The 72089-nt window shown below is 41.4% G+C and overlaps 4 protein-coding genes across 4 annotated transcripts in view; 1 reads left to right on the top strand and 3 right to left on the bottom strand.

Moving 5' to 3' along the window:
• Positions 1 to 16330: 16330 nt before the first annotated feature.
• On the bottom strand, positions 16331 to 49393 carry LOC111593059. The gene is given in 5 exon segments (XM_030223456.1): positions 16331 to 17295; positions 17342 to 17533; positions 32050 to 32250; positions 48711 to 48927; positions 48995 to 49393. Coding segments are annotated over 5 exon segments (1971 nt in total). The 5' UTR covers positions 49391 to 49393.
• A 14469-nt stretch (positions 49394 to 63862) lies between these two features.
• On the bottom strand, positions 63863 to 65102 carry LOC111593020. Its single transcript, XM_030223448.1, has 3 exons — positions 64813 to 65102; positions 64575 to 64745; positions 63863 to 64513 (listed from the first exon to the last, which is right to left on the bottom strand). Exons 1-3 carry the CDS (start codon positions 64814 to 64816, stop codon positions 64044 to 64046), a joined length of 645 nt encoding a protein of 214 aa, XP_030079308.1. The 5' UTR covers positions 64817 to 65102; the 3' UTR covers positions 63863 to 64043.
• A 2812-nt stretch (positions 65103 to 67914) lies between these two features.
• LOC111593078 (kelch-like protein 22) lies at positions 67915 to 71116 on the top strand. Its single transcript, XM_023305665.2, has 5 exons — positions 67915 to 68344; positions 68413 to 68861; positions 68918 to 69743; positions 69808 to 70173; positions 70248 to 71116. Exons 2-5 carry the CDS (start codon positions 68748 to 68750, stop codon positions 70706 to 70708), a joined length of 1767 nt encoding a protein of 588 aa, XP_023161433.1. The 5' UTR covers positions 67915 to 68344; positions 68413 to 68747; the 3' UTR covers positions 70709 to 71116.
• A 580-nt stretch (positions 71117 to 71696) lies between these two features.
• Positions 71697 to 72089, bottom strand: part of LOC111593077 (mitogen-activated protein kinase kinase kinase 7) — a 6541-nt gene continuing 6148 nt past the window's right edge. The window contains exons 8-9 of the mRNA XM_023305664.2: positions 72079 to 72089; positions 71697 to 72010 (exon numbers count right to left, since the gene is read on the bottom strand). The exon at positions 72079 to 72089 is cut by the window's right edge and continues 477 nt beyond it. Coding sequence (XP_023161432.1) covers positions 71816 to 72010; positions 72079 to 72089 — 206 coding nt within the window. The 3' untranslated portion in view covers positions 71697 to 71815. The remainder of the gene's footprint in view (positions 72011 to 72078) is intronic.

The raw sequence follows: 72089 nt of genomic DNA, 5'->3' as shown, positions 1-72089 counted from the left end.
ACATACTCTTTGTGCGCTGTCTTTGCACTTTTCCCAGTTTTGCCACTTTTTCGCTTTTCCACTTTTCCACTTTACCTTTTGGCTTAAGTGCGACGATGCCATTTTTCAGCGAGCCGCAGAGAGACGCGAGCTGGGGCAGGAGCTGCCACGGGCAGGCCAAGTGGTTGCCACACTAATGAAACTACGAGATTGAGGGACGAGCATAAAGCCCAAGCAGCTTCAATGTGCTGCTGCCAAAAATTTGGCATTCTCATCAAGCAGCCCCCAGCCCAACCGCCCTCAACAGACGCAGCATGTTATAGCCGCCGCTTTTTATTGATTTCATAAAATTTTTATTAATAAACATTCGTGAAATATCCTGGCTTCAGAAAATTGAAACACTGCGGAATTTTTTAATGGAAGCAAACAGCTAGCCAAACACAAAATAATAATAAAAAAAAATAGAAGCAAACAAAAAATAATAATAAAAAGACGAAAACGAAATTCAAACCAGCAGCAACAACAATTGAGCGCAAATCAGCGTAATAAAATGTGCCAAGAAGAAGCAGCTGAAGAAGATGAAGTTGCTGCTGCTGCTGCTGCTGCTGCTGCCGGGTCTGTGGAAGCGGGAAGCGGAAGCGCCAGCAATTAAAATGGCGCTTGGCCCCGTCGGCCAAAAAGACTTCAAAAAATGCCAAAAAGTTCAAATACTAATGAATTATCCTTTATTAGGATAATGTATGATGTGGTTCTCTGAAGAGTTTGCCTCTTCACGCAGCAGCAGCAACAACAACAGCAAAGCAAACCACGTCGACAAGTCGAAAATGTTTCGCTTGCTTTTACACATACTTACAGCAGCAAGGCTCCATCAGCTGCCACAAGCCGCTTGGCCAGTGATACAAGTTACAAAAAACTCTCCCAGTTGAAGGCCAAATCAGGCCAGGAGTTAACCTGACAGTGTGTTGGCAGTTCGTTGTGTGTGGCAATGCTGATTTGTTCTTCAGTTGCTTTGCAATGTTGGTGGCGCTGCGAACTTATCTCCGCCTAGGGTTGCAGCCAGTTGCTGGCGCTGGTGGCAGGTGGCAGGAGGGCTGGATTTTGGGGCAACTGCGGCTAGGATACTGTTGGCAATTTATGAAAAGAGCCAAATTAATCAGACTAATAACGAAAACACGCCGACGAAAAGGCGGCTGGGCAAAAAAGAAATGGCTTGCAAAAGGCGAAGGCGAATGCGGAGGCGAGGGCGGTGGCGGATGCGGGCTGGGACAGGCTGGTGGGAGTGGGAGTGCGGCTGGAGAGCACTGATGAAGGCAACAACAAGCAGCAAAAACTTATGCAAAGTTTTCTTAATGAAAAGATTTACGATGGCAATACTCAAAATTAGCAAAAACTGAGGTTGTGGTAAACAATAAGCGCTGGGACGAGCTGACAGCGAGCGTGAGGGCGGAGTGGGCGTGGCCTGCTGGACTACAGTGGCTGTTGCCTGGCTGGATACTTATAAAGTTTTTACTGCCAGAGCAGACTCCACCGCCAGTGGTTGAAATAACAAACTTTATGAGAAATTTGTGGACCTTCTTGTAGTCTTTTTCTCTTATTTTTTTGTACCACTTTGTTGCTGCAAGTGCCCTGGGCAACTGGCCAGGGCTGCACTCATTTCTGTGGTCAACTGTGGGCAGTCGATGGAGCTTACTAGCCTAGCCTAGCCTAGCCAGCCCAATTAGCATTCATATTTGAACAACATTTTGTTGACCCACACCGACCGACACACACAGAAATTAGAGAGAGAGAGTGAGAGAGAAAAAAACAATCGAAAACTGAACTAAATATGAAATTAATAAACTGCATTGCTGCTATGACAATATGCAACCAGATTTTGAGGCTTAGAATTTAGCAAGCCACCGGACGCCATTGTGCACAGTCGTCGGAGCAGAGTTTATTAAAATAATTCGCATGACATCAAATCACATGACAATAAATACTGATCGGACTGGCAGTGCTCGACTAGCAGATGCCCGACACCTGCTGGCTAGCAAGGGATATTGTATAAGTCGGTATGCAGTGATATATCTTGGGGCTATGCTCAACTATATTGCTATATAATGGAGCTCTAACATTAAGGACTTCAAATATGATAAATACACTAACTATTGTCTTCGTGGATTTCAGCTGAGTGGAGCAAGCTCACATGATAGCAGGGTATTCAGATTCCATTAAATATGTTTCGATATGAAATTTGATAGATTGTAAAAGAAATGTTTAAAGTTGCATAGAGATCGATTCACAATTTCTTAACTGCTACAAATTGAATTGAATTTCTTAAAATTTTTTTGTTTGAAATCGATTCCATGGAATGCCACAAATGCCACTTCCTTTAGCCCGAAGCCAAAAACCCTTACACACGAGCCGCAGCAGCAGCAGCATAAATATATACATATATAGAGCAAAAAGAAGGGTTAAAACAATAGAAAATGTTGCCAGCGACAATGTGAACCAGAATAACGACGAGTGGTTGGGTGTTTCGAGTTGTTGGAGTTGAAGCTGAAGTCGCAGTCGGAGTCGGAGTTGGAGTTGGAGTTGGAGCACTGAAGCTTCGTAAAACAATTCTTTATGTGTATTACGCTGGGAACGTTTTTAACGGCCCGTTCAGCTGTTGTGCTATATAGTATGCTACGTTTGCTCCTGCCCCCGTCTGGCGGCTGCCCAGCCGAGCCAAATCATTATTACAACAACAATGAACTCTAAGCGCTATTGCTACACTGCTGCTGCTGCTGCTGTTTCGACTTCTGCATCTGTTTTCAGCGCCGTAAGCCGTGCGCCCCATTTGCTTGGCATTTTTCAACTGCTGCAGTCGTGCCCCAACGCCCGCCCGCCCCTTGGCTCGACGCGCCGACGAACCCAGTGCGGACATCGAATCCTTTCGTTCATAAATCAAGTCTTTGGTTTAATTAAATCTTGTGTTGGCGGTAAAAACGCTGAAAGAAAAACGAAAACGAAGAAAACAAAACAAAAATGAGTGTACTATAGCGCGGCACGACTAGCAGATACCCTTCACTGTTGCCTAGACCCAAACACATTCTCAAGAATTAAATTAACATTTGAACAAGCGAGGCTTAAAAATTAATACAATATTATTTCTTTCTATTACCCTAATCGACGGGGTATTACGCAGTCGAGCTCACGGCGGCTGCTTCCGGCCATAATGTGAGCCGAATAAGTAGAGGAAATGTGAGCCAAATATTGTACATAGCTGCAGGCGCTCATAGTCGGGCCTGAGTAAAGCAGTAACGAGAGACTGCTTGGAGAGACTGTTGGTGGAGACTGCTAGGAGAGACTGTTCGCCGTGGACGCCCTTCTTATATTTTTTTTCCAGCTCATTTCCGTTTTCTGGCTTGCCTTCTGGATCTTTAGGCTCTGCAATTGAGCGAACTTACGAACGTTAAGCAAAGACTATAGAAACTCATTGAACTGTGGCAACGGACTGTAGCTAAAAATTTGCTATATCATATACAAAAATAATTTTAAAAATTCTTAAAACAAAACTTTCAGCTGCGAGCCACAATTTTTGACACATGTTCATGTTTCACAGAAACTAAAAATCGATATTTATCAGTTTATTCATGCATCACGTAGCAGACTAACTAACTATATTTAGATGTCTTACATCTTCTACTAATAATTATATGGATTACAAAGACTTCTAAGATTTAAACTGGGCCAAATGGCTTATCTATAAATCTTTCAATATAAATTAAAATCGATATTTATCGCGCTATATAAATATGTGAAAAAGGCTAAAACTTTTGTTCTTAGCACTTTTTTTCATTATATCAATTTTCGACTATAGATTTATAATTGTACAAAAGATTCTAGACAATTGGGGATACATGAAAACATATTTGTAATCGATTAATAAAATATATACAAGAAACATTGTAATCTGACTTGATGTGATCTGGTGATATCTTGTTATGAATGGAGCTGTTGGCTAAGGAGCTAATGAATCTATTAACTTAAACTGTCCAGCTTTGAGTTATGTCTAAAGTTCGTATAGAATTTCGCTGCCCATTAAAGGCGCACGAAAGAAAATTACTATGAAATTGAATATTGTGCAGAGGCGCTAAGTGCAGGGAACGGGTTCTGCCTTTGTTGCAGAGGCAAAGTGTGAAGTAAGACGGGAAAAGGCGAGCATTTAAAGTCACGGAAATGAATGTGAGAAACCGAGCAGCGACAGCAAGTGATGAAATATAGTAAAAACCGAAAGGGAAACGTAAAATTGAATGCAGGACACGTTGCAGGATTTATGGCCAAAGAAGCAGCCGCCAAACCCAGACTAATAAACACTGAGAGCGAGAAATTAACACCAGAGAGAGAGAGTGCGAGAGAGTGCGGGAGAGTGGGAGGACAAGATACGAAACAGCAAAGTGGCTGTGCGAATTATAGGCAAATGCCAGCGTCATTTTGGCCAAATTTTACGTGATGCAATGTGCTGACGGGTTGCCAATGGGAGTTGGAGCTGGAGCTGAAGCTGAAGCTGAATTCGGATCTAGATTTGGATCTGGATTTGAACCTGGTGGTTGACTTGGCGATTCGGCCGTGCGGCAAAGGGCAAATGAAACGAAACGAAACGAAACGAAATGTAATGAAATCCTTTACCGTAAGAATTTCATGGACGTCAACACGTGCTCGCTGCTAGCCGGAGCCGTTGACAGCGCACGCCCACAGCCCGCATCGGTGGCCGCAGTCACAGCCGAATCCCCTTTTTGGCAACTTGTAACAATTTCTAATTCATATGTTGCCAAGGCAGCGCCAGGCTCGACCCGGACTCGATGATTTATGGTGGACGCACGCGAATACGAAATGAAAGGCAATGCCATGCCACGTCCTTGGACTTAGACTGCGACGGCTACAGACAGCCTCAGCTTCAGCTTCAGCTTCAGCTTCAGCTTCAGCTTCAGCTTCAGCTTCGGCTTCACTCTGTTTAATCATTCAATAGGCAATTTGTTTGACTCGCTTGCTGAACACATCGAAATGAAATGAAATGTTTTACACATTAGACGCAGGAGGCACAACTACTTGCAGTTGGGCTGGGACTGAAGCTCGACGCTGGTCATGCATCTTCAGCAACCATATTTAATATCATTTGTCTTGCCTACGGGCTCCAGTGTGCGGTTTGAACGCCCTGCCCAACACCACCAGACACCACCACCAGCCCAGCCCAGCCCAGTCCACTGTCTCATGTGTGGGGCCGAGGTCGGGTCGGGTCGTGTTGTGATTTATGATTATCAAAGTATTTGTTACCTTTATGTCCAAGTTATTTGCTCGCACATAAATCATTTCACTGACCCAACTTTGGCGCTTTGATTAATTTCTTCAATTGCTGTCGCGATTGGCGCCTGGGCAAACGTCACGCCCCCCCCGCTCAATGGCAGCCGAGCGCCTTCTGCCATGCCAAAGTGTTAACGGCGAACATAACTCACAAGCGGTCAACAGGCCACGCACAAATCAGCGAAGCAAACGCAATTGAATTTATTTTTATTATTATTATTATTTTATTATTTAGCCAATCTATTTAGGCGATATGCAAGGCAAATATATATTTATCTAAAATTTTTTTTATTATAATTTCAACACAATATAATATTGCTTATGCTGTAAAAATAATATTTAATATTTAATATCAATCAATATTATCTGTGTTTTATTTACAGTCTCAGAGCTTTGCATTAGCAGCTGTGCTTGACTTGATGGCCTATTAACTCGCTGATAGCCGGTTTTAATTAAATTTGGCTTGACCTTTTGGTTACGATTAGACTTATAACTGAACAACCTTTGTAAGCTGTTGATATTTGTATCAAAATGTTGATTTTGTTCGTTAAACTAATCAAATTACTGCTTGATGTGTTCTATAGGCTGGCAAAGTCATTGGTCCAAATGCCAAAGAATAATAATCATAAGAGAACGAATAACCAAATTCATTCTTAAACATTAATGTCATAAAATGATTCATACAACAAAGGTCATTTTATCGATATTAAAATTATATTTATTTATTTTATTATAATTTAAAATGTTGTAACTTAATAAAAAACATGTCATATATTTTAATTTTTTTTTAGCTTTATATATTTAGTCATATACTATCTATAAGATATTCTATTGAATAGCGATAAGTATTCCCACCAGTTCTTCAAAGTCATGGGGTCTGGCAGAACTCTCAATATTTGGCTAATGTGAAATTTTAAGGCCTCTATTGAGCCTAACCAAAACCTTTATAGACACATTCATTCTCGATTGGATAGTCGATATATATATTTATCACATTAGTACATTTAACGGTATACATAAAGCTTACTCGCTCAAATGGTCAATCGGCCCGTTTCGGGGCTAGGGCTGTGGCTCCGCAAGCAAAGCCTAAAAGTAAACTCAGCGCCATGAATTATATATTTGGATTTATTTGAGGCCAAGTAAAACAAATGACCCAACAATCGTCGCCGCCTTCGGAAAACGCACATTAAAAAAAGGTCGGAACAAAAAGCAAACAGAACACAATCAAGATGAGGGAATGGGAAATGAAGTGAAGAAGATGAAGAAGATGAAGAAGGCGAAGGCGAAACAGCGCAAATAAATAAACGACAAAACACAAAGCATATTAGGCTAAGCTACTTGCGATTTCCGTTACATGCCCGCCGGCCAGGGCAGCTCGCTATAAAAATCCGGAAGCTGATTAGCCTTCCGCCATTCCTTTGGCTCCCCCAAACAAACAGCAAAAAAAATGCCAGGCGAGGGGCTGAGAGCCACCCGGGCCGGGTGGTTGAGTTTTATGAGGTACAAAAATTAACAACGCCTTTGGGGTTGTCTTGAGGCGGCCAACGACGACAAAAAAGTTGCCAAGTCTCATAATCGAAATTGGTCACAGGTGGCCCCCAGCAGTTGACCCATACCATGCCCCGTCACCGCCCCGCCCTGCCCAGATCCCAGCTCCAGCTCCAGATCCGACCCCACTGTCCGACTTGACTTATTGAAATTAAATGTGCTGGCCAGCAGATAATACCCATTTAAGGCGTGTTTAGTTAAGTTGAGTTTGATTTGGGTGCTTCGAGCTGCGTCCCTCCCTTGCCATTAGTTGGCATTTACTTGAGTCCCAGTTCTGGCAGGAGCAGCCCCAGGCGGCTGATTATATGTGTCGTTTTCATTGAGCATGCCTAATATAAGCCGCGTACGCGGTAGACGGAAAAACCATGCTGCAGCGAGTTGAACGGGTCTAATCAGAAGTGCTCGACTTGGAGGTTTGAGGCATTGTTGCTTATAGGTAGCTATACATAGCATCAGAATAGTGAATCCACTTTGGCTTATGTGTCTCAAGCTTCATAAGCCTAAAAAGAAAGCCAAGCTTAAGTTGTTTTTGATACTTAAGAAGTCAACCAAAACGATCTATACTGAATACCCATTGTTGCGCTAGCTAGACTTTTCGAGTAGTCAATTCTAGGCTATTCAAGAAAATATGTTTTCTCTTTATTGTTCGTATTAAGAGCGAGCGGAATGAATGAGCGCAATCTCTTAACAAATTGAAATCTGTCTTTAGATTTGATTGCTGGTTGCAGTCTAAGTTTTATAGACATTTTTTTTATAATTAAATTAAATTATAATTAAAATATAAATCAAACTTAAATGTCATCCATAATAAACAAACTTAAGTTTTTATATATTATATTTATGTGTAGAATAAATTTATATTTCAAACAGCAACTGATCGATATTGCTTGACTTCAATTTGTCCTTGTCAGAACTTTGTGTTAAATAAATGTAAATTTAAGATACTACATTTGCTGCAACTTATTCAACTACAACTTAATTTATATATATTATTATTATATTTTGTATATTATATTATTGTTATATATTATTAAAGCAGAATGGTTACTGCAATCATATATAATAATTTGTATAAATTATAACAGCTGCTTATGTTTGCTCTTTGACAGCGCATTACCTAAGAAACTGCTAAAGCAAATCGTATACTCTATCTGAGCTACGTCTACTGCAGTGGAACTACTCTGCCTTGCCAATGGCTAGAAGAGACTAACGCAACCAAGTTCCAGTATAGACTATTTACAATTTAATAAAATATATTTCCAGACTTCAGACAATCGCTCGAAAGTGTTTTCGATAGGAACTGGAGACAGGCAAAATGGAAAATGTAGAAAAAATGTAGCTCAATAGAGCAGGAGAACTTTGGAAAATGACAGTCCAGTTTGAGAGATAGATGGACAATATACTCTGGAAGCTCGCCAGCAGACACTTTGTCCACTAAACCGGAGTGAGCCCCAGACGACAAGCTGACACCGAATGTGTCAGGGCCAGCTGAAGACGGCCTGACATGCTGGGCGCTCGACTCGACTTGACTTGACTTGACTCGCCTCGCCTGGCCTCTGTTGTAAATTTTTAATCAAATCTGTGAAGCGACAGCAGTCATTAATTTTCCATCCGTGTCCAAGATTGTGGCCATTTTTCTTTTGGGCTTTGTCACGCCCGCTTCGACTACCTTTGTCACATTTGCATGTTGGGCCAAAAGCGAAGACATGAATGACCACAAGCTTTTCAAGGCGAGCAGACACAATCCGATTTCTTATCTGCCAAAATGGACCCGAAGCTTATGGTTAAACTTTAAGTTCAAGCTGCCTTAAGGAAATTAAACTTTTTCCTGATTATTATTTACGTAATTAAGACGAAGCTAATATTAGTCGGGCTCAAATTTGATGATTTATATCAATATGAATTTGAATGGCAGCTAGCAGTTCAGGCCTAAGAGCTGCCCTCGTGGCAAGCCCTAGAGAAAAGTCATCTTAGATTGTCTTTCTAGTATCGTTAAATTAAATCTGCTTTTTAGTCTTTACTTGCTGATAGATATATCTATCTGTATGCTATCATATCTGTTTTGATTTGGATATTGAACTACTATTTTTATGAACAGCCTGACAGCAGAATCTCAGCACCGTTTAAGTGATTTTGTATATGTTTCGCGCTAATTCAGATGAAGCCCTTCTGGCCGCAACAACATTACTTAATATGGCCAAATAGTTTTGAGCCGAAGAGTGAAACATATGCCGCTGACACATGGCAGTAGTAAAGGCAATATATGAGCCAAGTAGACGTTGGGCGGCAGGCGTTAGGCGGCTGGCTGAGGCCGGCTGCTAGCCTGGATAGATGGATGATGGCATTTCGGACATTGATAAATCACATATGTGTACTTTTCTATAGAAAGCGTGGTGCTGCGCCACATGCCGCCTATCGCGGGCTATTTGAAAACGCGACGTTGCAAACAAACCAGTGTACCTCAACTAAACCTCCCGCCCGCCCACACGCTCCCTTCGGGCAACAACATTTTGCACTGCTGTCATGTGATGTGTGCTCTCGCGCGCGCACACACACACACACACACACAGCCAAATTCAACAATTTTCTGCAGCGACATCAAATTACGAACTCATTATTGTTAGCGACGACAATGGGCCTTGGCCATGGACACAGGCAGCGTCCAGGGTGCGCGGGTCCATCGTCCATTCCGGGTTCGTTGGTGCTGTTGGTGTTTGCATTGGCGCGAATTTTGCCAAAAATTCGTTAGAGTCGCGTAGCGGGGAGCGGGCGTGGGCGTGGGGTGCAGCATGTGCTATGTGTTTTGGGATATTTGTTGACGTTGATAGCGAGCTTTTGGGCGGACCAACTCGTTGCGTTTCGCTTCTTTTTTTTCCTTTTTCTATTCTGGCTTCATCTCTATTTTTATTTTTATTTTTTGCTGTTGCTGCTGCTGCTGCTGCTGCTGCTGCTGCTCTATTCTTGTTTTGTTTCGGAGCTGGGCGTGTAAAACGCATGTTGAAAACGTAACGACACCCAAAACGTACCCACATCAAACTGACCAAAATGCATGGAATGCCTATGAAAATTGTAAAGCCGTGTTCAGCCATAGCCTAGCCCCAGCCCCAGCCCAGGTCCAGCAGCTACAGCGCTGCGCTCATTAAATGACACTCACAGCAAGCGAGCCAAAAATTGCACGCTATAATGCACACGACGCGCGCGAGCTGCTCTGCGTTTCTCTGTGTGTGTGTGTGTGTGCGGGTGGGTGGCTGTTTGGTGTGGCGCTCATAAGGGGCGTGGCGTTGCATAATTTTAGTTGCGCCATCGTAGGCGCCTAGAAGCCATGCCATGGCACCCATACGACCACCAATCCCTTGCCCCCGCCCCGCTCTCGTTTCCCATAAACCTACAATTTCTATTGCTTGTCACACGCAGAACGCAGAGGGTGCTTTTGTTTTACGCAAAAGCCCCCTCGCCCCCCTCCAACACGCCCTCTTACACGCACATACCTTCTCTATTACGACTGGCTCCATGTCGTTCTGGCTGGCTGTGTGCGATCCCAAAACGAATTGATTTCAACTGAAGCAAAGTCGATTCAAAATATTTCCAATATGTTTATAAATAAACTGAATCGAGAACTTGATAAGGTTCTTACCCTATGTATGATATAATAGAGGAAACTCGAAGGGAATTGCTTAAAAAACTGCCTAAAATTTGTGCTGCATAAATACTTTTGCCTGCAGAATTTATATTTTTGTATATAAACTAAACTAATTTTAATAGTTTACCAAATGAACTTATATAAACAGCAGAATATTCTATCAGCTTTATAAAAGAAGCCTAAGCCAAAAGTAGCCATAGGAGCAGCTCTCATGCAGGTTTTAGAACTGGAATCTTGTGACTTATAGAGAAGCTTTATTCCAACTAGATATAAAACCTTAGCAGAGTAACTTCTCAATGAGTCTTAGAAAACTAGCCACAATTATCCAGCTCAAGTCTTACAACTGCAATCTTTCAATCATATATAACCTTAATTCCCACTGGACAGAGTAACTTGTTAGCATGTTAATAATCAATGAGTTTCAAGTAGCCAAAGAAACTGCTCTCATACAAGTCTGAAATCGTTTGCCTTATATAGAAGCTTCAGTAACTTGTCAATGAGTCTTAGAAGACAAGCCTTAGTTTCAGGTAGCCATAGGAACAGTTCTCATATATGTCATAGAACTGGAATCTGCTGACTTCATTCTTCATTCCAACTAGATATATAACATCTAGAGAGCGCCGCATCGCAGAGTATTTGCTGTGCGAGCTGCTGGTAGCTTGGATTTCTTCTAGTTTAGTTTTTGGCATCGAGTTTTCGTTTACGTATTTTCTCGTTTTTCGTATTTGCGAAAAACCGTGAAAATTACATGCCGCTGACGCAGCGGCGCCGTCACTCATGATGAGGCTGCTCGGTTTTTGGGTACGGCCAACCAGGCAGCCATCCGCCCACGTTCTCGGCTAGGACTCGCTGCTGCTGCTGCTGCTGCTGCACTTTTATTTTCGGTCATTTTATTCGCGACGCGCTGATACGGCACGAAGTTGTCCCTGACCGCAACATCGCATGTTGTAGGTGCGCCAATGACGCTGATTTTGTTCCTGCGCACGGGCGACACATTATTAACAGTTCCTGTGACAAAGCGCGGGCCCCAACTGCTGCTGAGAAGTGTGGGCACTGTGTGTGTGTGTGTGTGTGTGTGTGTTCGGCATGGATAACTCTTGGTATGGCCAGGCAGCTGCCCGTAACGGGAATGGCACAGCACAGCCACCTGTCATATTACGGACATCGGGTAACGGGGCACCCAGGCGACGTTGTCGTCGTCGTTGTTGTTGTTGCTGTTGCTGTTGCTGCTGTCCTTTGCCGGCTGTTTGCTGTCCAACAAAATGTTTTGTGGTTCCCATTGCCCGTTGCAAAGTTTGTGCCTCCGGCTGGTTGTTTATTTTAGATACGCAGCAACATCTCTGGGACTCATTGCCAAAATGAGTCTTTAATAGTGGAGCGCCATAGTGTAAGTGGCTCGTTGACCATATAGAAGCATCAATATCGCTAACTATCTGCAACTCAATAGCAACTAAGCTTTAAGCTGCATCATCGAATCCCATCTTAGGCATAAAGAGCTGATCTCAAATCTATCCTTTGGCATATGGAATTAATATGTCTATATATATGTTACAGTGCCACGCCCACTTTGGGTTCTGCTTCTTTATTTCTAATATGTCTGCGAGCAAGTCCCATAGGTAATCAGTGCCGGCAGAGTCTAACTATTATCATAATATTGGAATAGTTGCATGCCGCTCGAAGCGTGCCCACATATGGCCATCCGCAACGGGGCACAGGACAAGGCACGTTTCCCTGAGCATTTAATGTATCGTGTGGAAGTGATTAACAAATGGCATAGAATTAAGCTTGGCTTATGAGTTGGAACTGACAAATCGCCAGCAAAAGGTATGGCAGTGTCTGGCGATAAAATACGAAATTAACATGCTAAAGTAAATGAGGCAACAATCCCCTGTCCCACACGACATTTGGGACAAAAAGTGTAAAAACGTAAAAGGCAGAAATTAAAAATGAATAACATAAAATAAGACAGACTTGGGTAGAAAGAAAATGGAATTCTGAGTGGGAGCGGGAGTGGGAGTTGGAAGTGGAAGTGGAATTAGAATTGGAATTGGAATTGGGTTCAATGGGGTTTGAGCGACAACCGGTTGGACCCAAACATGAGCAGGGCTGTCGGAAGCAAATCAACACGTCTGGTTGGGCCACTGACTGTGTGTGTGTGTGTGTGTGTACCTGTGTGTGCGTGTGCTTCTTGGGGTTGTTTCATTTTAAATTGGTCGTCGTCGCCGTCGTCGTCTTTATGTCACCTTTGACACCGTCTGGTCATTGGCATGACGAGGCAACCAAGGCTGTCGAGCAGCTTCTTGTTGGAATTGGTTTGCTTACTATAACGCTGGCTGCTCTATGAGGTTGGGACAATGACGTCGTCCTGGCGACCATTCAGCTCCAGCGCAAGCTCACAATAATGACGGGAAGTTGGCTGGCTGAATGGCTGGCTGACTGGCAAGACCATCTTAAGAAACGATAATGACAACCTAATAAACTGTTGCCCACGACAACGGGGCACAACAGCCGGAGCTACTGGCGCTGCTTGTTACCTACAAAGCCAACTTCGTATCAGTTTGAGGTTTCAACAGCTTCCAGATGCTAGGCAAGACACACACACACACACACACACCACACACTGCTCGTACAGAGCTGAGCGAGTGTCGCTCAAGCGTTAAATAGAAAACTTTATGTCTGCTCCGTTACCTGGCAACACTTCCCTTAGCCCTGGCGACATCAATTGAAGCACCTTTTCGCCACATGCACGCCTCACACCTACACACACACGCACACCCATCGGCTGCTCATTGCAATAAGTGGGCTTTCAATTAACATAGTACCTCGTCCCTAAGCAGCCTCCCCTCGCCTTCCGCCTCCGGAAACATTCCTCAATGACACTCCACGCGTAAGCAATTTGACTTCAGGTCATTATTAACGCCTTCAGTTGGCGCCTGCCGATGCATTTGGCCACCAGCAGCAGCAGCTTCAGCTCGCACACACATCCGGCTGCCTTTGGCGCCTGCTAATTATGCCATCATTAGAGAAACACACTCAGAGACACACGCACACACGCACACACGTGCAATAAATTGAAATGTCATTGTCTCCGTTATGCGACAATTTGCGGATAGATTGCGGAGTGTGAGGCCAATGCCTCCTGCTGTTCAGTGGCCTCCCTCGCTCACACATTGTTTGCTGTTTATTATGATTCGGCTGTCAAGCTGTCTGCCTGCCTGTCTATCTGCCTGTCCGCCTGTCTGCCTGTCTGCCTGTCTGAGCAAGTGTGCATATCTTTAATTGTCAAATTTTCGCACACCAATTAAATGATTTTCCGATGTTAATTTCTGCAATTTATTGTAATTGTTTGCAATTGAAACTGCTGCTGCCCCAGCCTTAAATCGATTATACGCAAATTATGCTGATTATATGTTAAATACGTTAAATAACCTCAATTTTCGGTTCATATTTCGTGCATATTCTTATTGGCAGCGCAACGCGATGATCAGCTTTAGCCAACTCAGCAACTCAAACGCATTGAAGCCGCAAGCAACACACTGCAAATTGGCTTCTAATGCGGCTTCATAATCTTACTCAATTATGCTCCTACTTATTAGAGTTCATTATTCATGAGTATATTGGCAATATATATATTAGGAATCATTAGTAAAGATATAGCTGAATAGGTTCTACTTTTTTCAAAAGTTTGAAAATTGCAATGAAAAATCCGATTTGAATGAAATAAAATTTTGTTTAATAAAAAAAACTAATCAATTTTGATAGGAAACAGTTTCTGATCTGCAAATTTTAATTATGTTTGATTTTTATTAATTTTTTTCAGGAACATATCATCGGAATAGGACAACTATTTCAAATAATTGTCTAACTTCAGCAGCTAAGGACACGATTTTTTATGAGCAGCATTCAGCTTCGATGGGATAAACGCCAGCAAGTATGTGGCCGCCGCAACCATGACGCCATCTGCATAGAAGAAGTGACAGCAACTCCAAAAGTATTTCTCGCTTTGCATGCCATGGATATATAAGTTGTAGTCATGCAGCCTATCAAGATTACATTGGAAGGCCTGCAGCGCCTCACTCCCATCGAATATATACATCGCTGCAAATCGCAATCATATATATGACTTATGGCTTACCCAAGCCTTTTTCTAGTCTCGTCCTGTAGCAAATCTTTCTAGGTCCATCTTAAATAATTCTAACTGAGCTCACGTAATATAAAACTATTAAATCAATTCGAAAATGATCGAACCTGTGAACCAGCTTTCCAAGCGAAGTAAAGTTGTTATTCATTTATATTAAAAGTGAAAGTTCTATAAATGAATATAATAAATATTTTGCCTGCAATATATCAAAGTGAAAGAGCATTTCCCAGAGCTCAGTTGCATTAGCTGCTTTGTCATGATTATTAGACTTGGGGTTTTTTTTTTTTGGTCTCCTTGGCTAATTATGTTATTTATTTAAATCTGTCAGCGTAATTTAATATGCGCTTAGCGCTCATTTATTATGCGCCAACTTGAACAGAACCGAATGGACCAAAGTGCATGCAAATGGCCAAAGTCCTAGATCCAGCACAGAGTCCAGAGAGAGAGAGAGAGAGGTAACCATATCCGAAATACGTACGTATGTAGTCGATGCCCTTTACCGGTTGGTTAGTCTCACTGTCTTTCAGTAGCTTCGGTTGGCGTTTTTCGCTTTCAAGTTTTCCCATTAATTTGAACTTTTTATTTGCCAGCTTTCTATCTACGCCAACTGGCAAGACCCGGCTATAAATTCGAGCGGCCGGTTTAACCCCTTAATTTAGGGTTGGCTGGAGGTGGCGGGCGCAGCGCAAAAGAAATGTGAATTAATTTTCTTAAAAGCTTTTCTTGGCGGCGCTGATTATCTGACCAGCTCTGCCCCGCCTTCCTCTCTCACTTACTCACGCTTCTGTGTTTATTTTCTGTCTGATTTTCTGGGCATTTGCCAGCTACTCAAAGCCTCTGATTATTGCCCTAAGTTAATTTATATATTTCGAATTTCTTTTGCATTTTAATTGAAGTTTTATTAACGAAACTTGATACGCTACTTAAGAAACTATATACAATTTGGTTGTTTGCATTGTGCTTAAAATTTATATTTCATAAATTTTCAAATATTCTGTGATTCGTATATATTTAATTAATTTTAATAATATTTTTGGTTTTGTTTGTTTTTTTTTCTTTTGCGCAAAAAAAATTGTATTTCCTTATCGACTTAACGCATATTTGCAATATTTATGGAGCATAATACATATGTTCAATTTCTCAATTTACACAGATTGGTAACTCTCTATATATATATATATATATATATATATATGTGTGTGTGTGTATTATAATAATTACCCAAAACCTCGTTCATACGCCCAGTCCCCAGCCGCACCTAAGTACAGTATTTGCGTTTAGTTCGGGCAATGCTAATTAGTTTAAATTCGATATGTGATCCGGCTTAATCTAGAGTTCTAAAAAAAAAATAATAACTACAATAAATTATACACACTGTGCGAGGATCGATCAAAGAGTTGTGAAGAGCAAAAGAAAAACACTTGAAACATCGGCTTTGGGCAAGAGCTTCTACTCTAATAAAGACTCTTGTTCAAATCGAAATGAAATTTGGTTGATAAAATTTCGACGTGCAAAGAAAACTCTCTGATATGAAATGCTCGTTTGCTCGTTGCGCTAATGCTGATTGAGTAACCCTCGCACGCTGCACGCGATATGACCTAAATTCACAATGCTCATGCCATGCCAGCCTACGGCTGCGCCCGCTGCCTCTGTCCTTGTCCCGCCAGGCAAGTGCCCAGCAAGGCGGCCGCCAGTCGCTAGTACGGACGCCAGACGTCCGTTGTCGGCTTGGGAGTGCGCGTGCGTATTGGTCCGCCCGCGCCGCTGGAGCCGCTGGCCGATCGCGATGTGGTGCTGACATCGTCCAGATCGATTGTCTCCACGGGCGAGGGCGAACGGCGCGACGAGCTAACTGGCGGCGAGGCATTCGGATTGGCATTCTCCGCATCCGGCGGATTGTGCGTGATCAGTGTGACGCAGCGCTTGATGAGATTGACGCCGTCGGCATCAGCACCAGCCGCTGGTAATACTGATGGCTCATGTTGCTGCTGCTGCTGCTGCTGCGGCTGCTGTTGCTGCTGTGGAGCGGAACTAGCAGCTGCAGCGGCCGCTGCGCTACGTAGCCAAGGCAGTTCGCTATAGCTGCCATAGAGCTGGGTGTAGAGCCACTGGCTCGACTGCGGCAGCAGCGGGCTCTGCAGGAAGAGCTGCGCCGCCAGCGCCGGATTGAAGCTGTGCGCCGTTGGCGCAAAGTGACCCGCACCCGCTGCAGCAAAGCCGCCAAAGAGTTCGCTTGGATTCTTGCTGCGCTGGATGAGAGCAGTGAAGGCGCCACCGCCGCCACCACCAGGTGCTGGCTCCACAAGCGTAGCCACGCTGCTGGCATCGGCGCTGAGCAGCGTTGGACTGCGACTTCGTCCCGCCTCCGGATCCGGTTCCTCCTCATCGTGCGTCAGCGAGCTGATGCTCTTGCGCGGCGATCCCGTCACCGAGATGCTGTCGCTCTCGAAGCCTGCATCGATGTTGCTGCTGCTGTTGTTGTTGTTATTGTCGTGATGCTGCATGCTGCTGAGCATGAGCGGCGGCGAGCTGCCCGCACTAGCATTGCAAGCCGGCGGCTGCACGAAGGCGCTCAGCGTGGCACTCGTCGTGGTCGTCGGCGAACCCTCCGGGCTGGTGGTGCTATGCGCCGCGCCCACTGTCGCCAACTGCTGCTGATTGTCTACCGAGCCGAGGCGGAGAAACAACAGTTATTAAAATGCACAAGCTGATGGAAATAATTGACTAATTACCGCTCAGACCACGCAGACCGCTAGTCGCAGTGCCCGGGAACGTGGCTCCATGGTGGTGCGCGAAGAAGGGGCCAGCAGGAAAGCCCGGACGTGCGCCCAGCGCCATATGAGCTCGCCAATCGGGCGCATGCAAATGACTGTGCATCCCAACCAAATGGTGTGCGAATCCTGTAAAGAAGATGAAGTCGAAATCAATTAAATGAGACGAAGATTTTCGCCCAGTTGCTGCTAGGCTTAGCCTGTGTGTAGTCAAGCTTGGCTCATCGAAAACTATTTGTCTTCAAATGAAACTATAGAAACTACTATCATGTGAGGCAAAGATATATTTTATACTGTTTCGTCTAATTTGATGCTACTTAATTAATTAATTTAATTAATTTTTCATAAATATTTTGGGAAATGTTTTATAAGCTGAAATATTAATGTCTTTCAATTTTTTGTCTAATAAAACTTATTTTGATGATATTAAAAATATATTGCCCTACTTTATGAGCATTTCAACTTATGTAACTTAAAAAAAAAAGCCTTTACTTCACACCATTCGAATGGTGAACAGAAAACTATAAGAAATTCTATATGAAAGTAATTGTAAGAAATTATATATATTATAATTAGATAATATATTTAGTAATATATACATAATATCAAGAAGAAGATCGAAGCATGACACTCATAGGCAAAGTCGAGCTCGATTCAAACTCTTAGTGACTTGCTCGCTTATAGCCCACTGCATAAAGTCTATTAGCCAATTTGAACTCATTAACTGGCAATGAGAAGTTGTAAGAAAATTAATTTTGCTTTATATTTAATTAATAGTTATAATAATTATTTATACACACATCAAAGTCTAAGAAGCACAGACTGAAAGTTTTTGTCTGTAAGTTCTCTTATATCCAACGCAGACTAATACTGAAAATTTCAAACTCTCATATGTTGCCTCTCCATGCAATTCTCATATGTGTAAGTAAGGTTAAGATTGATTTCTATGCCTAAAGAAGGTTTATGAGAAAATACTTGAAAGTTGCTGAGCACTAGAGTTCCTGGCTTTATGACTTGTGTATGCCAAGTCACTGTCGCTTTTAATGCAAAGCAAACTTGAAATCACAATAAACTTGGACAATATGAAATTAGTAGAAATACTATTTAATGTTTGTAGCAATAAAATTGCAAAAGTTCAAGACTTGACCAAAATATGAGTTCACGTTCAAGTCGAAGCGCAAGAGCGCTGGCAAGTCCAATGCCAAGCACAAAACCGAAGCCCGTCCGACCACATATAGCCCACTGTGCAAGACCAAAAACGTTGCCGCACATTTTGGTCGCTGCAAAACAACATTGGGCAAGATTACCGCCCACCAGCAGCAACGTCCCCCACACTGTCCCTGGGCCGTACATGTGATCAACAAGCCGCCATATTGCTGCTTATGTAAATGCATCTCGACCAGCAGACTGTGCTGAATGTGCACGCCCAATGAGAGTTGCACGGCGAGGCAGGACATGCGGACAGACTGAGGCAGCGCTGGATGCTACCTGGGCGAATCTGGCATGCCAGAAGGAGAGCCCAGAGCCAGAGCCAGAGCCAGAGCCAGAGCCAAAGCCAGTTAAAGCCAGCCAAAGCAACGAAGCGAGCTGAAGGTAAACTCCTAAATAAATTCATTAAAATTATCCCAGTCGACAATGTCGTTGCACCGTCTGGACGGCCTCTCTACCGAGCGACGCGTCGTCTCGACCCTTATGGTCCAACTCCTACGGCGTTGTCGCTATCAAGTGGCAGCCCACATTTGCGGGCTAGTGAAGGAAGCTGCTCTGGCTGCAAGCCATTGGGTCTACTGTTGATTGGAGTAAGAGTCGGCAGAGAGGTAAGGAGTGGGTGGCAGAGAGGCGAGGGGCATGTTGCTGCTGCCAAACAGGCTCAAATACCAGGCCGCAGTCGCACATAGTACGCGGTCGACGGCGACGCTGACTGAAGATGCTGCTCTAAGCAAAGCACAGTTGACTCATTGTCATCTGTGTGTGTGTATGTATATATATGTATATATATATATATATATATATATATATATGTGTGTGTGTGCGTGTGTGTGTGTGAGTAAGTCGCACTTAAGAAAACGCCAAGGCAACAAACATTGAGAAAATCTCGTCTTGCTAAGCTCCTCTCGCTTCTGCTCGCATAGTCGAAGACGAAGACCACAACACACACACGCATATACACACACACAGACACACATACGCCGCCCACATGCGCGCTCTCAATTGCAATCGCTTTGGCTCTCTCCGTCTCTTTCTGCCACTGCCAGCAGGAGTGCCTGTCGTAGTCTGGTTTGGCTGTCTTTGTCCCGCTCTGTCGCACTTGAGGCCAAATACTTGGCCAAGTTTTGCCAAAGTTTGCAACCAAAATTTCACCGAAAATGTGACACCAACAACCCACCAACGAACCAACCAGACCAACCAGTCAGACAGGGACAGGACCGAGCACAGGAATGAGAATGGGCGCACAGAGTCGGAGACGGAGACTGAGACTGGGCTTGAGACTGGGACTGAGACTGAGACCAGCAACCATCCAAGACGCGGCACATTCATAGACACAACACGACTAGCGCTATATTTGCTCTGGCGCATTACTTGATTGGCATGCTGCGTTATCCTTATCTTCTGGCATACTTTCAGCTACAACTACTTCATGAACTACACAACAAGTTGAAGTTGATTCAAAATCACATATGACACTTGATACCGCTCCTAAGTACAAGTGCTTCTAAGTAGGTCAAACAACTGTGATGCTGCAGCGTCTGTCTGAGATCTTGAAAACTTGATTTGTTTTTTTTTCTCGTTTTTTTTTACAGCCGACAACGCAGCTCACAATAGTTGAAGTTCTTGTTCAGTCGACGAAACGATTTTTGATTAATTCATTTCGTAATTGTATCGCTTTGTGAATGAGCTTAGGAATTTCAAATTACTTTGAAATTACTAATTTGATTATTATAAATTTTATTTGAAGGAAATACTAACTAAATCGCTTTGTTTCTAGATGATTGGAAATGATTAAATTAAAAAAAATTTAATCTAATTTATTTTAATTTTATTCTATTTGTTATATTATTGTTTTATAAAATTTATTTTTTATATATGAAAAATATATATATTTAAATCTTATATATTATTTTAGGAATAAACTCAAAAATAAAATCAAATAAAAATTTGTTTTTAAGATATTTAGGAATTTTACTATTTTTTTAGTAAAAAGTTAGAACTTTTCAAAAGTGTTATACAAGCTAGAAATTAAATTAAGTTGGGATCTTATATATATATATATATATATATATCCAAAGATCCCAACTTAATTTAATTTCTAGCTTATATAACACTTTTGAAAAGTTCTAACTTTTTACTAAAAAAATATATAATAATTATAAACTTTAGTTATATTAATGAAAAATGTATATATATATATATATAGGTAGATATATATCTATATATGTCTATATCCACCATCATTACATTTTTCATTAATATAACTTAAGTTTATAAATATATAGATATATTTCTATATGCAGTTTCAACAATTTGATCATATATACATTCGCCTAATCCATTCCTCATCAAAAAATTTTAATTTTTCATTTTTAATTTAAACTCTGAATAAATATAATATTTAAGCTACTTGTATATTGAAAGCTTTCAGCATGTGGCATAAATGTTCGCTAGCTTCTTCTTCTTTCTGTTCATCTTTCATAGCCGCACATGCATTAGCACTCATTATAGTATTTATTTTAGTTTTATATCATTAGAAAGTTGTGAATGTGTCCATGCCATTAGCAAGCTCTGTGCACCAACTGGTCCTTTTTATGTTAATATATACATATACATACATATATATATATATATATATGTATGTGTATAGTGAGATAAAACTATTTAGGTATATGGCGCCAGCTATGTACATCGCCAGTTGGGGTATATGGTGGGGGCCATATTTGTTGGATTTTAGTTGTGTCACACAAAATGGCAGCAGTAACAGCCCACAAAACTGCGACGATCACAAGCACTCGAACACACACACACACAGACACGCCCACGCTCTCGAGAATTATTTGAAGCTGGCAGCGGCACCCGACGGTAAAGCAGCGACGGCGACGACGACGGCGACAGCGACGGCGACGGCGACGGCAACGACGATGGCGACGACGACGACGATGAAGACTTCGATGCGGCGGATGCGGCGGCAGACATTGAGCAAATTGTGTTTCCATATAATATAACATCACGTCGATTTTGGTAACCCAGACTATATGAATGTGTGTCAATGTGTGTGTGTGGGTATGTGTGTATGTGTTTGCGGGCAGTGGCCAAGCCCCCACACACAGACACACACACACAGACACACACACACATATGTGCAAAGAGAGAGAGACCGCATGAAGGCATACCAAGGATGGCGACAGTGAAACCCCATAACAAAAACCTAAATATGCGGTCCTGTAAGGAAACCCTATGTGCGATAAAGGGTTAGCCGCGCTTGGTGTCAGTTTGGGGTCGGGCTTTCTTCGGCACGCCACGTAACGGTATTCGTCGGAGTCGGGCGTTCTCGTCTGGGCCGGTGGGCTAGGTGGGCGCCCAGCCTGTTGACGTTTGCTGGGTTCTGGTGCGATGGCATCCATAGCCCAGCCCCCATACATGAGTGAGCGTGTTCTCTATATGTATGTTTTCGTATGTCTGTGTCTGTGTAGCGGGGCATAACGCGGTGCTATTGGTGCGCCACAAAAAGCTTTCATGCGTCCAACTTCCCACGCTTTTTTTGTTTTTGTTTTCGTTTTCGTTTTTGTTTTGTTTTTTTTTTTTTATTTGTTTTTTGTATCTCTGGGCACCACATTGCGGCCTGAGTCGGCAGATGGGGCATGGAGAAATGCGTCTGAAATTTCATTGCAGCTTATGTGTGAACGAGTGCGAGTGCGAGTGCGGGGATTAAGGTCGCAAATCTATTTTACATAAAAGTGGCAGAGGTCGAGCAATCTAATGCTGTAATCTGTAAAAGGCATATATGGATCTATTGGCATTCCAACGGTTGCTAAATCATTTTCCATTGCCTGGAATCGAAAGGCTTTGCCGTGAAACGCACTTGCCGTCGGCCAATACAGCGCTTCTGTTTTTCCGACGGCATTTCCACTCGACGCAAGCGTTTGCCGCATGAAGCGCAACGCCCCCAACCCCCACCCAATCAACGAGCCCACAACGAAAACGAAAGGCGCTCGAGTAAAGCAGCAAAAAAAAAATAGAGAGAGAGAGCAGAAAAAAGAAAAAGGGAAAAGGGAAAAGAAATAAGCTCAACAGCGCGCAACAATTTCTCACCACAAGACAGCGACTTGGAAAAAACGCGTAGAAGTCGTCGTAGCCTAAGCAAGTTGCCTTCTAACTCACCACAACGTGTGGTGGGTGGCTGCCCGGTGGCGTGGTAAGCAACAACCCCACACTCACACACACACACACACACTCAGAGGCGTTTTGAGCAAACCAACGAATCAGGGGAAATCGCTAAAGTACATGGCTCGCCAAATCACTCGACTCAATTTCACCAGTCGCTGGAATTGCACTCAGAGAGAGAAGGCGACTGCGAAAGCGAGAGCGAGCGTTGAGCGTTGAGCGCTGAGCGCTGAGTCGTTGAGCGCTGAGTCGTTGAGTCGCTCACAGTTGACGCCTGCGCCAACAGTTGTTGCTGTTGACGTCGGCGACAGCGACAGCGGCAGCAGCGGCCGCCGCAGCAGCAGCAGCGCCAACATTGAGCAACGAGCAACGAGCACTTCTGTTGCCTACTTTTCAGCGTGGACGCCGCTCCAAATGCTCCAAATGCTGGTTACTTTGGTGCGCACTTTGCGGTAAATGTCCTTTTTTTAAATTCGCATTTTCCCTTTGTTGTTGTTGTCTTCTTTGCTTTTTTTAATATTATTGGGCAATCAGCAAAAGTGGCTGCAGTCAGAGGCAGAGCGAATTAAAAACAAAACCCAAAGCGAGCTTAAACTACATCTTTAAGTTCACAATAGTAATAATGATGATGATAAAGCTCTGACGAGTGTGTGTGTGTGTGTGTGTGTGTGTGTGGCAACAGCTGTAGCTGTAGTTGTCTAGCTTCTAGCGTATAAACTCAGCTCTCACAGAATTTTCAAGCGCCTGACTTAAGCCTGAGTAGCTTAGCTTAGTCTTAAGACCTTAGTTTACAATAAATATCAGCTATAAGTAATTGCCACAGCATTTGTTAAGCTGCTTCTAACATTTTACTAAACTGATGTGCTGTAAATCGTAATGCTTATGCATTTAACTTTGATAATATTTAAAACTTTAAATTTTGTTATTCAAATAAGTTGATGCGTCTGGATATTCCAAGTCTGTCTTTCAAATTAAGTATATTTTAAAATTTTTAAATTTAGATTCAGTTTCAAAAACAAATTTTCACAGATTTTATTCAAAGCTCAACACTAATCAGTGGCAAATCTTTTTAAATATAACAATTATTTTTAATATAATTTAATTTAATCAGTCGCAAATCTTTTTAAATCTTTAAATAATTTTTAATTTAAATATTTATTATATATTTTTTATTATATATCATTATTATCATTATATTACCATTGTATTTAATTAATTTAATTATATTAAAAATGTCAATTAATATGTTTTATATATATTTATATATAATATAAAATATTTTATTTCAAGTTGCAAATTATTTAGCTGCTTTTAGCAGACGTTAAAAAAAAGGTTTGCTAAAATTTTAATAAATAATAATATTTTTTAAAATATGTATAAAAAACTTGAGTGCAATCGAGAGGCATTAATCGATAGACGTGCATATCGTTATCATACAATCAAATCTCTGATTAGCACTCAGAAAGGTAATTTCTCATTTTGAAATATTCAAAGAGTTAATTCAGAATAAAAATTACGCTTAAAATGCTTATCTATTTGCCTTTTTCTGTCGCTAGTTATTGATATTGTAGCTCCCACTCTCTTGGCACCCATAGCTGATGCTGGCAATTTGTAAAATCGTTTCACTTAATAAAGACATTGAACCAGCTGTGCCTGCCAAGCAGAAGGCAGATGGCAGAACGAGTCCAATTCTATTTAAGCACCGCCACAGGTGAGCTCAGCTCGCCTGCCGCTGCCTTTCTCGGCTGGGTCTTGATCAATTTCTCAGGCAGTTGTTGTTGTCAAGTGCCTGTCATATCAGTATTTACACGAACGACTTTGCCGTTGCCTTGCAAATTGTTTTGGCAAATTTGCTGATATTTCGTAAGGCATGACAAAGAGCTTAAAAAGACCCCAATTTCAATTGGCAAACCCAAAGCCGAAGCATTTTGCCACCCCAGTCCAGGCCCCCGACTCTGTCGCTGACTCCTCCGCACGCACAATACGCACAAATTTACCGTTACACAAGTGTTGTCAACACATGCGAGTGGTGCTGGTGGTTGGGGAATTGGCGGGGTTGGCGTAACACACATTCCAGTCTGCCCACCCACACCCACGCACACACATCGGCCATGTGCGTAACAGGCCGCAAGTTATTACCAAAAAAAAAAGGAACCAAGGAATGAAAAAACGTAGCATACTTTTTGGGGCGCGGCAAAAAGAAATTGCAAAGCGGCGGCAACTTCGGAGTTGTTGGCATTTGGCAAACATATTTTCGCAAATGTTATAAATAATTTTAAATGCACACCTTGGCCCCTGCCGCCCGACCGACTGTGTCGAGTGTCGAGTGTCGAGTCGAGCCGTGCCACATGTCAAGCAGCGGGGTCACGATACAGGGGTCAGGGCATCAGCAGCTTTCCGCAATAGCCACGACCCTTGGCGTATTAGTGTCGCATTGACACGTAAATTGACATGAAATTGAATCAATGCTGTAATATGTCCTTGGGGGGCAACGACACGCACACACTCGCACACACACGTACACCACGACAGCCCACAGCCCTCACAGTCAGGGCCACGGACAAGCAAGGACGATGACTTTAAAATTTCCTTTTTGCCAGCCAAATTGAGCTGTAGGCCTTCCCCACGGACTTCCCAGCCTCACAGTGACTGTGCAAATTTGTCTGTCTGTCTGCATGTTTGATTATTTGTACTAAATCATTTCATTTTTGCACAGCAAGAGCTGGGCGCTGAGTCTATCAAGTTGTTTAAAGATATAATGCTTAACCCTTTTCGGAACATCTACATACAATTATATATTACTTCAAGCATCCAAAAGGGAAACGAACGGAAAAAAGAGAAAGCAGCGAATGCAAATCGTCGATATATGTTAGGGAAAATATTGAATACCCTTGCAGGCATTTGCATATATAAACAAGTAAGAAAGCTCTAGTCGGGGTGCCCGACTAGGAGATACCCTGATCCCAGTCCTTTGAGTTTTGTAATATTTTCCGTAGTTTGTATCGAGTATTAAAAAAAAAAAAGAAAACAAAAATCGACATTGCGAGACCAGGTTTCGAACCCGGATTATTTGTGCAACGTGCACAAACTCTACCAACACCGCCACTTCATAACTAAAAAAAAAAATAAAACAATAAAAAACGTTTCATCTCCACTGGTCTCGAACCCGGACCAAGCTGCATACAAGCGGCGCCTCTACCAACGCATCCACTTCCCTCTTTGCGTGAGCTGTTGCAAATTTGAACATAAGTAGCAGCTAATAATTCAGCACAATTCAATCGCAATTGCAATTCTTGGAATAGAAAAGAATAGGAAAAATGCGTGCGCGTGGCGCTGCTGACATGTGCTTTTGCAAATTGGCCAAACGTTTTGTTTAATAACTTCTGTTTTACTTAATGGATTTTAATGAAATTTTCAGCATTTGATCTACATATCCTATTGGCTTGGTTGAGATGCAAACGCCTTGACATAATGGCCCTAGTTCCAACTAAACTTAAATTCTAAGAATTTGGGGGAATTTGGAGCCGGTATCCAAAATCCAACAAAAATCAAAATTGCATAAAATATGCATTAGACTAAATTCAAAATTTGGAGGCTCTAGCTCTTAAGACGTTCGAGATATAATTTATTTACTGCATTTCAATAATGTTTTTATTCGATAACAATTAAATGCGAATAGTTATCGAATATTTGAAACAAACTTGACCTGCGCGTGCTATACACGGACCTACAAAAAAATTTCAAGTCTCTAGCTCTTATAGATGCTGAGATCCACGCGTTCACACATACGGACAGACGGACAGACGGACAGACGGACAGACAGACAGACGGACAGGGCTCAATCGACTCGGCTTGTCGTCCTGATCAAGAATATATATACTTTATGGGGTCTGCCACGCCTCCTTCTGCCTGTTACATACATTTGCACAAAACCATTATACCCTGATTTCCCATTTTTAATGGGATCAGGGTATAAAAATATATACATCTATATACATGTATTATATATATGCAATATAGTTATACGATGCTGCTCAGCTTTGTCAAACTTTATTGGAATTTTTAGATATTTTTAATATTTTATAGTTGAGCTCAACTGATGAAAGATTAGCCAAGCTGTGAAAGTTATATAAATCTACGAAATTCGTGCTGTCTATAGATGCCTTGATCAAGGTTTCTTTGACGAAGCAGAGCAAGAATATATATATATATATATATATATATATATATATCTAGTGAGATATTCGATATTTGAATTCAATTTGAAATACACAAAAATTTTTATTAATATAGAATATTTTTTATACTGCAATCTAGCCAGTAATATTGGTAGAAAAAGTAAACAATTTCAATGAAAAACTTTTTTGATTTGTTAGTTGCTCAAAATTTCTAATCAACGAATCTCATTTCTTACATTCAATTTTAAACTGTTATTTAAGAAGCTTGCAGCTTTAAGTTGGCACAGTTTTTTTTCTGACAACCCATTTAATTTTTAATTTAATTTGATTTGACATTTCATTATGGATAGATTTCCATCAGAGCAATGCTTGCAATTTGCTGAAATTGTTTGTCATAATAATAATGGTTTTGTTCATCAATTTTATGGCGTAAACAATGATGAAGCTCTTTTTGGTTAAATGGGTGAAAATATGTAAAATACAAGAAATAACAAAATTATATTTATACATTAATGTCATACAATTTTTTCAATAAATTCGAACTCATTGATATTACAAATATTTTTAATTAGTTTACTCTAATTTGAATTTCTCTAACTCTAATAGTATATAATTTTAAGCACGTCAAGATGTTATCAAAAATGTAAATACGAAAAGCAGATGAGGCGCATAGATAAAAGATTTAGACGCTTAGCTTTAAGCATCAGCTGCTCTAGTAGAGTGCGCTAATACAGGCTCATAGGCCTAATGCCCCAAGTGACTATATAAACAAGCAAAAAAAAGGAACTCCTATGTGTGTGTGTGTGTGTGTAATGATGTGCGTGGTGCGCACTTTGATCTTTGCCTTTGCCTTTTGCATTGCCTTTGACGTGCTGCCTCGCACAAGGTCCTGCCAGGCAAACAACACAAAACGGCTGACGGCAAAAGGGTTTTAAATAAATACGCTTGCCCAAAATTTTAAATATATATAAATATATATATATGTCCTGTAAATATATATATATTTATATATATATATATATATGTATATGTACATTCACACACATATATGTGAGCTACTTGTTAGTGCGGGCCTCAAGACAATGAGCTGAAAAATGATTTCAAGTTGAAAATTAATTTAAAACATTAGCACCCGCACACACATACACATATACACATGCAGAGTCTGTGTGTAATTATGCACACATGTGTCTACTTTCAGATGGGTTTTATGACATAAATTACATCAAGCACAAAATTTTAATATAATTTTCACTAAAAACGCGAACGCGAAACTTTTTTAGTTGCTTCTGCTGCTGTAGCTGCTGAAGGCAACTTCAAAAGGCTTGCCAGCGCGTGCACACACACACACACGCACACACATGCACACACACATAAGCGCGCGCGGCGTAGAGGGCGCGCGTGTATGAAACAGGATATCCGTTGCGGAAGTTACAAATTTTCCACTTTCCACACACTCGTGACGTGGCCCCCGGGCACCTTGCACTCTGGCAACGAGCGAGCTGGGTTGGCGAGGCGGGTTGGGGCTGGGCTAGAGGCGTGGCACTAATGTGCCCTGCTTACGACGCCATTTAATATTTATTCCGTTCCATCAAGAAAAGCACTTGGCTTCGCTTTTTCCCAGCCAGCTCAACTATTTTGCTGGCAGCAGGCACCAGCGTCGAGTCCTTTTAATCATTTGGCAAACTTTCTGTGACACGCAGCACTCCAGTGTCAACTACATTTTGTGTATGCCAAAACTACACACACACGCACGCACACACACATGGCTAGTGCCTTTTAGTTTTTAATGTAATTTTGAGACACTTTTTTGCTGCTGTGTCACTTTGCAGTTTCGGTTCGCAAGTGCAAAAAACTTTTGGGGCGTCAAAGTTTTCCAAAAAAAAAACCAAATAAATAAGAACAAAAAAAAAATCATCTGCTCCAGCTTGTATCGAAACATTCTTCAACAAAACTAAACTCATTTCGAAACTAACATAAAACAGTAAGAAAATCAACAACAAAAACATTTATAATATGTTGCTGATGTTCAATTGTTGACATTTTAGTTATAACAAAAGAAATCAAAAAGGTAAATAATATTAATATGAGAATTTATGGGCAAAATAATTAAGCTTGGGTCTTATTTTCTATACTCAAAAATAAATTAAATAAATGTAATACCTTAATGTAAATAAGTTTTTAAAAATGTGAAAGCTTTATTTTCAGAATTTATTGTAAAAAAATTTATAAAGGTGCAAAAAATTTTATTAGAACAATTTATATATTAAAATGTTTATTGATATGTTATATGTTATTTATATGTTAAAATGTTTATTATTGCAGTTTATTGATTAAGTTTTTAATTTATAAAAATAGTTTTTAAAATAATAATAAGTTAAAAAAATTATTGAAATTATTGATATTTTTTATGATTGACTTAAATAATTATTCAATTTATATATATTTTTTTTAGAAGTTCAAGTTTATTAGTTGTTAGTTTTTATTTGAATACTGCAGCTCGACAGCTCTCATAGCTTATAGATTGCCTATACTGTGTGTATATAGTAGAGAATATAGATAGAGTCGCGCTTAGAGCAAATTGTGTAAACTCAATGCAAACAAAAAAGTGGAAAAGATTTTCTTAAATTTCTTAAACTGCCTTAAAGCTACTCGAAAAGTCTTGGTTGCTCAACAGCTGTTGAATTGTATAATTAAATACTTCAATTATGTTTGGAATGTAAGCTAAAAGTCGAAAGTCGCAGAAGTTTTGTTTCATAACGAATCAAGCTGCAGCTGCAGCTACAGCCAACTACTCTCTGACCACTCTAAATGCCAAAGACAATTATTAAATGCATCAACAAAAAATATTTAAATATTTAAAAAATGCGTTTGGCAAAGCAAATATAAATTTTAGTTTCTGCCCTTTGAAAACTTTGCTGAAAACTTAATATTGCAAGTGCTGAAAGCCAAGATTCCAATTGGCTTAGTTAATAAGAAGCTGAGACAAAAGAGAAAGTGATAGAAGCAGCGGCAACAGGCAACCGACAGCAGACAGCAGACAACAGCCAAGAGACAAATGAACGATGATAGCGACGGCTGTGGCGGTGGTGGTTGCACCACCTAGCGAGGCATTCACCCACTTGTCGCCTCATAAATTTCATAGCGAAATTGTTAAATTTTAATAAAATCAAAGCGTATCAAACGGGATTTGTTTACCAGGCGACGATTTCGATGTCGCTGTCGATGCCGACGGCGACAGCAGCGACTTTTCGCAGTCTTCGGCATTGTCCTTGCCGACGTTATCCTTGTTCGCAGTCTGGTTATATCGCGTGTTTATTGTTGCAACAGTCGCGACGAGCGCTTTAAAATAATTTAAGTCTACGCCTGCTGCTGCCGCTCCGAGGGCGACTACTATTGTTAAGGGTTGGCTGAGGGGAGGTGGCGCGTGCTGATGGCTCGGGGGTTGCTGCTCAAAGCTGCTCATCTTCGAATTGTGCGAGTCGAAGTTGGCGCCGCTGCCGTTTTGTGACTCGTTAAAGGATTAAAATCATTTTAATGGATTTTTCAAGCTGTTGTTTTGTTATATAATTGTCGCCTCTATTCTCTGCCTAGGTCTGCCTGTGTGTGCGCATTATGGGCGCATAAATAGGGCAAACAGATGCATTGGGGTTTAACAAAAGGGCAACGCGAATCTGTTTGCACGCCTGTCGCAAGGCCCCGGCGCCTGACTGAACACGCATTTGTCATCGTCCGTATGCTAATGTCCTTCGACTGTTAATGATAGCTGGCATCCCGCTCTGAGCTACAAATGTAACGCGCAGGCACAGCATCAAACACTGACGAGCGCCGTTTCCACTGGAGAAAACTGGTTATGAAAAAAAAACTTTTAACCTCAAAAGGACACAGTCTTTGTTGGCAGTTGTCACAGTTAATAATATTGTTACCACTCTATAGTTTTTATAGGCATAATTGATTAAGTGGATAGTCTTAAAGTTAGTTTAATTAAATTAATTAAAGTCAAGTAAATAGTAACGCCTATAGGTGTGGTCTTTTTAGAGTTGTACAAGTTGAAGTCAACATAAAGTAATGAAATTTATTTTTAATATTTATGATATGGTATTTAGTATATATTAAGTCTTATGACATTAATGTTTCAATATGATTTTGAATTAATTTGAAACATTTATTTGTACAATCACTAAAATCATGAACATTATCAGTTTTGAAAACAATGACTCCCCCAGCCCACACTAATTTTCTGTGGATGTAATGTCGTTTCGACATAAGCTTGAGAGGTGAACTCACTTTAAATGAGACAGTTCTGCTTATTTCCGTACCCATTCAACCAGAGTGAGCTTCGACATTATAATCGCCATAAAATGGACGAAGTGCACAATAAGTTTGCCAACATTTTGAAGCAACTGGCAACTGGCAACAGTTTGCAATCGTTGATCTGTTACAAGTTAATTCATAATAAAATGACAAACTAAACTCAACAAAATGTAACTGAAATCTTTTAAGCGAGCTATCAATTTAAGCTGTGCCGCTAACTTAAAGCTGTAGTACTTAAAAAAAAATACTTTATTATAAAGTTAAAAAACTAGGAATATAATATTCGAGTGCGACTTGAAGTCTTAAGGCGTCAAGTTTTCTTTCATTTTTTCAGCAAAGCTTAGTCTGATAAAATCTTTATAAATTTATTAAGTTCTCAAGTCCCCAATGAGTTTTAGTCCATGCCTATACCTTGAGCTCTTAATTTCCTTCCATTCAAATACATAGAAATCTAGTTGCCCTTCATAAAGTGGATCTCGGCGAGTTAACTACAAGCCGCTTGAGCCATTTATTGGCATATGACTTGGGTAACTCAGGTATACCTAATTGCCCGTCATCAGTTAAATTTCGAGATAAGGTAATTTAAGCCTCTTTCAGTGAAAAATTGCCGTAGCCCCGGGCAGCTCGCTGCCTGTTTAACCCTTATAATAGACATGATTATAAACAAATGATTAGAGCTCATCGTGTCTATCCACTGCGTAACGACATCAATACCTGGCCTAACGAGCAGCGCGGCGCTTGGGGCAATGGGATTTTCGAGGGAAGCGGCTTACATACCTGGCAACTTAAAGGGTAATCCAGCCATAAGTGGATCCGGGCCAAAACGCTGTGGTCCAAATGCGAACGGATGAAAGCCCTGATGACGCACCTTGGAGCGTGGCTCACGTGGCCCATCCACAGTTACCTTGATGGCCTTCGTATAGGTGGCGATCTGTATGGGATTCGTTGAGATGACAATTGTCAGCGTAAAGCTCTTGCCTTAAAAAGACCAACAAAGAGAGGGAGAAAGAGAGATTAAGTAAGTGATTTGGGTATAAGGTAAGATTTAAGGCTAATATAAATATGCAGACTTGTCTACCTATGGCACAGACTGTGGCTAGCAATGCAACCAAAGGCTAGCAAGTCATTAACAAAACAAAGCAGCCACGCAGACATGACATGATTGAATGATTGAACTGTCTGATGAACCAGGCAACGTTCAGAGCCTAACTAACTGCGTGTGTGCGTCCGTTTGTTGCCCAATGCATCGGTCAAACAGTGAACTGCAATTATAAGTAACTTTGGCATGGCAACCCTATAGTGGTTGCGCAGAGTTGCCATAACAGCGGGACGGCTGCCGCCATCTCGCCCAAACCGAAAGCTTGAAATATTTGAAATATTCATAAGGCGGCATGAACTTTCGAAATGTGAGCAAGAATGGAAATGCCATTTCCATTGGGCTGACATCAGCTCGAGTTGGTTCACTCACCCACTCAGACAGACTTCCAAAAGGGGCGCGAACACAAAATTCGTGGCGCAAACACTTCGAATGCCAAACGCATGAGTTAATCAGCAAATATGAATGTTTGGTAAAGCTGCAGAGTTTATTGTTGCCAACCATTCAATTTCATAATATGCACAAAGTTAATTGAGTCATATTTCAAAAGATTATTCAAAAAATAAATAAAATATAAAATATTTAAAAAAACCAAAAATACTCGAATTATTATTATTATTTTTTTGGCTTGAAAACTACTTAAATCGATTTGGCCTAAAGAGCTAAATAAAAAATAAAATAATTTTAATAGCAGTTCAAAAATGGGAAGCTATTGAATTCCATTAGACTTCACTGATAACCCGAAAAATCCATTTTGAATTTATCTTTTGAAATTGCCCAAAAACCTTTACTTGATATTTCACTATAACCAAAAGTCAAATATTCTACGTTTAAACGTTTTTATAAATTGCTGAAATCTTTAATTAAGAATTCTTTACAACATGTGCAGGTCAACCCAAAAATTTTTAATTTTAATATAGAAAATTTAAGATTTGGGCAGCTAATACTAAGAAGTATTTTTAGCATGTAATATAAGCTAAAACTAAACTTTTTTCAAAACTTATAAAGTTAACATATCTTAATGAATCTCTAATCTACATTATAAATGGGAATTTTTATAAAGGCACACAGCTTTGAGTTGACTACACTGCTTGACTTGTTAAGTTATTTGACAAATGATATTTGTTGCTTATTGATTTTAGATTGACATTTATTTCTAATGAACTTATACTACAATAACATTTGCAAATTATAGCCATTTGTGTCAAAATGTTGGTTCTGTTCGTCAAACTTCGTGAAATTATTGTTTATATTGATGAAGCTCATTTTTGATTTAAATGTTATGTAAATAAGCAGCATTATCGCATTTGAAGTAAAGATTATCACAAGCATTTATCGAAATAACATCCACAGAAAATTGCGCTTTGGTATGCTATATGAACAGACAGAGTCAGTGGTGAAAATTGCAAATAGCCGTAGAAAATAGCCGTAGCGGCCACATGACAGAAAACATATTGAAACAATAATGCCATATAATTTTGTATACAAAAAGACCTTTTAATTATTATTAAAAATATATTTAATTGTTTTATTACGATACCAACTTGTGTAGCTCTCACAGAAACACCCAATACATTTACTCTTTAAAGCGCTTGCAAAGCAACTTATGATCAATAAATGACACACACACTCTGGGCCATGGCAATTGGCCAAGACTGTTGTTAACCACATGGAAGAGAGTGGCTCATCTGAACTGTTTTCTTTACATATTAACAACATGGCTAAGCCGAAACTCATTTGCAAGTTTTTGCAGCAAGTCGACGGCGAAGAAGGACAAGAATAACACGCGAAAAGCAAACAAAGTTCTTAGATTAATATTAAATTAAACGAAGCATGCAAAAAATGCTAGAAGGCGGCAATCATTAGGACAAGGGCGGCAACAACAAGCCGGTCGAACCACCCAACCCGGCCAGCCTACAAATATATTGCCAGCTTGTGGCAGGCGGCGGGCAACGGGCGGCAAACGGTGTGAGGCATGCGGCAGTCAAGAAGAAAACCCAAGAAACCTACACAAGAAAACAAATGAACATAAACAGACGAAACGAACCAAGAAAACCAACAAAATGAAATGAAACTTTTTTAATTATGCGCCGCACAGCCGACCCCACACCGAGGCGAGCAACAAGCGGGCACCGGCCATGGGTAGTTGGTTTTAAGGGCGTGGCAACAGCTATACGCTCCTCTAGTAAGCGTCAACAAACTAACGAAGTGGTAAGCACGAGGAGGCCAACAGACGTCGGCGAGTGGGGCAGTGGGTAGAGCCCAAAGTGGCTAAGACAAAAGACTCGAATGTTGCGTCGACGGCGTTTTGCCAAATGAGCAAATATTGCAAATAAATCTGTTGCTGTTAGCCATTTTGTGCAGTGTCGACCGTAAAGGCGCGGGCATGGGCGTGGCAACAAAGGCAACGGCGGCAAAGAACTTTGCTGCTAATAAGATGAAAACCATTAAAAGTCGACACAAGTCGCGTCCGTTGCAAACCAAAGGAGAGCACTGCAAGAAACTGCGATGAGGCGGGCGAGAGGAGGGGCGTAACAGGATGCTGACTGCTGGCTGCTGGCTGCCGGGGCTGACAAGCAGCCAGAAGCCGGGTTAAAATGCTGTAATTTTCGCAACAAAGCAAAAATTATCACCACTTTGCAAAAGGCGACAGCGACGAGAAAAGCTCTGCACCCTTTTCAGCTATGCATGTGTGTGCGTGTGAGTGTGCGAGTGTGTGTGTGTGAAGCAGACGCTAAGTGATTTTAAAACAAAGTTTTTCAAACGTTTAACGTTACAATTTTGCCAAGTGTAATAGAAAATGTAACGTTTGCCGCTGGCTCGTCTGCATTTTAACCTTCGATGCTGATAATGAAGCAAGAAACAAAACCCAGAGCCAGAGCCAGAGCCTGAGCCAGTGGCAACTTGAGCAAGCGGAGGGTTCGCACACTGCGCATAGGCAATTTAATGACACTGTCGTCACAACCCCCATTGGCCCCAAACCCGAAACGACAGTAGCTGTAGCTGCCTCTGTGTTAATGTCGTTAGTAGCATGGCGCCATAATTATAATTTGACATAAGACAAGAAGTCTGAGGTTGACAACAAAATGACATTTTAAATACACACTCCAAAGGCGACATTCAATGAATGAATGGACAGACAACCCTCCTGCGTTGGCACAATCAGCCAACCAGCCAACCACCCAACCGCCCAACCACCCGCCCACACAGCGACCATCAACATCATCTATTAAGCAGTCGCTCATCTTGCCTCACTGTGCGTATTTAGACACTTAACAGATCATAATTTTAACACTTTGCCTAATGCCCATGGAACGTTTAATGGAACTTCCAGAGAGAGGTGAAGAGGGGGAGAGCGCGAGCTACGCTTTGAGGGAATCTCCCTAGATTAACAAAGATTTAATTTGACTTGTGCATTAAATCGCCTCTTAGGCAAGCAATTTATATATGTCAAGCTACACTTTGGCCTGCATTTGCTTCCATTTTCGACGAACACAGTTGCCTGGAAGTGCTTTATCGTCCGCAATACTTCGATTACTCTGATGAAATGCGATAGACAGACTTGACCCCAAGCAATTCGAGTTTACCTGCAACTTCAGACAGCCTTTAAATTTTATTTTATTTCATGCAATTTCTTTGATTTTTTTCAATTAAAAATCAATTTATAACTGAAACTTGAACTTTGACTTTCTTGCCAGTTAAACTTGGGAGAAACTTGCCCCTTGGCTAAGTGTAATTCGATTACATAAACATATTTTCACTATAACAATACGTTTTACTGCCTCCCTTAGTCTCTCTCTATCTCTGACTGTAACACCATCTCTCTCTTACTCTCTCTTTCACACAGTATAATTATTTAACCCACTCTATCTTTGCCTCTCACTATCTCACAGCCTATTTCTATCTATATAACTCTATCTTACTCTTGCTATATCTCCCTCTGCCTCTCCCTCTCTCTTTATATATATATAACTATCTTTCACTCTGGCGCTGCCTCTCTTCTCTGCTTCTCTATATACATCGCTCTATCTATCTCTCTCTCTCTTTCTATATACTTAAATATATCTCATCTCTCTTTCTCTAACGCCTCTCGCTTTCTCTCTATCAAACACTCTCTAGTTTGCTGCCAACTCTCTAGCTCTCTAGGTCTATTGCACTTTCTTTATTTAGCTCTCCTTTCTCTAGCTCTCTCTCCCTCTCTCTCTCTCACTCTCTCTACATCTTTTTCTTCCATCTCTCTCCCTCTCTTTCTCTTTCTTTAGCGCGCCCTCTTTCTCTACCTTTACCTCTCACTCTCTCCCTCTTTGCTTCCGTCCTTCACAGCTCCGCCTTTCCTGTCTCCCTCTCTCTCTCTCTCTCTCTCTCTCTCTCTCTTTTTCTCTCTTAGCGCAGGACTTTGACAGTAATTCCTTTACAAACTGCACTTGAAGTAGCCTTAAAGCAAAACGCTTGTAACAAAATTCGAGATTTTCCACTGTTTCTTACGCTTGTCGCTCTCTCTCCAGCCAGCTCCAGCCGCGCTCCATGCCCCGCCCACGCTGCGTCGCTGTCTGGCATAAATATTCATATGTTTATTTTATACGTTTTGCCAGCGAAAATGCTGCACTTTCTTTCTGCCTGCCCTTCCCCGTGCTACACGCTTTCTAACTGCCAGCTTAGAGTTTTTCGATTTCCACTAGCCGTTTGCCCTCTTCGGGTAACTGTCCAAGAGGGCATATGCATTTCGAGCTTTTCAAGCTTCATAAGTTGAGAGTCACTGAGGCAGCTTATCGAACTACAGACTAAGACTTAGACTAGAAAATTGTTGTTAATACTTTTTTACTCAAGTGAACGCATTGATAGCTAATGGTCGAGAGATATTTGAAATAGCTTCAGGTTTCTTTTCATATAGGCCTCAATTCTGATTCAATATATTCTATAAGATATTGAATAATGTATTAATAAAAAATTCGATTTATATCAAAGGCGATATTTTAACACTTTGCTTGCCTCTTGTAGTTCGTTTCCTTGAGATCTTTAATCTATATACTTAAGCACTTCTTTCTTTTTTCTTTACTAAATGTGATATAGCAGCTCCTTTTGAAGTCGAAGCAGTTCACATTCAAAAGACAAATAAAATCTATGACATGATTAGAGTTTTGGGCATAAAAAGGTAATACATACAAAGTGCTCATCAAATATTTGGATTGACTTTTACGTAGAGAGAGCAGAAGATTCCAATATTAAAATATTGACTACAATTGGAATCCCTTTTCGCTGTACAGTCTTCACTGTAAATGTTAATCAACAGCAAACTATTTATCTTTTAAGTCTTATGAACTCTGAACTGAACTGAACTCTGAACATGATTTCTCTGTCCTTCTTAAATCAATCAACGTGAACGAAATCAATTAGAATTTCTTTTCGCTATGCAGCCGACACTTCAGTTATCAGTTCTCAGTTAACATTAAGCTGAGCAGCTTTTGATCGACGACAGATACCCCTCATCTATCAAGCAAAGGGTATTGCGCGTTCGGCAAAAGGGTAGCCAAGGGTTTGTTAGCTCGTGATACATTTGTTGTTTTTTAGCTTTTGGCATTTGTCGCCGCTTTGCCGTTGCCTTTCACTAATGCGAAGGCGGAGGCGGGCGCGGAGTTGGGGGTGGCGACTGGAGGCTGGTTGGGGTTCAGGGCATGGTTTAATAATCATAAATTTTAACCCTTTTTAGCGCGACACTTGCCGTTTTTTTGGCCCTTATTGTTGTTGCTGCTGTTGTTGCTGTTATTGTTGTTGTTATTGTTGTTGTTGTTTCTGTTATGTTGACATCCGTTTTGTTCTTTGGCAGCCGTTTAACCCGATTTGTAATACATGGCCCAAGGGCAGTGTCAGCGACGTTGACTTTTGCTGTTGCTGTTGTTGTCGGCAGGCGCTGCCGCTGCCGCTGCCGCCGCTGCTGCTTCTACGTTGCTGCCAATGATGTGAACGCGAAAATTGCCCAAATGCCACCACAGACTGCAGCAGCAGCGGCAGCCAAAAAGGAAATTAAATTTCCAGCAAAGTCAAATATTATATTGGCAATAAATGAAGACGCAGCAGACGCGACACGATGCTACCAGCAATTACTTTGGCCAGAATCAGTCTGGTGGTGCTGATGGTGCTGATGGTGCTGGTGGTGGTGGGTTTTCTTGCTAAATATACGCGTTTATATGGCGAGCATGCGATGCCAACAAACAGGAAGCCGGAATCGACGTTTATTAAAACGGAAACTCGAGACATTTGTGCGGCGGCACAAGAAAGCAGAAATGCGACTTTGACGATAAAGGCAAAGACGCTGGCCATGGCCATGGCAATGGCAATGGCAATGGCAATGCCAAAAAGTAACGAAGCAGACGCTGCCAAGGACATAATTCCGTCTTAGCTGTGCCATTGGCAAACAATGTCCTTGGCCGCCGGCAGCACTGGCCCGATGCTGGCTGACTGATAAGCAATCGGGCATCAACCCCAACTCCAGCTCCAATGCCACGCTCAGCCCTGCCCAAAATGTAGATTCACACAGCTTGAAAATGACCAACGGGGCGCAGCCAAAGGCCGCTAAATTGCAATTTTCAAGATTTAAGCGTGAACAATAAATGTCACATAATCTGTAAGTAGCTAAATAAAAGCGCCCGCAGCCAAGTGACTCCAAAACAGGACCTGGCAGCCCGGCCTGCTATTTAATTTAATTTATCGCATTTTAAACAGACGACAAACAATAAAATGAAGCGACAGCTTCAACAAAATAATACAACAAATTTATTTGCTGTTTGTTTCCTTTTGGCCAGACGCATTGATTGCGGCTTTGTCTTTTATGTTGCCCCACCCGAGGGCCGCCATATGGCCAGGGCCTACAGCGCAATTTGTTAGCGCTTCACACGATAAGCGAAACAATTAGGAACGTAGCGAAAGTATCGAGACAACAGCATTAGATTATATAATATATTCAAAGTAGATAATGATAATAATAATATGAGACGAAACTGGGCTAAAGTCAAGATAGAGCAGCCTAAGGACTGCCGCCTCAACCAACTAAGAATCTTATAGACTGCATAAAACTCATTCACGGTCTCAGCACTGCCAGCTCTTAACGCCCTCAGTGGGCGTGGATATATCAATTATGGCCAAGCCTTAGATGCAGTCTTAAATAATATAACTTTAAGGTGTATTCTGGTCGTCAATCTTCATCGAAGATTTTGTAGTTGCTTAAGAGGTGCCTCTCCAGCTCTCTCGAATGACTTGAACTGCATCATTGGCAACTTGTGAGCAATCACAACAGCCAGAAGAATGTCAAGAGCAGCTGTGCTCAGCTGCTTGTCAGCTCTGTCTCTGGCTCTCGCCACCTGTGACCCGATGCGGGCGAGCAAAGCCTATGACACATTTCATTATACAAATATCAATTAAGCCCATTGCAAACACTAATTGTGAGTGTAGGCGAAGGACATTTGCTGCCACCACCGACAGCAGCAGAAGCAGCAGCAGCACCACCACCACCACCATTACCAAAAATAGCAACAAGACGTGGCACAACAAACGCCAGGCGCCCGCCCCCAGACCTACATGGCTTGGCATGGCATAAGGGCTGACTCAAGGCTGCAAATGTTAATGAAAATTAAAAATTCAACATCAAACTGAGCGACTAAGGACGAAGGACGAAGGACAAAGGACGCAGGACGACACAGGATTCGTCAACATCAAACGCAGCCGAAGAACCCAAATATATGCTGCGAGGCGGGGGCACAGCTCCAGAAAGAAGTGTTAATGTGTTATCTGATTTATTTATGTTAAGCTCATGTGTGTGTCAGCGTCTATGTGTGTGTGTGTGCGCGTGTGTGTGTGTAAATTGCTTAAATTTGTGGAAATCGTGACTTCAATTAAATTCCATTCGATACTCAAGGAATTTTCAACTGATGATGCGCAAGTAATTTCGGAAATTGGATACTGTATGCCAACTGCAAACATGCAAACAAACAAACAAACAAACAAACATGTGTGTGTATTGCTGTGTGTGTGCGCGCGTGTGTGTGTATGTACTTTTGTATTAAATCAAATTTTAATTGCGCATACTTGTCCCTCAACAAATATTTGCAGCGAGCTCGCCGCCTTTGACTCGCCTGCCTCTGCTAGCCAAAATGCTAAAGCGACAAGGAATGTAAGGCAACAACCAGTCAGCCAGCCAACCGACCAAACAGGCCCACACACACACACACACACACACACACACACACATACACAGTCGCTCTCAGTCACCAAAGCTCCGCAAACAAACATTATGAGCAAACAAACAAGCTGAACTGAATTTTAATAAACCACACAATGACGCTTAAATACCCTGACCAACAGGTATTTTAATTAAAGGTCAAAGCACATCAAAATGCAGCTCAGCCTGATCCAAAACTACGTAGTAAAGCCACAAAAAAATGTAGCTACAAACAGAAACGAAGGACATCAAAACTCTTAAGCCTTTTCACACTTATTTGCTATCGATCAATTGAACTAAGCGCGCGCTATCGCCCAGCATCGATAAGTATCGATATGCTTAGCATATCAACAATTTTGCCATTGCTACAACAACAAGAAAGGGGAATTTAGAGGAAAAGAACTTCTCACAGCTCGACGAATTCTTGGAAACTTGGAAAAACTTTTTTGTATTGGCAGATGGAAATCGGAAGTTATTCAATAATGAGTTTTGCATAGCAACGATCTGAGAGAAGTAGACTAACTCAATGGCTTTATATATTATATTCTATCTTTTCACTAGTTCAAGCAGTTAGCAAAGTTAGTTATAAAAGAAAGAAAGAAAGAATATTACTATAGATTTATCTTTATAATATATTTGTCATGTTATATAAATATAAAAATATAAAACTTTCTGAATTTCAAAATTTAATAAATCGATTTTGCCAGCCTCAACAAATGCAGCTAAGCTGACTTGGCCTATGCCAGCATTAGTCATAAATGCAACTTTAAAAAAATTTGCTCGAGTTTATTAAGGCGCTTTATGGCACGGCTTTATGTGTATATCTGTATCTGTATATGTATATGCCTGAAGAAAACTGTTTTGGCATAATGTAAGCTAAGCGGCTGCGTTGCAAATCTGTCAAATGTCAGCGCCAGCAGCGACGCGACGTCGACGTTGGCTCATTAGAGAAACAAAAAACAGCAGCAACAACAACAACAACTGAAGGAAGAAGAAGAAGCTGAAGAACAAAAATAAAGTGTGCCCCAGTTGACGGGTCGATGCCAGCTTTCAGCTCTCACTGTAGCTGACACCTGGCAAAACTTTGCCAGTCGCCGGGCGAACAAAATGGCGACGTCGGCCTCATTGCAACCATTTTGGCCGGGTGTTTATCACATTGCTGCTATTAATTAAGCTTAACGAGGTTACCGTTCGCAACCACACCCAGTCAAGCAAAGCAGCGCGAGACAGAGAGAGAGAGAGAGAAAGAGCAGGAGAGGGCGGGAGGCAGGTGGGTAGATGGGGGTTAGCCAAGGCATCTTGGGCTAACGCCGTGCTAGTCCCCAGGCAACTTAATAATGAAATTTCGCCCTCATCTCATTAAAAGTCTTAAGCAGTTCCAGGCAGCAAATTGATGTGTGCTATGCTAAAAGGGTTCCACAACCAGCCTGGGCAACAGGCAGTGAGTGGGCGGCTGTCGCTTAGGATCAAGAGCAGATCAACCAACCACGCCCATCGCTGGCCCAAACGGCATTTCCTACACAAAGAAGCCAAAAAAAAAAGAAGAAGTGGAAGAAAAGCTGTTGCCAGTTGCCCGCTGCCAGATGGCAGCTGCCAGCGCTGCCAACGCTGTGGCGCATATTTAATTTTTAATGAAGTTTAATGGATGCCGGAAGCTTTAAGATGGAAGCTGGAAGATGGAAGCGAAAAGCCAACGTAGCGCAGTACGCCCCAAAAATAAGTATGCTAACATATTGTTTACTTTGCAGCTTAGAGCTGCCAGCGCATTTCCTCAAAGCCCCAAGACTTTGCCTGCCATAGGAAAGGTCAAACAAATGTCTTAAATAGGCAATCCCACTTAAATAATTCAAGCGCTCCGGATATACTTACTTACACATATATACTAATCATCTCAACTCTATATGAGCTGGCGCTTACGTAATCCATCTTATGCTAATCTAATTAGTTTTCCACGACTCACAAGAACACATGTTGGGACTCATATAGTTTCATAGCTTGCAACAGCACAGCACATGGTTAACTTTATTGCAAAAGGCATTCCAATTATTTGATAGCACTTAAAATCTGAACAATCTTGACAGCAGTTACTACTAAGCAATTATCTAAAAATATTTCAAAAGGTTTTTTCTATTCTCTTTTCCATATACTTTATACATCGTATACTTATTCTATCTGACATTACTTAACCAATATCTAGAAATTATCTCAAAACTTTCATTCAAGGCTGCCATCGAAATTATTTTTTAAGCTTGTTTAAAATTCGCTAATAAATCGTGGAAAATATTTATTTATTTTTAGTATCTTTATTTCAAATCATATTAATCTCAATTCTCAAATTCTGTAAGATATTAAAAATAAAAGTATGTGAAATGCATGAATTTTAAAATATTAATGTATTTTTCAATATATTTTTTTTTAATTTTTAAATTTGTTTTAAAACTTTTTTTAAATATTTAAAATAATAAAAAAAAAATATTTTACTAAATATATGTTATATATATTTTATATATAATATATGTATTTTATATATTTTATATAATATATATGTATTTTAAAAAAATTAATTTTTTGTGAATTTTTAAAAAAAAATTTTGAAATATTTTTAAAATATTTTATGTAATATTTCGAAAAATATTTAATAAAAATTGTTTTTGTCCAGGCATTTTTCTAACAATCTAGTGATTTGAAGATTTCATTATCTTTCTTTTCTTTATACAAAGCAATAAGCATGAATTATGCATTTTTTAGAGCAAAGATTGTAGAGAAGAATAATAGCTTAATGATTTTGTATATTATACTTAAATGAAAAGAAATGTATTGAAGGAAGCTTGAAACAGAGCACGCGACTGTTTCTAGACCAAATTTCATGATTATCAAAATGAATTATAAGATAAGATCACTTATGTTCAGGCTTTCAATGAGTCAAGCATGGCTATTTCCTATACAAAATCTAGAACATTCAAATATCTTAGCTACAATAATAACCAGCTGCAGCATTCGATTGGTATTTGCTGTTCGACTTTGAATGCGACATGCGAACGTTTGCCGAGTTGCTTAAGTATGAAGACCCAATATTTGGCTTCGGGTGCAATGGTCTGAAATGCACTTAACTAATGAATTGCAGCTGAGGCGTGGAGACATTATCATGGCCATGAAGCGGCCGCATTGCCCCAGCCACACAGCCGTACTTGGGGGCCGAGCTCACGGCTCAAGTGGCAAGGCGTCAGAATCAACTGAACGATAAGCACGCCATAATCGGAGCGAACGCCAAACTCCAGTTAATTAACATATTATTGCAAATTCAGCAGGAACAAGAAACTAAGCTGGAGTTGCTTTAGCTTCAACTTCTGCAGCTGCAGCTGCTAATGCACTTTAGTAATGCACTTCAATGTGCTTACACAGCCATGTGCAACATGCAGCGCACATCTCATTTACATGCATACACATAGCAACAATAATTACATGTGCCCGGCCTCCCCCGTTTCCGTAGCCGTCCAGAAGATTTTAATTCATTAGTAGACAACGGCCAAATGCATTTCCCATGTGTGTGGATTATTCAGTTTCCGCTTGAATGCAACTGCTGCAACTGCAGCTGCTGCTGCTGTTGCTGTTGCTGTTGCTGTTGCTGTTGCTGTTGCAACAGTCGATGCGCCACCATTTTATCTAATTGCGCCCACATTACGCATACGCAGCATAGAACACATCATTAAAATTACGAGTGGACAAAAATGCAAAAGCAACTCCCGACTCTGCTGCTCACGCCCAACCTCAACCCCAAATCGATGCTAGTGCAGCAGCGAGGGCTGCTTCAAAAGTAATTACTATTGACAGAAAAAAGTGCGATATATATATTGTTTCTTTCTATTCATTAAGTTGATAGCTCTAAGATTATATAGTGCCTTAGCGAGGGGCGATTCACAAGTTTAGCGTGTAGGCATATACAAGCATATATTGAATCACATGTGTTACTTTTTTTTTGTTTATTAAATTTATAACTTAAAGATTGTACAGGTACATATGCGAGGGCTGTTTCAAAAGTTGTGCCTATAGATATTTCTATCGATTCAATCTAGCTTAAGGACTCGAATTACAATTGCATTACAATTGCATCGATTCCACTTGATTTTTGATTTGATGTCGCGCAGATTGAAAAACTCTTCATGCTGAGAGCAATTCTAGTTGCGTGTGTCTTGAAGTGCACTTATATCTACAGCTAAATTCATGCCATAAAAATACTTGCTGGCTGCTTGAACTCAAGTGAGCTGTGCTTGAAGCTAGACTTAGTAATTAATATTTAATTTGATAAAAATGTCTGAGCAAGTTCACGCTCGCATAACAGAGCTCTTCATGCATGGAATTCTCGGAAAATTAAAATCAAAACAAAAAAAAAATATATTGAATAAGTAGAATGTGTCCGAATATCTTTCTGTCTGTCCGTCTGTTTGTAAAGGATGTCAGAGACTGCACACATCAAACGCTATCTAATACACACTCGAAGGTCTACGCTGACAGCTACGTCTCACTAGGCTACACAGCCTGGCGCACTTTCCTGGAGCTACAAAAATGGAATTCTCAACTGGTTATAGCTGAGCAAGGCTGATGATTTAACTGGAAAGTTGCTAATGCCATCTACAGGCAATCTACTCACTCAGTCAAAACCTTAAACTAGCTAATCATTTTCATGCTTACTTCATTAGCTGCCCTCGATAAGCGCTTGAATATCCATTGAAGCACATACTGCACAAACATAATTCGTAGCTGACCAGGCGGTGGGCAGAAGGCATTCGGTATCTGAAGCCTTGACAACTGCAAGTGGCATTAGTTGTAGCAACAACAGGCTGAGCAGACAGCAGCAACAACAACAACAACAACAATGACAGCAGCAATTGCATGCATCACTTTTTCTAGTACAAGGGATTTGCAATTGTTTGCTAATTGAAATTAAGCAAATATTTACAAACATGGAGCCAGAAGTGGGCAACGTGGAGTTGACCCACGTAATCCTTTTGTAGCGCATTAAAATTCATGAAATGAGTCCCAAAAACCAAACAAAAAATAAAAAAAAGAACGCAAAGGACCAATAGCAATGCCAGATAATTTAAATCCATTTGTACAACATTTGCCGCTGCTTTCAATTTTTTTTTGCTATTTTATTTTTCTGGTAATTAGTAAGAAAAGAGCTCGGCAGCGAGGGGCAGGATCGAAGCGTAACTGTAACCGGGTCCCATAATCAAATGTTTAAAAAAAGATTTGCAAGTAAATCCCAAGGAATTATTTGCCACTTGAAACGCTTAAAAATGCCAACAAGAATCTGTCGATGCTGATGAGGGTGACAGAGCGACAAAAAAAAAAAAAAAACAAAAAAAAGAAACAGAAAGCTGTTGGAAGAAAAAAGGCCAAAAGGCAAAGCGGGGCCATCACTGTCCCACCCCAGGCCCGAGGACGTCTGGCAGGTTGGGGTCAGACAAACTTAATGAGCAAATTGTCAAATGCCGCGGCAAAGCGCGCACTTAAACATGCCGGGATCTAGAAAATTACGCCCTCTACAACAACAACAACAACAACAGCAACAACGGCAACAACAAACAAGAAAAATAACTTGACGAAATGATAAAGATTGCAAGAAAATATCCAAAGGAGGCAAAAAAAGAAAGAAAAAAAAAAACAAAAATAAGGAAGAAAAAGTAAAAGTTGCTGTCGCCGTTGTTAGCCCATGTTTGGGGATTTGAATAAACAGTTACGCTGATTTAATTTGGTTCGACCGTGGCCCAGAGCGCAGCTTAGGGCTAAGGGCTATGGGCCAGGGCAAATCATTGGCGAGGAAAAAATTCTATCACAGTATGTCGTCTGTCACCCTCGATTTGATTTTTAAATTGCTTTCGTGATAAATTGACGAAATGAACAGCAATAACGCCACCAAGAAGAACGCGAAAAAATACACCCACACACACACACACACACACGCACACACCAGGAAAAAAATATGCGAAGAAAATTGACAATTGTCAAGGCGGCGCCCCCTGAATAGACATATAAAAATTAACTACAGACTACTTATCTTATTTGTTAACGCAGTCAGAAAAAAAAAGAAAAAACCAGGAGCCAAAATCCAGACAGACGCCAACACAATCCGAAAGCCAGGACTCAAGACCCACAGCCTAGCGCAATATGAACGGAAGCGAAGCCAAAAAGTTTGCCCGGCGCTTTTGATCTATGCGGTGGTGCGTGGTGTGCGGCGATATGAATGCGAATACATATTCCAATGGCAATATGCTACAAGTATCCTGGGGCGTAGACAGGAAGCAGACAATCAAGCCAAATGATACGCTGAATGGGATTATCCGAGAGCAAAGGCAACGGCAGCGGCAACGGCAGCGACAGCAGTCCGTACAGCTTCTCTGAACTTTATGGCAGCTCTCATTTCCCCTAATGAGCGCTACTTAGCAGGTGCTTTTTCCATAAACAATTGGACAATCAGAGCTAACTTTACAAACTTCCTTGAAATATAATTAAAAAACCTTTTCTGGTGTTGGTTATGACTGTTGACAGACAGAATAATTAGATCGGCTGAAACAAAGGGACATAGCCTTTGCCCAGCTGAGAAGATTTGCAGAAAAGAGCATAAGAGATCAAGGTAGAAGAAAATAGAGTATAAGAGAACAGAGTATATTAGAATAGAAAAAAAAGAAAACTGAGTATAAGAGAATGTAGTCTGAGAGCACAGAGTATAAGAGAACAGAGTATGCGGGAACAGAGTTAAAGAGAACAGTATAAGACAACATAATATAAGAGAGTAGTGTATAAGAGAACAAAGTATAAGAAAACATAATATAAGAGAGCACAATATAATACAGCGACGTATATGAAAACAGTGTCTAAGAGAATAGAGTTAGGATAGATGAAAGGCTGATCTGAAGAGCATTGATCAAATAGTTTTGAGCCAGTTTACGCAAGTTACACTCGATCTCAATAAGGGATATACCTAATACTGTTATAATTATTAGAGATGATTATTATATATTGATATACTCATATTTTCGTATGTGAAACACAGTGCAAAACCCTTTTCATAATATCGATAAATATCGATTTACAAACAAGCTTTCTTAAGGGTTTCTTAAGCATTTCTAGCCCAATATAAACACATCTCATATAGTTAATAGAAATAAATAGCTTTATAGTTGACTTTAAAATATATTTCTCAATAAATTCAAATTAAGTTTGAATAAATTTTAAGGGCTTTATCAATGTGGGGCACAAAGCATGAAGAAGTAAATAGTATACAAAAATTTTTGGAATTTGACCAGAGTTTTTAAAGGTTTAGATAAAGCACGAAAGTAAAAGTATTTGATACGAAGATAGAAAGATACTAAGAAACTGAGATACTAAGATACGAGGATACGTAAATACTGAGATACTGAGATAATAATATAATAAGATACTAAGATACTAAGATACTAAGATACTAAGATACTAAGATACTAAGATACCAAGATACTAAGATACTAAGATACTAAGATACTAAGATACTGAGATACTAAGATACTAAGATACTAAGATACCAAGATACTAAGATACTAAGATACTAAGATACTAAGATACTAAGATACTAAGATACTAAGATACTAAGATACTAAGATACTAAGATACTAAGATACTAAGATACTAAGATACTAAGATACTAAGATACTAAGATACTAAGATACTAAGATACTAAGATACTAAGATACTAAGATACTTAGATACTAAGATACTTAGATACTAAGATACTAAGATACTAAGATACTAAGATACTAAGATACTAAGATACTAAGATACTAAGATACTAAGATACTAAGATACTAAGATACTAAGATACTTAGATACATACTACTACTTAGATCATACTATCGTATCTAGGAAGATACAAATATTCTAATCTTAGTCTTTATCTTTTGGAATTGTCAACATCGAAGTATTTTTAAGTTATTCAGACAATCTGATCTCATATGCTGTCATGTGCCGAGTTTCATGTCCCTCCAACAGATCTCAATACATACACCATAATCATAGCCACTTTATAGCAAAGGTGCTCTACAGGCGCACACCTAGATCAAACAAGTTTGAGTACTTAAGGCCTATTTTGCTCACCCCTGCCGCTGCGTCCAACGAATCGCAGATCATTGAACTTGGCCACTTGGTTCTTCATGACGGCGGTGCAGTTGCGCAGCTCGCCGCAAAAGTTCTCATCGTTGCCGGCGCGTATGGTGACAATGGTGCCGTCCATGACCTCGCCCAGTGCCAGCACCTTGAAGGCGATTGGCAGCGTTTTATTGGAGCGCCAGTGCGTGGGCAACGTGGTGCAGACCTGGTTTGGGATAGTTTGAGAGTTGGTCTGATGGGATTGACTTGATTAGCTTCTTCTGCATACTCACTACGTGTGGTGAGCCCGTCTTGACCAGCTCGCCAGGATGTTCGGCTAGCAGGACGTCGACAGTGCGCTCGATCAGATTCTCGGGCGTCAGGTACGGGCTTGTATCCACGGTCTTGCTGTTGCTGTTGTTGTTGCTTTTGCTATTGTTGGTATTGTTGTTATTGTTGCTGCTGCTGTTGTTGTTGTTGGTCTCTGCATTGCGACGCTTCGTTGTGCTGCCCGTCGTTGTTATTGTTGCCGTGTGTTGCTGCTGCTGTGCTGGCTGCTGTTGCTGCTGCTGCTGCTGCTGCTGCTGCTGCTGCTGTGTTGGCTGCTGTTGATGTTGCTGCTGTTGCTGTTGCTGTTGCTGCTGTGTTTGATTTGAGGTGGTCGAACTGACCTCAGCTGAAATGTGCATTATTGCTAAGCTCCTTGATTGAGTTTTGCTAATCCTTCAATTGGCTTCTTCTCTTCAGCTGCTTCATAGAGTCGCGCACTTGATCATCTGCAATGTGTTTGACAACAAGAGACTTTCAATTAAATTATGGCATATTCATATATTATATTCTAAGTGCTTTAGTTTTTAGCTGTAGTCAAATTTAAAATCTTTATAGATTAGAGTTGGCCAGATCTAATGTTGAGGCTACACGAGATTCATAATTTATAGCTTTTTTTATAAGAATTTCTAATAGAAGGCGTCACGCTCAGCAGAGATCGCCGTTGCCCACTCTCAAACATTTGTTTCTTCGAGTCCAGCAGTGGCAAGATACTCTGATCTGGTCTGCATGAGCTGTTGCAGCTACAAATTTGTGGCGCATATAGTTTTTTTTTTTGGGTCAATCTATCGATCAACATATTCAGCTGCCGAAGACTTTGTTTGGCTGTCATTTGTCACGCTCTGAGTCTTCTCTGGCATAGTCCAAATTGCAAGCTTCAAGCCTCAGTGACAACAAACCAATATACTCCTTTCACTTACTCAAGTTGCAGCACAATCAACAAACGAAAAGTTATCTTTGCTCTGATGCCATTCAAACACGCTTCGACTTGCAGAGTTCTACACAGTTTATAGAGCTGGAATAGTGAACAAATTGACTTTTGACAACGCATCACAATCGTATCGCAGCTGGGCTTGTTCAGAGCTGTAACGCGCTTATCACTTAGCATTGAATTCAATGATCTTGCTGAACTGAGTGTCAAAGAGACTCTGGCTCTGTCTCAATCTTCACAAACTCCTGGTTCAAAGAGCCTCAATCTCAGTGTCAATCTGCACAAATTCCTAGCTCAAAGCTTTTTGTTCACACACTCGCCCACAAAAGTATGCAACACGTTTGTCAAACTTATCACAATTCGCTGTGTGTAGAGTAAATGTTGGGCTATTCCTGGCGCGGCTCTGCTCGTGGAGCGTTAGGCCCGCCGTACAACCACGCACCTTTGCGCACAATTTGCATTTAAGCCGCCGACAGCGAGCGCAACTCAATTAAATATTAAAAATCATGGCCAATATGTAACGTGCGGCCAACTGCTGCCAAATGGGCGAGAGGCGAGTGGCGAGGGGCGAGGGGCGAGCGGCGAGCCGAGGGCCTACTCAACTAAGATGGATGGCGGCCTACAGTTGCAATAACGGATTCCCCAGGACATCAAAAAAAAAAAAAATAAAAACAAAAACAACGCGAAATGGAAAAAGAGATAAAAAAATTGTATATAAATAAAAATGATAATAATAAAGCGCCAGCTGTTGTCCGTTTGTGTTTGGCCACCAAAAAAAATCAACAATGTGCAATCACACACACACGCACACACACACACACATGCGTGCCTTTTGGAACTGAATATAAAAGATTCGCGTGCGTTTTGTTTTTGCATTGCCATGCGACAACTATTTTTGTTGTTGTTTATGTACACACACACACACAGACAGAGTGAGTGTGTGTGTGTGTGTGTGCACAATCTGTAGGTAGTATATGTACTCGTTTTTTACAACTTCCGTTTGAATTTTTGCATACACAACGGTCGCAGCTGGACAACAAATGAGCTCGTCCAGTGACTATGCGGCGACATATGTGGCCACAGAGACGGCACACGAGCCAAAGGCAGACAACAGACAACAGACAACAGTCAACAGACAACAGACAACAGGCTGAAGGCCAGAAAATGAGTAAATGAGTTGATGCCATGCAAATGGCTGCTTATTGGAGCAGTCTTCATAGAGATCAGGGCCCTGTTAACATTAACAAAAGCTAGTTAAATGCAGAGGACAAACATGCGCTGCTCTTCTCGATCGCTTGACTTGACTTAGATTTATTTTTTTTTAATTTTATATCTTCCAAGCTTACATTTCCTCTAGCGCTAAGCGTATATTCCAATTGGGCGTCTTTCAGTTTTCATTTCTTAAAGTAATCTTTGCGAATTTGTCGGTTTATTTTGTTACACGATAAAAAAAATTAACGAATTCAATTATATCACAATTGTGCACAATAAAAAAATAATATAATATTATATTTCAATGATATTCAATAGATAACAATTTAATGAGTACACACACACTAGCACACACGCACACTAACACACTGACACACACTGATTAATGGAACCGCTTCGAGATTGTGAACTGAGCTTGAGTTTTGTGAGCCTTTAGCTTTGTGGCACTTGGAGAACGGCTGTGCTCTCTTCGGCTGGCTGGCGATCGAATCAAACGACACGGAGATATTAAACTATTTTTTTGCGGTAACCATGAACGCGACCACTATGAGCGGTTGGCGACGCCGACAGCGAAGTCAACAGCGCGTCATCATAATCACGACGGCGGACAAGGACGAAAGAGAGTACGAGGTGGGGCCAAGGCGACAACGAGAACGGGACGAAGCAGCAGCAGCCGCAGCCGCAGCAGCAGCAGCAGCAGCAGCAGTGGCAGCAGTGGCAGCAGTAGCAGCCGTAGCAGCAGCGGCAATGTCTCGATGTGAATGTGAATGTGGCTGCCGACTGCTGACTGCTGGCTGTTGGATGCTACCGCCTTTGGAGTGCGAGTGCCGCCTCTTTTTGCGTTTTTCAAGCAACCGCGTTGGGTATATAATTCTTTTTCTTGGCTTAACATTTACCACGAGAACCAGTAGCAGTGGTTTTTACTTGTGGTGTCCCAGCAGCGACGCCAACAGCGACTGCAGCGTAGCCAACTGGCAACATTGCCACGCTGCCGTTGCCGTTGCCGTCGACGTCGACAGCAGCGGCAGCGGCTGCGGCTGCGGCTGCGGCAGCGCCACTGACGAACCGAAAGCCACGCCAAAAACCGAAACCGAAACCAAAACCGTCAACTACACCACAAGCAGAAAGGCCGCAACGATGTCTTCAAGTTGGTACCCCAACTACACAGCCTCCAGCCTCCAGTCGCCCCCAACGCCCGATGCTGGAAATACAGAAAAAAAAGCGCTCAATTTTGGCGCTCGCAACACCTTCGCTAGCTGCTTAGAGACCAGCCGGGCCAGCGGCTGGAAGCCACTGGGCTGAGTGCTGGGAGAGAGCAAAGACAAAAAAAAATTGAGTCGAATCTCGCAGCTGGAAGCTGCGTCCTGCAGCCTGACTCATTTTTCTATGCAGCGCTTATGGTATTTCCCTCAACGTATCGTTATTTTTCTTTCTTTCTTTTCATGTTGTTGTTTCTCTTTGGCGCTAGCAACCCCCAAAAGACGTCTTGGAATTGCGCTGCGACGTCTTTTCGCTTTCGACTCAAACGCAAAAAAAAAAAAAAAAATAGAAAAAAAATCTCAACGCGCAGCGTGGTAAATAAGGCGCTATCGACTCCCTGAACTCCGCACAGTCGGCGCTCGACCTCAGAATTACAAGTCCGAGATGTTGGCCAAAAAATGAAACCGGCGCGCGGCTTTGCGGCGAGCCTCTAGCTAACCAGAGAATGTGCATAGCCAGTCAGGCAGCCAAGCCGAGAGAGAGAGAGAGAGACGGCAAGCGTGCCAGAGTGAGATGCCGCACAAGTGTGGGCGGGTTAGAGTGAGTGCCAACTAGTGGTAGAGCGGTAAAAATCTTGCGGCTGCCATTTGCGGCCAAAGACGAGGCAATTTTTGTTCTTGTTCGAGCTAGGTGCTCCAATGGTTCGGTTCCGAATTGGGCGGCTTGAGTGAAAAATTGCATTGCCTAACCACATGAGCATAAGACGTCCTCTCACTAACACACTCGCACACACACACACACTCACATATTCAAAAGTAGGTGGATTCGTTGAGAATTTTTTCGTCTCTTCCAATTTTTTTTTTTTTTTTTGTGATTAGGGCGGAGTTTTCTTGGCTTGCTTCAGTTGGGACGTGTCGGCATATTAACGTTCAACCCTCCTACATTTTGCGGTTACTGCATGAAGCAAGAAGACGCGAACGCTAAGTCGCAAGGGGCGGGGGCTGGCTGCTAGTGTCGGTGGTGGCAGTGGTGTCGATGGTGTCGATGGTGTCGACGGTGGTTGTATGTGTGCTGTCAGTCGGCGGTTGCGCAGCAAACATGTCGAAGGGTGTGTGGTTGGCATAATGAAACCACAAGAATTATTATACGCTGCGGTCGATTACTATATCAAAATGCTAATCCAGCTGCCGGCGGCGCCGACCCAATAGCCAACCAAACGGCGCAGGGCACAAACCAATGAGCGCCGTCGCTCAATTACCAAGCGAACTGCTCGAACAAGCACTTGAAGCGTTCGAAAATGGTGGCATTATCTTAAGTCAGTTGCGTATGGAGAAACTAGAGAAACATACTTATAGTTCATACAAAGCCAAAATGTTTCAACTTAAAATTTATTGGAAAATATTAACGAAATTTTCCGATTCAATTTATTCCAATAATAATTTTATTTTATATTTAAATTATTATTTTCGTGTCATTTTTATATATGTGTACAAAATAATTTTAAGCATTTTACATTTTTATATATTTATTTCGCAGTTTAATTATTATATTAATGCTATTTTAGTAGATCTTATATATTTAGTATTTAGTAGATCTTTATATATTTTGTTTTCTTTTTTGCCCAAATTTAATTTTTTTTAAGCAATTAATAATCTTTTTATCTTTATTTAAAATTTTTAATTTTTATTTTAATGACATTTTTGTCTTTCCTTTTAAGGAACATTTTTGAATATATACTTCATAACTCTTTATTTTAAATATTTGTAGAAATTTCAATATATATTTTTACATTTTCATATTTTTTAAATTTTTCTTGTCAGTTTTATTTTATATTTATTTTAATCAGTTTTTATATCTGAGTTAAATAAAAATTAATACTAAAATAAATTAGAAATAAAATTAAAAATAAAAAATAAAAATGTGAAGAATTTAAAATAAAATTTAAAAAGTTTTTTACAATTCAAATATATGCTAAATATTGAAAGAAGTTTGAAAATCTCTATAGTTTCGATCTAAAAACTAAGCTGTTATATATTTGCATTCTTATTCTTGATTTATTTTCAATTTATTTATATATATGTTTTTTAAATGATGATTTTTTACATGGAAAAAGATATTTCTTTTCATATTCGAAAATGTTTGAAACCATATAAAATGCTGCCAAAATCATTTTGCTCTAAAAATGGAATATATAAAAGAAGAGTATATTAAAAGAGTGTTGTAAAGAGTATAATAAATTTGTACAAATTTATGTACCAGACAAATTTGAGCGCTCGATTGGGTAAATCAAAGAGAAAAAATAAGTCTAAATTTGATCACTGAGATCAGATCATAAAGGTCAAGTTGCATTTGCTACATCACATAATTAAAGCAACTTGTCCTCGACTATTCTCAGTGACTTTAAAACTGTGGGTAGTGAACTGTGATCGGAAACTCTGACTATCTGTAAGTGAGAGTAACATATGCAATTATGAAAATAGCTTGCGTTTCAGAGTCAAGTTTTTAGTCTTTATGCATACAAACTATTCAGTAGAATCCCAAGTAACGTCTAGGCGTTACCCCGAAAAAAGTCTGCCGAAAAAAGCCTGCTGTTAGCTGAGCTACTGCTGTCTATGAAAAAGGCGATCAAAACTCACTTGGGTAACCCTCGTTCAATCATAAAAATCTCCATCTACTGACACTAATTGCTAAAATATGATAAATAAAATATGAATATGATTTCATGGAAGTATAAAAATACTTTAAAACCCACTAGTCCCTAGATAAAGGGACAGAGCTAAATAGACTCGGCTATTGCTGCCAATTAAAAACATAAATGCACTAAAGACTCAGCTACGTCCTCATTATGACCAACTTCAATGGAAATTCCCATTAATATTGGGTATTATTGTTCTTAAAATATTTAAAATGAAAATGGCTGAAAAGGCAATGAGTTACTCTACATGACAGAGCAAATGATTAATTAATTAATTTACTCATTTCATTTGAATTTAAAAAAAAGAAAACAAACAGCAAATTCGAAAAATTTACCAAATTTCTCCAGAACACCGCTAAAACTCTCTAGATATGAAATCTATGTGAACTAAAATCTTTAAGAGGCCAAGATATCTATGTATATCAAATACATGACAGACTTAATATAAATATGAATAAGTTAAGGATAAAAGATTTAATGATTAATGAGAAAAATCGTGGAAAAGGTGTAGCAAAGGCTGAATGGATTGATGGGAATTTGTGTATTTATCATTAGGAGCCCAGAAAGCTATTGATAAGTGGGAAGCTGGTGTACCACAGAGCCATGTGTGGGCCTCGTTACGAACGTCTCGAGGTGAGCCAATTAAAACATAACCCAAATACGAAGAACCAAACAAACAAATGAAAGGATGCTCGAGTGGGAGTGAAGCGGGTGTTTTTTTTTTTCTTCTTCTTTTGGATGGGTCGCGTGACAACCGCGAAGAAACACCCCAAAAGAATGGCCCTGACGATGGGCGAGAACAATTATGATCAGAAAAACAAGAGCAACAACAACAACTAAATGCTGCAACAAAAACTGTTGACTGGTGTTGCACTCAAGGCGCTGATGGCAGCAACAAAAGCGGAATCCTTGCCGTTGAGATTTTGTGCAAATAATTTAAGAGGCAGTAAAAAGTAAACGACTCGTCGAGCTGGCAGTACCAGGCAGCAGGTGGGGCACACACACACACACATATATATATATATATAAACATTAATGGGCAGAACTGCGATGACAAGCGACAAAAGCTGTCGGCTGTTGACGGCTCTTCTGGCAGCTTTTGTGTGTTGATTTTTCTTTTAATTGTTGCGGATTTGCATTCTGACACATTTGTCAACCTCAACCTCAGAGTCGCGCAGCGTAGCCAACGACGGCGGCTTCAGCACACACACTGAGAGAAAAAGGGTTGCCTACAAGGCGTGTCTAAGTGTGAGTGAGTGCGGGCCATGAGTCTGGGATGTGGTCGGGTGTTCGCATTTGCTGCAAAACCTCGTTTGTACAGGTTGTATGAGAAGCGTTTATTATTTATTAGCTGGCATCTCTTCATGTGTATACGTGCTATGTATGTGTGTGTGTGTGTGTGTGTGCGACAGGAGGTGAGGCCTTAAGCCCGTTGGGATAATAATAAACGCCGGGGCCAAGTCATTTGTTAGAGAGACTCAACAATAACACCTACCAGCCAACTATGTGCACGTGTGTGTGTGTGTGTGTACAAGTGTGTTTTGAGTGACATGTGTCAAAACTGAAAAACTACGCGAATTTGTGTCAAATACCCTTGTCAGCCCGCTTCAAGTGCAAGAAAATACTCGAGCGAGCATGTGCTGTGATTGGGTACGTTAAAAAAGACGAGCCACAGTGCGACGAGTTAGGTATTTATAGATATAGATATAGATATAGATATAGATATAGATATAGATATAGATATAGATATAGATATAGATATAGATATAGATATAGATATAGATATAGATATAGATATAGATATAGATATATATAGATATAGATATAGATATAGATATAGATATAGATCTCGCTCTCGCTCTCGCTCTCGCTCTCGCTCTCGCTCTCGCTCTCGCTTCTCTCTCGCTCTCGCTCTCGCTCTCTCTCTCGCTCTCGCTCTCGCTCTCGCTCTCGCTCTCGCTATCGCTCTCGCTCTCGCTCTCGCTCTCGCTCTCGCTCTCGCTCTCGCTCTCGCTCTCGCTCTCGCTCTCGCTCTCGCTCTCGCTCTCGCTCTCGCTCTCGCTCTCGCTCTCGCTCTCGCTCTCGCTCTCGCTCTCGCTCTCGCTCTCGCTCTCGCTCTCGCTCTCGCTCTCGCTCTCGCTCTCGCTCTCGCTCTCCGCTCTCGCTCTCGCTCTCGCTCTCGCTCTCGCTCTCGCTCTCGCTCTCGCTCTCGCTCTCGCTCTCGCTCTCGCTCTCGCTCTCTCTCTCGCTCTCGCTCTCGCTCTCGCTCTCGCTCTCGCTCTCGCTCTCGCTCTCGCTCTCGCTCTCGCTCTCGCTCTCGCTCTCGCTCTCGCTCTCGATATAGATACATATATAGAAATATTTAGAGATATAGATATAGATATATTGCATGTTGGGAGACTTGTAAAAAATTATAATCAATTTGGTCGCATCAGTAAAAAAGTTGGGAGAGAACCGTTAATGGACCAGACGCGACTGGTAAGCTCAATGACAACAGTTAAGTCTACGCAGTCTCGCCTCGAAACTACTGATGAGGGTTGTTCGCAGATATTTCGCAAATTTCTATATGACTTCGTATAAAAAAAGAAGAAAATTGCCTTTGATCAATGAAAACAAATCATAAAACGCGGTTTACAGCTCCCATGTGTGTAATCGCTGACGTTTAACGTTTGGCCTTTTCTTTAAGGCTTATGGCTGGCACGTGAGGGTGGCTCAGATAAATAATAAAAAAAAATAATGCTGAAAGTATGCATAAGTAAAGAGTGAACGATATGCACATACCACGTACTCTCATAAAATTGATTTTACTTAATCTGAAATTCTTCGAAATATGCTCAAGAAATTATGTCTCTCGATTATAAAGCTGACATGCCTAGCTCAACTGATACCGTGTAACAAACTCACACAGATTTCATGTAGCTTTTGCTGCACTCTTATAATATATTTTTCAAACAGAGCCATCATTCCCTCTGTTGTCAATCTGCAGGGTATGCAAACAACATAATTTACATCAGAAACGGCCTTTAACATCTGTCGCGGGAATCTCAATTGAGTCAAGTTAAAATTTTAAAAAATAAAATATGAATATTTGAAGTTGATGTTTTGATTTTGGCAAACTCTTACAAGCCAAATGGCAGTTAAATCGGCATGCGATTGATATGCTTGGAACTGATTGAATTATAGATACGACCCACAACATTTGCAATTGCACTGCAACCAGAGGGTTGAAAACTAGCCAAGAAAGCAACCCTTAATGTAATTATAAAGATTTTTTGCTGTGTCTGACAAAACAATGAATCAATTAAAGTGCGTTAAGTTCAGAAGATGATTTTGAAATATATTTTAACTAATTGCATGCGAAAGGCAACATTTTTATGGTACGGCAGAGCTACGTCAAGCTTACTTTAATTTTTTTTTTAATTTCAGAAACATTTATTTATTTTTTTAATGTCAAATGGTTAATCAGTTCTTAAAGTGCTTGTTAAAGTGCATGTCAAAGGCGTAATTTTATTGATCAGAATCAACAGCCGGCCCAAGCTACACCTGTTCGTCTGCTTGCCCTTATTTATGCATGCTTCTCGAACTCACAGTCTATGGGAGCTCGAGTCTTCAGACTTTTTGCCTAGGTATATTTCCTCTTCAATTAAATCTCATTAAAGGTTTATTATAATTTATATTTTTTATATATTTTGAATGTTTAAATGCCTTTGGCTGCGATTAATTGCAAGAAAGTATGAATTCATATATAAATTTTGTTCCTCTCTCTCGCCCTGTATCTCTCTGTATCTAGCGTTCTCTTTCACTCTCTCATTTTCTCTCCTCTTCATGATCTTCTTATTTATCTTAAAGAATCATAAAATCTTCCTCAGTTTTCATGTGATATTTCGTTTTTTTACACATATCTCAAGAGTCTAAAAAACTATATCGATTCAGACAATTATAACTGGAGCTATAAACTTATCAATCCACGCTTGAGTTACTGCCAACAAATGTGCCAAGCAATAAAAGCTGGAATAATAAATAATAAATAATAAAAGAACAGAAAACTCAAGTTGAAAAGTGAAAACTTTGTTGACTCGTGTATTGCGTGCGGCGCATAGTTAAAAGCCATATACCTTAATACCTTAATAGTCACACACATGAGAGGCAGCGAGCATAGGTATAAGGTTAAGGATAAAGACAATAATAAGTGACTAAGTGAGTGAACAGGGCACCAGATAACGATAACGTAAATAATGACCAAGGAGTCAAAAAAAGGAGAAAAAACTAGAAAAGAGTGTGGGAGTAGAGGGAAAACGTGCTCGATATGCCATAACCGCACGACGCTCTCAGAGTGGGTCGAAAGACATGGCACACACACACACAGGGCGAAAGAAGAGGCGAAAAAATTGAATTGAACATTTCCGGGCCGACGCTGATGGCAGCCATGCGGGCCAGGACAATGCGACAGGAGAGGACTGGACAGGATAGCACAGCTCGGCACAGTACATGGCCCATTGGCATGTCCATGACTGACCCATTCAATTAAGCATGAAAAAAATGAGCTGAGCGCGTCGTGCGTGGGCGCCACGTGGAATGGCCAGCCTACGTGCCATGGATAGTCAGTCCACGCCTGTTGTTCATAAAAAAAGGGACATCATATGCGAAAACGAATAACAGCACTTAAGGAGCCAGCGACGGACGCTGCCCGCAACAAAACACGCATCACTTGTCACACATACTTAGCAGCGCCGGCAGTCAGGGGCTGGGGCATGTGCTGGGAGTCAGAGAGATATACCAATAACGCGCTCAAAAGGACTCACTTATTGTCATGTCCTGGTGTTGTTATTGAGGTGTAATACAATTTTTTCCATGATACCCATAACAATGGCAACAAAAAAGAAACGAAAAACACGAAAACGAAATAGAAATAGAAATAAAATGAAAACGCCATGCCGACGCAATCAGAAAGGATAACGAGCCGTCGCTGCCGCCGCCGCCGTCGTCGTCGTCCTGGTCACATATGGCGGCATTAGTTTTAGCAACAATAGCAAACTGAACAATTGGGGCTGGGCCTGCGGGCGAGGGTGCGTCCGGCATTGCATAAACTTGCAATTGAGCCAATTTGTAAAGTGCGGCAAGCCCATTAACGAGCTGGGTTCGGCATACAGCATAACAACGCGTTACAGGACAATGCCCACTGCTGCCAATCGAACGTCAGCACCTGCGTCATAAGGCGACAACGGCAACGACGACGACGACCCAAACAGAAAGCAAGTTTTAGGGCTGCGCGACAGACCGGTTGGGGCATTCGAAAACTTTTCGGTGCATATCCCTTTTTATCTTTCGTTTTGGGGCTGCGAGAGGTTTACTACTTTGCATTACAAGCGCCCGCAGTTAAAATTAAAATAAAGTTCTTTCTGCTGGCTATGCTGGCTGGGCAAGAGTTTGGCTCTGCTTCGCTTTCTCCTTCTTTTTTCCGTGCTTAACTAGAAATAAATCTAAAACTCGCACATTTCTCAGAAGCCTCAGCTCCATTCGCTGATGGATACAAAGCGCGCAGGATACGCCAGGACGCCAGGACGCCAGGATGCGAGCCGGCCACACTTGGGCAACGCAATTTTATTTTGCATTTACATGCCCACATGCATTATGCATATATTTGTCTCTCGTGTGTGTGTGTCCATGGTTGATCCTTTGGCTCACAGAATACTCTAACTGCGTCCTTTACAATATAGCGCCACACTCAGCCAGCAATGGCAGCCCAGCCTCATAAAAACATATATAATAAAAATATAAAGATTTTTCTCTTATTACAAAATATATTTGTTATTTGATAGTTTCACATAAAAAAAAAAAAAATTAAAAAAGTTTTTAAAAAAACTCGTTTTTTTCTTATCACATTTTTTTTTTAGAATTTTATATTAAAAAAAAAAAATAAAAATAAAAATATTTTTTAACAAATAAACACATAAATGTACATACATTGCTATAAAAATAATTAATACTTCATTATTTTATTTCATTTTTAGAAAAACCTGCCAATTTATATATATTAATAAATATATAGATATATTTTTTTAAAAAAATATTTTTATTTGTCATATTTTTTAGCTAAAAAATACATATTTATTTCATATTTAATTTTAATATTTTTAATTTTGGTTTTTAACAATTTTTTTGAACATGAAATGTTTAGAATATTATTTAGAAATTATATTTTTTATTTAATATTTTTAAGATTATTTATTTTTATTTTTTAAATTTTTTCATTATTTTCAAATATTAATTTATTTATTTTTTAATTACTTGAGTCAATATAAAATAAAAAATTAATGTATAAAATTTATTTTTATATGACTGTCATCTTACAGCTTAACTTCAGTTGAAATTGAATATTTTATATAATGTATACTTTTTCTGCCTGCCCTTAGAGTATATGCACTTCGATATTGGAAAGCGCAAGGCAGCAGCAGCGCTTTCACATTTCTTGCATGATTTTTTAGTGTTCACTTCTGTTCGGTTCTTTGGCCCATTCCATTGCTCTGTCTCGCTCTTCTACTTCTTCTTTTTTTTGTGAAAGACTTTGAAACAAGGCGCAGGCTACAACAACAAAAAAAGGGCGAGTATAAAGTATGCAAAAAGTAAAACAAAAAGCTTTGGACACAAAGGATGCTACAATAATATCCTTAAGCTACAAATGCAACATGAATTTGTCTTTGCTCCGACCCGACCCGACCCGACCCGACCTGACCCGGCACGAGAGCACGGTCTTTCACTCTGGCTGTCCAGTGCCGCCCACAACGCACGCCCACTTAGCCCGCACTCAACTTAACTTTGTTTTTGCTCTGTCTTCGAGTTGCCTTGGCAAAACAAAAAAAAAGCAAAGCAACAATAAAATTAAAAATAAAAATAAAGGATACTCGAACTTTACAAATGCATACACATTAGAGAGCCAAGCCATGACAGTGCGTGTGTGTGTGTGTGTTTGTGTGTAGTAATCTTATGCGTATCATGTGAACTCCACATATGCCTTGCCACTGCTGCTGCTACTCCTATATGTTGTCCTACAGTTAGTCCTTTAATCCTTTTTGCTGCTTTTGCTTCGACACTTATTTTAATTTATTTCATTTCATTTATGTATGCTACAAATGTCCTTTGTGCTCTACCTCCCCTCCCCCTCTCTCTCTCTCACCCTCTCTCTCTCTCTCTGACTCTCTTTATATGTCTGTTTCTGCTCCCTTCTTGCGTGTGTTGGTGTGTGTGTAATTAAATAAAAACGTATTTCAAGCGACTTTAAGCACATGCATACATACCTATATATATATATATATATATATGTATATATATGTCTCTCTCTCTCTCTCTCTGTTCACGCTTCCTGAAAATATTTTGCAAGCTTTTATTTTAATTGCACATTGAAATTAATGCTGCAGCTTTCAGCCAAGGAAAAACAGAATTTCTAGTCAACAAAGAAGTTGTCCTCTGAGCCAAAGTTCACATGTCTTAACACGCATTCGAACTCGCTTTTAAGCACATACATGCATGCATGTATATATAGGTATATCTAGTTGATAACACACACGCAGAGACGATGTCTTTGACAGCGCATTATTATCAAGAGTAAAGCTAAATAGCAACGGGTTAGCTGACTAAAGCTGACTGAGCTGCTGCTGACCAAGAAACCTAATCATTTTTGACCTTCCAGCTGGAGTTCTTCTAGCTGCTCTAACTACATTCAGCTCAAGCCTTTTTCGCCGTGGCAGCTTTTCGGCTAAGTCATGGACTTCACTCCACTCAACTTGGCCCATGCATGGTCCCTCACCTTTGACTTCAATTGCATAGCCAGTCGCGGCCAGTTCGCTGCCTTCTTCTATTCACCTTTATCGGGCGAGAAAAGTTTAGCCTGCAGCTGGATTCGACAAGCTTATCCATTTATTGCGGTTCATTTCGAAGGTGATTTTGGCCTGGAAGCACTTGTGTCAAATAGTTAGACAACTCATGGAGCTTGCTATTTAGGCACTGCTCTTAATCGGAGATCCTTGCATTTTACCTCCTTCCAGAGAGCGGAAGTCAGCTGTCGCAGTCTGAGTTCCCCTAAATTCTTTTGCATATTGACCTGTGTCAGCTGCTGCTATCAAATGCTGTCCTTTATGATAGATTAACAGATTGCGAGCAATCCATGCGCTGTTCACTCGCTCCGCAGCTCAGCAGCACATGAGAGTCAGGAGCACAAATCAGGCTTAGGAAAATGCAGCTAACCGCAGATCAGCAAGGACTTGCATAAGCATAAGAATACGCTGAAGAAGATATAGTTGTCTTTCCGATTAACTTGATTTATAATATATAATATAATATATTTTAATAATATAATAATTATATTATAATAATATAATAAATTCCCGCCTTGGTGCTCAGTGAACATTTTAGAAATATCTCAAGACGAGTCTAAGTCTTAACTATAAATATATAAAATTTCAAAACTCTTATACACAGCAAGGCAGACCTTGCAGAAAGCCAATATACTCTGTTCACTCTGTGAACGTGTATTACGAAGCAGCCGTTGCCCTTCCCTTAAAGTGTGATCAAGATCCGTCCATTCCTGGCGTAGACCTCTTGAAGCTCTGAGCAATGTTTTCTCTTTTAATATTCAAATTTCTTGCTTCATTTTCCGCTTGTAGTTCCAACTCGAGGATGCTGAGAGCTGATTATAGACAGATCTTCAAGACGATCAGTTAAAAGGCCGAGAGCAATATTCAAAAGTAAAGCAAAAATTTATTTATTATTTATTTGAACATTGTAAACATTATCCCGGTCAGAGCTAGGATTCATTTCATGCATTGGCTGTTCTTGGAGTTTATTAAAAAAATAAAAAAAAAATTGGGAAAGGTTTCAAACTGGCCTCCTCCAAAGAATTTTGTTCATTGAATCTCACACTATGTGCAGGAAGCCTCCAAAGCAGGCTGTGGAGGATTCCTCATGGCAAGATGCAAGATACTTAGAGCTGATTGCTCAACAAGCGGTCGCCCGTCGCACCCGACATGTCAGTCATGAGCTTTGTAAACTGTTGTTGTTGTTGTTGTTGCGGGTCAGCCAACGGGCCATCGGGAGTGAAGGTTGGCTTGGCCTGGAAGAGCAGCTGGTCGGCATAGATATCCTGATTGCCGAAAATCGGCTGGATCTTCTGGATCTGCATCAAGGGCACCTCGTCGCTGGCCTTCGTGGCAGCATTGGGCATTGTCTGCTCCATATCATCGGCCAAGGCCTTGGCTTTGTTCTGATTGCGGCGCAAGAGCTCCCAGTAGGAGACGTTCGGCTGAAAGACGGGATGGTATTTGGGCGGCTCCACCACCTTGACAATCTTGGGCGCTAGCTTAGTCACTGGCCGCATATAGTAGCCATCACCAGTTGCTCCGTTGGTCACGCGCAATTGGGCCAGGCGGCTCGTCAGATGGGTGTCATGCTTGGCTAGAGATATACCCTTGTGTATAGGAGGAGAGACGGGATCTATGACTAGTTGGGAGCTTACCTATGAAATGCTGCTGCTCCCGCAGCTCGCGCTCTGGCAACTCCATGGGTGTTGGCGTCTCGTAGTCCATTTGTGGCTCCATCGTCGGCAGCTCGCCCAGCAGCTTGCGCGAGCGATTGGACAGCGCTCGCTTGCCCGTGCAGACGTGCTCAAAGCCCGGCGGCGCTGGTGCTGCAGGTGTACGAGACTTGAGACTTGGGCTACAATTCATCAACTTCACAGACTACTGGCTACTCACGCATGGGATTGCTCGGATCTAGATGCCGCCGAGTGCGATCCAGCGGCTCCCACACCTGGCGCGACTCACAGATTGGCTGCCACTGAGTCAGCTCGTAGCGCGAGCTCGAAAATATCACCTGGCAACGGGCACGCGCTCGCGGCGAGACACACGCACGTCGAGCCTGTTGACCATCAGCGTCGGCTGCTTCAAGGTTGTGCGGGGATGCCGGCTCCTCGATAATATCCGACTTTGAGGATCGCTGTTGCTGCTGCGGCTGTTGCTGCGGCTGTTGCTGCTGCTGTTGCTGTGGCTGTTGTGGCTGTTGCTGTTGTGGCTGTTGCTGTTGCTGCTGTTCCTGTTGCTGCAATTGTTGCTGCAACTGTTGCTGCAACTGTTGCTGCAACTGTTGCTGCAACTGTTGCTGCTGCTGTTGTGGCTGTTGTGGCTGTTGCTGTTGCTGCTGTTCCTTTTGCTGTTCCTGTTGCTGCAATTGTTGCTGCAACTGTTGCTGCAACTGTTGCTGCAACTGTTGCTGCAACTGTTGCTGCTGCTGTTGTGGCTGTTGCTGTTGCTGCTGTTCCTTTTGCTGTTCCTGTTGCTGCAATTGTTGCTGCAACTGTTGCTGCTGCTGCTCCTGTTGCTGCTGCTGTTGCTGCTGCTGTTGCTGCTGCTGCTGTTGCTGCTGTTCCTGTTGTTGCTGTTTCGGTTCCTGTTCTAGTTCGCGCTGCTGCTGTTGCTGTAGCTGCTGCAAAGGCAGCGGCTGTGGCTGTGGCTGCGACTGCTGCTGTTGCTGATGCTGCTGCTGTTGTTGTTGTGGCTGCTGCTGTTGCTGCTCCTGCTGCTGCTCCTGCTGCTGCTCCTGCTGTTGCTGCTGCTGCTGCTGTTGCTGCTGTTGCTGCTGCTGCTGCTCCTCCCAGTTGTAAGCAGCAAATTTCTGTTCAACACTTGATGGCGCCGGCATCCGCATTGGCGTATAGAAGTTGGACAACATGCGCTTCTCTGGCTGCATGAGATTGCCGCCGTAGCCAGCGAGCAGTGGCTTCATCATGGGCCTGGGCCCACGCGGCTGGCAGTTGATCGGCGCCGGGCAGCGCGGATGCACTGGCCCCTGGCTATACGGGCAGGTTTGACGCGTGCGAAAGTCGTGGTGATGGCGTCGTGGCCGAAAGCCGCCATTCTGATTCGCCGATCGGTTGTGGTGCCGATGGTCGGGGAACGGTGTCGGCTGGCGTGGCCAGACGCTGCGAAATGGTCGGCGAAAATCATTGGAAGCCGCCAGCCGGCTCGGCGGGCAAAATGCAGATCTGCCCGTTAACGGGGTCATTGCTGGCTTGAACGTCGGCATCGTTGAGGTGCTGCCCATGGCCTGATCCACGCTGGGCATAGCTGTTGCTGCTTCCGTTGGCTTGCACGTGGACATGGCTGTTGATGGGAGCTTTGGCGAAATTGTTGGCGTAATTCTGAAAGTCGGTGGGGGTATGGGTGTAGGCGTGGGCGTGGGCGTGGGCGTGGGTGAAGGTGTGGGCATTGGTGTGGCTGTAGGAGCAGGTGTTGCTGTGGGCGTCGGCGTGTCTCTGGGCGTGGCTGCGGGCGTGTGTGTGGGCGTGTGTGTGGGCGTGTGGGTGGGCGTGTGTATGGGCGTAGGCGTTGGAGTGGGTGTGGGTGTGGGTGTGGGTGTGCGCGCCATCGTTGATGTGGCCAATGCTGTTGCCTTGCCCTTGCCCTTTGAGATTGGCAGTCGGGTTAGCACCTTTGCAGGCACAGGTGGCCGTATACTGTTCGGCAAATGCAGCGGCTCATCAATAATGCCAGTGGCCACCACCGACGCCCACGATGTAGATCGTCTCGATGTCATCGTTATGACGGTTACCTATTCAATAGGGATAGCGTAACTTCGTGCTGCGTCCACAATCATTGAATTCCCTGACGCTGGGCTGGAATGTGACCCTCCGGAGGCTCCAAGAGACCCGACCACGAGTCCTTGTCAAGTGCTATATCTCAGAGCTGTGTTTCGAGTCGTTTGATTAGCACCAAATTGTGGCGAACTATGTTCGAAAATGTACAAAACGATTTTCAGGCAATTGACAAATAATTTCAGGCTAATCAGATTAACAAATCAATTTTTTTTTTTTTTCATATTTATTCTACTCTGCTGCTTTCAGCATAATTTTTATTAATCAAACGAAAATTTATGCAAAAGACCTCCCTTTTCGCAGATCGCTTCTAGATAAACCAAAGCTTGAGGTAAGCCTTAATATGGAACATAATCTTTAACTTGCTTAAAGTTACCAAATTGTAATATTTTTTACCCTAATTGTGCTGTTTTAATCTATTAATCTAAATAAAGAAATACAAAAAATATATTATTTAAATCGCAATACTTTTTACTTTATATATCTGAACTGAAATGTGTATTTGGATTCTTTTTGTTGCGTTGCTAGTAAAAGCTTTGAAAAGAAAAATTAATTTACTGCGAGACTTTCAGTTCCCCACGAAGTGAGCTTAAAAGCAACGCAAGCTTTATTTAATACGACAAAGCGACAGCTAGTGTAAAAATAGCAAACTTCTCATTTCCAGCAACAATGTAGCAGAGAAACAACGAAAGCTTTAACAAAAGCATAAAGCTCTAAGCTCACACTGAGGCTCCATCTAGCGAAGCAACTTATCAAGTTTGTTTCGCTTTCATACATTTGTTCAATGCAAACATTCTCAGAGCCCGCAGATCGTGCAATTTTTAAAAATAGTAACAATAATAAGAATACATGTTAAGCAGCATATAAATATATAAATAAATTGTACATTACACTTACGACAATATACAATTCTTTAGTTATATTCAGCTGATGACAAATAATTCTGAGTTTTTTTTAGCTTGTGTATTATGATGTCTAACACTATTGTCGAGTAAGTCAGAAATTAATTTTCTGACATTGTTGGCACATACATACAGAGGGAACTGTCACCTGGAAGATTGTGATGGCATTGGCATATATATGTTAACAGCTTAAGTGTACTCGAATAAAAATCAAGCCCAACATCAAGAAGAACTGATTAGAAAATAGCAATAATAATAAATCTATTCTGAATTGCCGTTAATAAAGATAACATACCTTATCGGACAAATGGCAACATTAATCAAATGTGCAATCAAGAGGTGTGTTGGTAAATGCCGCAATGCAGCTATGTTCAGCTGTTTACGATTCGCCGCAACAGCGAAACGTTAGCCAACACCTTAAAACTATTGATATACAACGATATACACACACGCACACACACACACACATACACACACTCGCATACCTATAAACAAGCGCACACTTTCTTTCAATACAAAAAAATAAAGACGAGATATTTTTTGTAGACGGCTGTTGCAAAAGTTCTCAAACTAAATTCAAGAATACGAGCAGTTACCAGCAATCAGATAAATATTAAAATTTATATCCATATATAACAATATAAAGCCCTGTGAATTTGACGGCTGCAAGATCGAAATTCCACGGAAATAACATTCATTTTTCTAATAGAAATATACGTGTGTACACACACAGACGTACGTATATATATGCGCATATATATATATTTATATATATATATATATATATATTTGTATGTATGTAGTTGCGCACGCACATAAGGCAACAGCTGGTCGCAATATTGTAAACATTAAAACTCAACTACTGCCCGCCCCGCAAATCGAACAGTTCGCTGCGGCTCTCAACTAAAAGATTTCATTAATTTTTAATACCTATTCATATGCGTGCGTGCGTATGTGTGCGCCCTCATCTAATTGATAATCGCTGCCCACTCGCAACTGGAGCATGCTGTCGTAGCCAGGCGTCATCACTGTCAGCGTCAGCGTCATCATCACATTGAGTTGGGCTCTCGGGTTTGGGTCTGGGTCTGGGGGAGAGGCGAACAGCGCTCGTCACGTTTGCTGATAAGCGACGGTCAACATGTCCGCAACAGTTTCACCCGGTGAGAAGAACCTGTTGCGCGGCCTCAATAAGCTGCGCTCCCAGGGTAAGCTAACAGATGTGACGCTTATCGTCGAGGATCATCGCTTTAAGGTAACAAACACATCATCTAGCTACTGTCCAAGCTCTATATATATCTATGCATGCAGGCCCATCGCGTAGTGCTGGCGGCCAGTAGCGATTACTTCTGCGCCATGTTTGCGGACTGTGCCATGATTGAGTCGCGCAAGGAGGAGATCACACTCTATGGTGTAACGGCGCGGGCCATGGGCCGGATCATAGTCTATATATACACATCACTGCTGGAATTGAATGTCGATAATGTGGAGGAGACGCTAGCGGCGGCCACTCACGTCCAGGTGAAGGAGGTGATCGAGCGCTGCACCGTCTTCCTGGAGCAAAAGATTAGCATGGACAATTGCTTGGCAATAGCGAGCATGGCTGAGATTTATGGGCAACTGGCGTTGGCAGAGCGCGCCTTTCGCTACATCTGCGCACACTTTAAAGAGTTCGCAGCCAGCAGCGATTTCAAGGACGTCAAGCTGGAGCAGCTGCACTATATACTCTCCAGTAATTATCCAATTGATGTCAGCGAGCCGGAACTGGTGCGTCTGCTCTGCCGCTACGGGCTCGAATTGCAGCTGGAGGATGGTGCGTTGCTTGAGCTGTTGCGCCTCATCAAATGGCAGTATATCAGCCGTGAGGAACTGAAAACGCTGCGTCAACACAACTACTCGCTGGTCGAGGAGTATCTGGCCAGCATGCAGGAGAGCAGCAGCGGCCAGGAGACCATCTCAGAGGCACTCGAGCACTGCCTGCAACAGGGCCAGGGGCCCACGAATATGCGCGGCATGGAACTAAGTCTACTCAAAATTGGCGGCTTCGAGTGGAAGGGTCTGACCAATGAGATTATGTGCTTCTCGCCAACCAAAATGAAGTGGTACGAGCTAACCTCCATACCGCACATTGATCAATGTGAGCAGCAATCGCGCCAGCTATATTGGGGCAGACCTTCATGCATTTCTCTCTCTTCTTTCAGGCAATTTCGGCACAGCCGTGCTCAACAATGAGCTCTTCATTGTGGGTGGTGCCTATGATGTTTGCCTCAAGGAGTACATCCATCCATTTGGCTTCCGCTACTGTCCGCTGCGCGACTCCTGGGTAACCATAGCGCCCATACAGCTGGATCGCTGTCGATTCTCGCTCAATGCTGTTGGCAAACAGCATCTCTATGCTGTCGGTGGCAGCGTGGAGTACGACGATAACTCAGAGGAGGCACTGCGTCGCATGTCCAATGTGGAGCGTTACGATATCGTCACCAATACATGGACCTATATGCCCAGCCTGCAAGAGAATCGTAGTCAGCATGCTGGCGTCGTTGTCGGCGACAAACTCTACATATCAGGTAGGACCCATATATATAGTCTATAGCGAAGGCAAGTCCCTTACGAAAGTGTTTTCTCTCTGCTCTTATCATAGGTGGCATTCACTTGGCCAACATACTGTCCAGCACATGGTGCTTCGATACGAAGACCGAGCATTGGCAGGAGCTGGCACCGATGCCGACGCCCTGCTGCGACCATGTTCTGGTGGCTATCGACAATCGAATCTATGCCTGTGGTGGCTGGCACGAGACACTGCGGGAGTCACGAGTGCTGGTGGAGCACATCTATGCGTACGATATCAAGAGCAATACGTGGAGCGTGGAAACCAAAATACCCGCACCCAAATTCTATTCGGGCGTTACCTCAATGCGTCGCACCATCTTCTTTGTGGGTGGACTGGACTCCACCGAATCTATAGATCGCGCCAGCTCAGAGACGATGGCATATGATCTGGACACCGGCAATTGGTGGCATCGCAAAGACTCATGGGATACACCAAACGACGTCTGGGAATCCACATGCGTTGCCATCTATGTGCCCAGCTTTGACTCCTAGCATCGCGTTCCTCAGCGAGCCTCCATTGACGAATTTACACGACATCTAATAACATAATATGCTCAGCATATCTATGTATATATCGACATATATATATTTTTATATATATATAGAGAGAGAGAGAGATAGAAAGCCCTTAAAACCACGCTTGTGTTTATGAACCCATATTACACACTGTACAGAAATGAAATGTGGCAACTATGGCCATTAAAAACAATTGTTAATAGCAGGTCAAACGTTCGAATATTTAACTACTATTAGACAAATATTTAGAAGACGATTTATAAATAAAAATGTAACTCTTTGTTAGTAAAAATTAAAGCCATCTCCGAGTAATCTCTGGCGTGGACTGAATGAGTAAATGAATTGCAATTGGTTAAATTGCGATGCATTAACACATATATATATATAATAAGCTTTGTTATATATCTTCAAGGTAACAATAAAACAATTAGAATTTTAGTTCATAAGAGCGCGTCTCACATTTATATGTAGTATATATATATATATATATAAATATATATAATTCCCTTAAATTAACATCAAATTGAGTTCAGCAATCGCGTCTACTCGAATTTCGTTGCAAGCTTGAGTTGAATGTAGTTAATCTTAACTAGCAAAATTGATGAACATAAGTTAAATGAAATATTTGATTATATCTAAATGTGAACGCATATTTGCCATAGGCGTGCAGCGAGCAATAGCCGATACTTTTTATATATTTTTGGTAAACGTCCTCTATATCGTCATACATGCATAACTCTACAATGACTTTCATAGTAAATACATATACACACACATATACACATATATATATATATATATATATCTATATATGTATACATGTGCAGCAATAAAATCTTAAATGGCTAGAAACAAGAAACATGGCTAAAAACTAGACACTTAGGCGTCTCTAAAACATATGTATATATAGATAGATCAGATCTAGATGCTATGTCTAAAACACAAGAGAAAAAAAAGACTAAACTTAAGCACAGTTACGATTACAGTCACGTGTTACAACTAGAGTTTAAAATATGCTTTAAATTTAAACAAATACATAAGGAAATACACAGCTATTTGGTAAAGTGGAGTCCACAATGAAAGCTATGTATTGTGATGCGGGGCTATAACGACCCAACCATCGTTCTCTACGGTATCGCCGCTGACGATGCCACCGGACAGCTCTTGGCTGCTGCTGACCACCGGCGGCTGCTGGCGCGGATGGTTGGGTGCTAGTCGGTTGCCAGGCAGCTTCTCCCACTGCTGCTGCAGATTATTGTAAAGGCTTTGGAGGCCCTCCTTTAGCAAGAAAAGAGAAACGTGATATAGAAGGGCTACAAGAAATGCTTTAAGTTCAGGCTGCTCACCTTGTCTTTGA

This window comes from Drosophila hydei, unplaced genomic scaffold (genome assembly GCF_003285905.1).
Source record: "Drosophila hydei strain 15085-1641.00,03,60 unplaced genomic scaffold, DhydRS2 tig00000211-arrow-pilon, whole genome shotgun sequence".
Classification (NCBI taxonomy): Eukaryota; Metazoa; Arthropoda; class Insecta; order Diptera; family Drosophilidae; genus Drosophila; species Drosophila hydei.
The sequence above is the reverse complement of the archived record's forward strand: the minus strand, read 5'-3'. Positions and strand labels throughout refer to the sequence as shown.

Excerpts from the sequence above, each read along its gene's own strand:
- LOC111593020 (XM_030223448.1), bottom strand. Across the intron at positions 64,514-64,574 it reads GGAGCAGCAGCATTTCATAG|CCAAGCATGACACCCATCTG; the intron begins GTAAGCTCCCAA and ends GTATATCTCTAG.
- LOC111593078 (XM_023305665.2), top strand. The coding sequence starts at position 68,748 with ATGTCCGCAACAGTTTCACCCGGTGAGAAGAACCTGTTGCGCGGCCTC. Across the intron at positions 69,744-69,807 it reads CATACCGCACATTGATCAAT|GCAATTTCGGCACAGCCGTG; the intron begins GTGAGCAGCAAT and ends CTCTTCTTTCAG. Across the intron at positions 70,174-70,247 it reads CGACAAACTCTACATATCAG|GTGGCATTCACTTGGCCAAC; the intron begins GTAGGACCCATA and ends CTCTTATCATAG.